Raw genomic sequence first — 72089 nt, forward strand, 5'->3', positions numbered from 1 at the left:
TGGCCAAAGACAAGTGGGATAAAATTCACTCAGAGGAGAATTAAGAAGTGCATCAAGTAGGGAAAGTCAAGGGCCTGAGACCATTTATGACAGGGATAGAAGTGACATAAGTTCCTACTCTCTCTCCTGAAGCAAACTTGTAAACTATCCCCCAAAATGTGAGATGCACGGAAACAGGAAAGTTATGCACTGATGTTGACCTGTATTACTTCTGGCTCTTCTGTGCTGTTCTTATGGATTTTGTACCCTTGACATTACAGCCCTCAGAATAATGGGAGACTTTGGGAAAGTGTATCCCTTAGCTTTGTGTCAGTGATCTTTGTAGTCTGTAGCTAAGAGAGATTGCCCAAGATCACCCATCTATCTCATTGTTAGAACAACGGAGGCATGGAGAGATGAGTCCCCAGTGCTTTGTCACACAGAGCTATGTGCTGCAAGCAGTGCATTCTTGTAACAATTAATTCTATGATTTGTTTGGCATGTTAATATTTATGTTATATATCCCTATATACATCCTATTACCCAAATTTACTTTGTATTTACTGAATGGAAAAATCACTTCTCTTTATATCATATGAATGGCTGCAGCTTTTAAGAGTTGGGCCTAAATGAGGCCTGAACCATTCCTAATGCTTTCATAATGTTCATGAAGAATAGATGTTTGGCTGAATTGAATAAAAAATGACAATAGCAAAATAATAATAACAACAACAACAACAATAATAAAATGGGTTATTAGTGTAGTCTATCCAAGTTATGCTTTTCGCTGACTCTTTGACCTTGAATAAATCCCTTAACCTGCCAGAATTCCCATTACGTTAAATTGAGATCATTAGTCTACAAGTGAATCTGTTAAGCCTATAAGCTTTGTCCTTTGTGATAGAAAGTTGTCTATTTTAGTTGTACTGAAATTTAAATATAGTTAAAAAAAAATGTTATCCAAAATGTGTATTAGAGCTGTGTCTAAGAAAAACTAAAGAGAAACAAGAGACAGGTTCAACATGGGTGCCAGATTTCTGCCCACAGCCCCCAAGTCCCCAGAGGCCCAAGGGAAAAGATCAGTTTGAATATTTGGGAAGCCAAGCCAGCTGAGAGGCAATTAAAGATTTTTTATCTCAGATTTAGGTTCTGGCCACCAGCTCCCATTTGGTTGAATGGTATCAATTCCAGTACCAGATTATCCAGGCTGAACTGCCCCGTGACTTAGCAGCTTCTGGCAGTTTTAGTCTGATTAATTCAACAGCTAATTTTCAAGTCATTGGGGAAATTGGAAACTGAAGTGTATCAACATTTGTAGGGTTCGATTATCCATCCTATTCCAACTATAGGTGTTCTCAGCTATATTGATAAGTAGAACTGGTCGAGCTTTTTAGGCGAAGCATGAGTATACTCTGCTCTTAAGTCCATTTATTAAGTCTATAAAATGCAGCCCAAACGCAGTCCACATCTGTAGCAGTTTGCCATATATACAGCCCCATGTTCCACCCATTTAAATGTTTATGTTGCTGAGCTTTGACGATCAAGTGATCGATGCAAACTGTGCAGTAGGATTTGATTGGAATCTTCAGGAAAAATTGAAAAATAAACAGAAAAACAACAGATTAAAGCACACATTGGGTTGACAAGAGGGAAAGTGTCAGGAGATTTTAGTGTGGTCTTGAGTGTTAGAAGGACTTCATGCAATCTTCTGCGAGCTCCCTTCACTGTTGGCAGACTATCTAGTTACTGAGAGCAGGCATCCTCTTCCCCTTCAGAAATAACTCAGCACTGCTCTCTTGATGGACACTGTGGCAGACACAGCAGACTTATGATGGGGACTAAACTGCCCCTTGAGCTGTTCTTTCCCTGGATAGTTGTTGCTACACCTTGGAAAGAAATTCAACTTGGAATAATCTTAGTTTGTCTTTTCTGATCTCCCCCCTGTCCTTTGAGTCCATCCTTCCACCCCTGAGATACTTTGTCATTCTCTTCTCAGGGAGCTGCTAAATCAATGAGCATTTTAACAGAGTTCCCTGATGTGAGGATGCACCAGACGCAAGATATTTCTTGCTTAGAAACTTGCAAAACATTCTCAACTATAATATAACCAAAGAAAATGCTGTAGTTAGATTTTTATTGGAACTTCAACAGTACTGAAAAAGGACGCTATGGAAATATCACAGATGGATATCCAAGTTGATATTTCCACATGGCAGCTATGATAAAAGAAGAAGACTGCTGGATTTGGAGACACAGAACTTCATTTTACATCATAGCCATGCCACTTACTGTATAACCTTGCAGCACTGATTGGATTTTATGAACCTCAGCTTTTCTTCTAAAATCAAAGAGAATAAAAATGGCCTCTTCTGCCAAAATGTATTTAAAGACTAAAATACAGGCCATGGAGAAACTCCAACTGGCCCACGAAGGTCTTCGAGAAGCATTTATGAGAAGCTGCATCTGGATTTATCTTGTAATTCCAATCTGTTTTGCTATTTGGGGATTAAGTTCATTCTTAAATATCAAGCTTAGCCTTGAACATGTACATAAAGTTTAGTTTCAGATCAAATCATCTGTAGAATTTGAAATCAGATATCTGTTTCTAGTCATTACTCTAGCCTCTTCAAAATTCTATAGATAACAGAATATTCCAGGAACACACACACACTCCAAATTCATCACCCATATGTAGTCAGTGGACATTGCCTACTGCCCCAAAAAAGACTTCGTCTACAGAGAAGAGACCATTTGTTTTCACAGCACTGAATTCTAAGATCATTCTCTGAAGAGAATGAAGTTCACTACTCATTATATGAGATTAGCATACTTAATGGCTGGGTTGACAATTAGGCTTAGCATAATTGTTTTTCTTTTCTTTGTAAAATTGTGTTGTGCCATAAAACACATTGTTTGTAGTTTAACACATTTTTTTTTAAGACTGTCTTTATTTATTTATCAGAGAGAGAAACAGAGAGCACAACCAGGGGTAGTAGCAGGCAGAAGGAGAAGCAGGCTCCCCACTGAGAAGGCTCCCAATGCAGTACTCAATCCCAGAACCCTGAGATCATGAACAGAGCTGAAGGCTGACTCTTAACCAAATGAGCCACCCAGGCCTCCTTAGTTAACACCATTTTTATAACAAATACTTATATAAGAAAGTATAGGGTTGAGAAATTGAGATTTTCCTATAATTTATAATAGGTTACCTAGCTTTGAAAAATAATGTTCAATTTTAATTATTGTAATACATAAGTCAGAACACAAAACAGACATATATAAAGAAAAAAGAGGTAGGTAAAAAATGATGAATTAGATATCTGGAAGTGTGCTGCTTCAATTTAACATGGCAAATAACTGGGGTACATTCTAGACTGGCTATGGTAAAGCAAAACACAAATAATGGACTGGAAAATAGAAGTAAGGGATTTATATAAAAATCGGTACAGAGAGTCAAAAAGACAAAAATGTTAAGAAATACTATAAACATGTGGGATAAAAAATGAATCTCCATCATGTCTGCTGTGTATAATAGTGATTTCAGGAGAAACAGACAATTTTCTGGAATGTGAAAAATAATAGTTTACTATTGTAAGTGACTGTGATTGCCATGGAAGATAAAAGAAAGAAACTCCTATTTAGGTATATGGTAATAATACTAAAGAATACCTAGTATAAAGTGGTATTTTTAAAGTTACAAGATATAGATGATCTATAGCTGAAGAAAATTGGACTAATGGTAAAAACACGAAGCTAAAAGAAAATAGCATTATTCACAATAGGCAAAAAGGTGGAAGCAAGACAAACGTTCATCAAGAGATGAAGAGATGAAAAAACGTGGTATGTACTTACTGTGGAAAATTATTCATCCTTAAAAAGGAAGAGAATCTTGTCATATGCAACAATATGAATGAAGCTTGAATACATTCTGGCAAATGAGCTAAACCAGACATAAAAAGGCAAATACTTCAAATATATGAATACTCTAAATTAGTCTGATGAATAGAAACAGAAATTAGAGCAATGGTCATCAGGGGTGGGGTCTACGTATAGACATGAATTTTGAGATTGACAAAATGAAAAGGTTATGAGAGCTATTTAACTTCTGAACCTTACACTTAAAAATAGATAAGATGGTAAATTTTATGTTATGTGTTTTATACCACAAGAAAACAAAAACTTAAAGGCAATGACTAATAACTTCAAAGTAATCACAAAACGAAAACTGTTAACTGGTAATTTAAACTCTGCTAAAGGGACCAAGACTGATAATGGATTAAAAACTGTTTGAATGGCAGTGTGCTTTAATTTTTTTTTATTCAAATGATTGTTTTAAGATATTACCTACTTAGACAGAAGCGAGTAGCTCAGATGCAGAAAGTGGACTGAAATGATGACACCACCAAGCGAGAGTAAACTCAAGGAAAGTGAAACTTCTGGAGAATTGGGCAAACATTGATGTCACCAGAGATGAAGTGGCAATAAATCTGAAACCAAAGCTAGGTTCTTGTCTGTTTGTTTGTTTAGTGTCTAACGAGATATGTCAACCTTGGCCAGACAGGCAGCTGGGAGGCGGAATGAGCCCACAGACAAGTGCACCAAAGTGGATATGTATTCCAGAATGCCTAATGAAAGGAGCAAGAGGCGTAATGATGTGGAGTACGCGATAATTTGTTGTATGAAATGTGAGGACCTTCTGTTAGAGGATCCTCGTTAGCAATTGTGTTAAGGAAGGACGCCAAATTGAAAATAACAAACTTTTTGGGAAAGGATAGAATCAGAATAAACAAGAAAGAGGTAAAAATGGAAATTTAACTGTATCTACATTTTCTTTTCAATAAGAATATGCTCACACTAATATGACCAAATTAAAATATTCGATGAAAAGTGAGTATAAAGGTATTCATTTTTATCTTTCTTTGCTAGTTTTAAAAATACTTAAGCTCAACAACATGTTAATACAAAAAATAACTAGAAAAAAATACAGTATACCCCTGCAAAAACAAACTCAAATTCATTTTTAATTCCTCATCATTCCAAATCAGTGTAGCCCCTCATGAGGCGATCACAGTGGTATGACCTGTGCTTAGTGACAGATTTCACTGACTGTGGAAAAACTTCAAGGGTTAACATCTCACAAGTTTAAAACTGTTTCAGAACAGTTTTTTTATTGTTCATTTTTATAATAACACACATTTTTGAAGTAGAACTTCCTGCATTGACATTATTCAACATAGCACCAGACCCAAGTTCAGAGTCTTCATTATCAACATAATATGTAGCCTTCCAGAGTGCCTGTGAGCTCACCTGCACACCAGGCTCCCAGAGTTTCATATGTTTATTTCAGCACTGCACTTTCCCTGAAATTTCCCATAAATCTGAACAACACTGGGGCATTGCTTTATAACATCTGGTTCTTAGTGGAAGGTTATGGTGTGAAGTGATACCCAGAGATTTAGGGAGGAGACTCAGTATAAACGGACCCCTCATTTATGAATTTTCAATGCAAACAAAACAGAACCGAGACATAACCATCGTCTTTGTGCCCTCACTATGAAGAAAATACCTGCGATAAGAAAAGTTCAGCACAATATTTTTAATTAATTTCAATCAAAGGAATATTTTTAAGGCTGATACTTTCTTAGATTCTGTGGGAAACAGCAGATGTTCAGAGGTAAGTCATAGACCTCAAGAACTCGATGTTTTAAGAGGGACACAGGGCACATATAAATAAAATATGATAGACAATTCTTGGGGCATGAAGTTTCATACAAAGTTATACACACAGAAAAATTAGATAGGCCTGCTGGGAGTCATAGATGTCAATCTGGGCATTGATGGATGAATCAAAAATTCATTTAGACATGTTTAAAATGTTGTTTTCTAATGATAAATGTAATATGCATTCATTTGGGAGGAGGGTCCTTCAGAAGACCACAAAGGAGGGGATTTCTTATTGTATATGATACGCCTGTGGATTTCAAGAGCTAGGCCCTTTATCCCATGAGGGTTCCTGCTGGCATAAGTACAACTCCTTGCTCCCCACTGAGCAAGGAGTCCAGGTTCCCACAGAAATAATCCAGCTGACGGAAACTGGGAGTCTCTGTTTGTCCCCAGAGCAAGTGTATACAGGGAGATGTCACTTTTCCTCCAAAGTAGAAATAGGTTCCAGGCTTCCACTTTTATGGGTGAGAACATTTGGAATAGCAGTTAGAACGCAAACTGAAAAGTGTTGAAACAGGAACAAACACGGCGTGTGTGGATTAGGGTGGAAGACTAGAGTGGCTTGATGTTTCCAGACACCTGGTAGCTGAAGTGGTATGGGAGGTTTTATGGTTTATAGAAATTGTTTTGGAAGTGCTTGTAGGTTTAAAACTATAGCAACTTTAACATATTCTATTGCTCACTTAAATTAAACATACGTCGAACCCTTTAATAGTGAATAGTGGTCATTAAAAAAATAAAAAGGCAACCCAAATATTCTCTTTTTTGTTTGTCAGCCCTTTTCTAGGTATTGCTTGCATACTAGTCTCCTGGGTTTTTGCCTTTTTTCCACAGAAGCCATTGCTGTGGCCATCCTCCATGCCGGTTCTGGAGTTAGGAAAGATGACTGCACAAAGTCTTCTCCGGCAGAGAGCTTGACGTCTCCTGCCCAATCTCCCTGTCCTGTCCTGCTCTGGATTCACCGAATCTTCTGTTGGATGCTTCTCAATGCCTCCCAAGGGATACACCTTTGGGTCGTTTTTAATCCATCACAGTATTAGTTTAAAGTGGCTTCTGAGATCATGCAAGAAAGAAAGCATTCAGGCTTCTGAAGATTGGGGCTTGTCCAGCTCAGCCTTTTGTCTCCTGTGGTCTGATGCTCACAGTCAGAATTCCAGAAGCAAGTCTCCACTTACCTCCTACAGTCTGCATCAGAGCTTCAAATTCTGTGATTTGGGGTTTAACAATTTCTCTATCTGGTAATGCTTCATTTTGCCCATTCCCTCTGACCAGGATCATTATAATAGCTTTACTCTGCTGCAGTGAAAAGCAAATATTAAATGTTCTCAGACACTTTTCAAACATCATTAATTATTTGTTTGTTTATTTAAAAGACTTTATTTATTCATTTGACAGAGAGAGGACACGCAAACAGGGGGAGGGGCAGGCAGAAGGAGAGGGAGAAGCAGGTTCCTGGTAGAACGGGGAGCGGGACCTAGGGGTTGATCCCATGATCTGGGATCATGACCTGAGCCCAAGGCAGATGTTTAACCAACTAAGCCACACAGGTGCCCCTCAAACTATACGTAAATAAGGAAGTTTAGAAGTTCTGCTTGTATACTATGATAACTTTTCTGTAACCCACACATAAATACATAAATATATTCCTTAATATTATGTATAAATTTAATTCCCATGTAATGATTTATTGTTGAAAATAGAAACACACTGGATAGAAATTTCCCATGTTGCCAAGTTTAATTCATTATAAAAGAAATCCTGGTCTCCATGTTTATTATTGTTATTATTTAATTAAATCTGAATTTTTATAAAAGTTGATGGCTTTAAGTGAGCGATCCATATACATGTCAGTCATGTGTTTCTAATGTGTTTTAATCTTAAGGTTTCTCAGTAGACTTGAAACTGTTCCTACATCTGTTATGAACTAAGGATTAAGTTGATTATTTGAATATCTAGCTTGTGAAGAAAAAGAAGGGCTTTTCTCTTTATTATAGATAAGAGAATACAATTTATCACTTAGCTTTCATGATAGGATATTGGAAATAGTATCCCTAATGATTCCATTATCTATTGTCTCATGTGCAAAATAGGATAACACATGGAATTTCCTCTAAAAGTCATTATTAAGAAAATAGAAGAGTCACAAGGAACTTATTATTGTAGGTGACTTTGTCAATATTGATATCAATCATTCTAAACTTTGTACTTCCTTCTGTGTTGAAGCATTAAATTATATATCATGTGTTAAATTTATGAGTGGGATATCTATTCATGGGTCAACCAGACAGTGATTCAGTGTTTTCCATATGACACTCACATCTGATAGATCCTCAACAGTATAATCATTTAATAAGAATTGCCTGAGAAAGAGGAGTAAGGACAACAATGTATACACACACCTAAAAACATTGTTGCTCTATGTTTATGTATGTATATATATATATATAAAACTAGAAATATATGCAGGTAAAGTATTAAAGTATACTGTGCATTATCATATAAATATAAATATATATATATACATATTTCTTCACTCCTATTTTCTCATAGCATTTATCAGTTTGCAATTAGTACAGTAATTTGTGCAATTACTTGCATTTTGACTGCTTATGAAAGTGGTATTAACATAAAAAACAAACGAGATCAGCTTTGAAAATTGCCTGAGCAGACAAATCACTTTAGTTGTACAAGCAAAACTTAATTTAAGTAATTTTGCAAGGCTAAGTTGACCTGGGTCATTTCTTGTTTATGTTTTTGCAAGTCAGAAGCAAAACTTGAACTTGAACTTGAACTGTTTCCCAAGGTTGATATGACTGACTGGATTCTCTATCACTTCAGAAAATTCTAATTCTAGGGGCACCTGGGGTGGCTCAGTCGGTTAAGTATCTGACTGACTTAGGCTCTGGTCATGATCTCGGAGTCCTGGGATAGTCCCACATCGGGCTCCTGTTCAGTGGGGAGTCAGCTTCTCCCTCTGCTCCTCCTTTTGCTTGTGCTCTTTGTCTTTCTCTCAAATAAAAAATTAAAATCTTCCAAAAGATTCTAATTCTATAATCTTTTACTGTGAAGAACACACAGCACTGATTCTCACCCTAGAAGCTGCTTTATAACAATATACCCCTGAGCCTCATTCCGTGTTTCGGTATGAGTGCTCCCGGTTTGCAAAATGTCGTGTGTGTGTGTGTGTGTGTGTGTGTACAATAAACTTTTACTAATTATTGCTTTGGTGGTTCATTGATTTTAATTCTGTTACTTCTGAAATTTTGGCAATGTGCACTAAGTTAGCTGGCTTCAGGAGAACATCAAGATGCAGGGTCTGCTGAATGCAGAAAGCAAGTAAAACAGAGTAAATCCCAAAGATTCACCTTGTATGTCAATAGCCAGAGTGATGATCTGTGTCTGCAGGGAGTTCAGTGGTATCGATAAGATATTGGGAGGGAACTTTTAGGAAGGGAGAAGAGAGGGCACATCTAAGGATGTCCTCTACCCAGAGACCAAAGTGTCCTTTGAAAGTACACAGCAATTCTAAAAGCATTCTAATTTTACAGGAAATGTCAAAACAGGTTCAGTATATATTATGTAGTTGTTTAAGCACTAAGTAGGCACACGCAAAGCAAATTTCCCAAATGTTTTCTGTTACTATTGCATTAGAATAAGAATCTTTCTTGGACTTTACTCAGTGTCAAATAATCACTGTTACAGCTACAATGAAATTAATTTTCTCTCAGAAATTATTCTGCTTAATAAATACATTTGAAGGTATTATAGATTATTTTCGTTTTCATCTGCATGTAAATTTTGGGACATAGATGACAAATGTTTCCAGGAAACCTATTAAGTGGAAATTAAGTCAAAAGTCCTAGTGGAACTAATTTTTTTTTCTCATTTACCTTTGGATGAATTATTTCTTTAAAAACAAACAGACCAAAAAAACCCAGTAAAATCTCTAAGAAAAGGTATGTTTTATTTATTTCTCTTACTTAAGTCTCATTTCCTGGAGACTATAATCTAGGAAAGTTACTTTGAATCAATAACAATGTAGATAGCATTTCCCAACATTTTAAGGCTTTATAATCATCTCAAAGTGAAACCTATTTAAAAAAAAAGTGATTAGGGTTTTAATCAACTAGTGCAGATCTACATAGTGTCACAAATTATATGGTTCAGAAGTTGGATTTTAACTACTTCCTTCAACAGGAAATCATTGTTAGTTATTATTTAACAATTCTATTTGTCACTGGCCATGGAAGTCTTTATCAGTTAGCTAAAATAGCATTCATTTTATATGTAAAGTTATTTAAAAATACCCCAATACATACTTTTCTTTTTCTAAATTAGCTACTAGAAGGAAGAAAATAGCTCACTGTATACTACAGTATATCACACTTCCCTGATTATATATACATACCAGCACACAAAAGAACACACCCATATCATCCAAATGAGAGAGAGATAGAGACGGAGGGACAGAGAGAGAGAGAGAGAAAGAGAGGGAGGGATTTTCAGATTCCTTTGTAGCACTTTGGTACTAAATATTCAATCTATTTCATATACATATTATTTACTAAGTATGATTTTCTTCATACTTCTTCAGACGAGTAAATTAGAATTCTTTCTCATTTTTCCTTACTTCATAAACTCTAGCATTGTGTACATTTCTCTTTTTAGTCACTGGAATAAGGAATTTCAGTATCAGTCTTAATTTGGATAGGTTCAACTTAGTTCTTTTGGGAATTCTGACATTTTTGGTGATTAAAATACATTATTACAATTATCTAGGGACTTTCTCTTCAACAAGGTGGCAGAGAGGTTTGTCAGTGGCGGCTTTGAAGCAGACACAGGGACACAGATCTTTGTGAAGACCCGGAGCGCCAAGACCATCACCCTCGAGGTCGAGCTCAGTGACACCACAGAAAATGCCAAGGGCAAAACCCAAGACAAGGAGGGCATCCAGGCTGACCAGCAGCGTCGGATTTTTGTGGGCAAACAGCTGGAGGATGGTGGTGTTCTCTCCTACTAGAATATCCCAGAGAGGGTTCACCCTGCACAGGGTGCTTCTCCTGCAAGGTAAGATCATCACTGTGCCTTCCCTCCACCAGCTGGCCCTGAAATACAACTGTGGCCAGATGATCTGTCACAACTGTTATGCTCAACTGCTCCCCTGCTCTGTCAACTGTCACTGGAGTTTGGTCTCACTAGCAACCTGTGCCCCAAGACGGAGGTTAAATAAGTCTCTCTATCTGCTCTTTCCTTGCCTTCAGGACAGCCTCCTGCCAGAGCCCCAGGGCCTTGGAACCTCAATAAAGTTTCCCTTCCCTTGGCTGGAACAGTAAAAACAAACAAAAATTTATATATCTATAAATACAGGTATTAGATAGGTAGATAGTTACTGTTTTATCTCAATAGAATTGAAGAAGGTGCTGTGCTTAGATAATGGACATGCCATTTTCAGGAGAAGGCAGAAAGCTTAGTCAGTGTTTCACATATAGTAGATACCGATCTGTGGGTGAATGCGTGGTTATGCTTAGGTCCAGCATTTCACTAAGCAAACCACCTGTTTCATAGTCTCTGATCTGACTTTCCTCTAAAGTTGTCCAATGTCTCTGTGCATATTTGTCTTGTTCCCTTATCCTTATAGCTAATTTCTTATATTTTCAGGGTAAAATCAAATGCTGCTGTGCTGAGAAATCATCTGTTATCCACACCCAATACATGTTGGTATTGCAAGAAATCTTTACCCACATCTCTATGCACAGAACAAAAATGTCTCTGCTTACTGCCCCTACCTGCCCTTAGGCTGATGATCCCAGTCAATGCAATATGGAAAAGAATCAAAAGGCATAAATACTGAAAGAAAAGAAGAACAATCTTCATCTGTAGGTAATGTGATTATTTATGTAAAATCCTTTGGAATCCATAGAAATTCTAGAACTATAAGTGAATGTAACAAGATAACTGAAAGCGAGATTGATACATAATCAATTAAATTTTTATGGACAAGCAGCAAACAATTAGAAAATTAAACTTTAAAAATATTCTATTTAAAACATTAAAACCATGAAATTTATAGGTATACCTATATATAATAATAACAACAGATGTGCATTAAAATCTTTCTGAAAATAATCATAGAAGACTTAACTAATGGAGAAGCTCACTAAATCACTAAGTTCATGGATTAGAAAATTCAATATTATTTGAAATGTCAGTTCCATCCACATTTATCTAATTTACAAATTTAATTTTTCTCTCACCTAATTAGAGTTATAATAGCTTATGATTTTTTTTTTTGCTGATTTGGTGATTATAAATTTTATGTGAAAATGCAAAATAACTAGAATAGCCAACATAATCCTGGAAAAGAACAAAACTGGATAACTTGTACCTCCTCATTTCAAGTCTTAGTGTACATTCACAATAATCAACATAGTATCAATTTGACATATGAATAAACAAAGAGATTTGTGTAACAAAGTTACAGAATAGCAAACCTTGAAATAGAATAGCATGTATTTGTCAGTTCCTTTTTACAGAGACAATAAGGCAATTTGATGGAAAATGGAAGATATTTTCAATGAATCATGCTTGAATTGGACTAATTTATGGGAAAGACATTAACTGGGGTCCTGATTCATACCAGTAATTTATAAAGACTTCTACATAATGACTGAGAGGATCTAGAGCAGGAATGGAAGGTTGACTGAATGTTCAAAAATGAATTAATGCAAGGAGAAAATTCACACAACTATTTCTATAAATGCGGGAAAAGCATCTGAGAAAATTTGACACTCACATGTAATTAAAAACTCTAACAAACTGAGAATGTGAGAAGAATGCCTGAATATTATAAAATATATGTTATTTTAAATCAGTTGCAGACATAGAAAATAAAACTAGCCATCTTCTGTAAGAAAGCATTGCAGAATATTTTAGTGACCTTGCTAGATAAAACTCATATTGTGATCATATCTGAGAGATTTATACCTCAGGGCTTTTTGTTGTTGTTATTTCTATTGTCATCCTTATTTATTTTGAATCTAATCATTCACTGGTGATATATGAAAAAAAATGGATATTTTGTGTTAATCTTGTTTCCTGCAACCCTGGTATATTTGCTAACCAATTTCATCCGTCATTTAAAAAAAAAGTATTATTATTATTTCTTTTGGAGTTTTCTGCATAGATAATCATGACATCTGCTGATCTGTTTGGCTTTATTGCCTTGTATTGTTTCATTGAACAGCATGACTTCCAGTTGGATGTGAAAGCAAAGTGGTGAGGTTGTGTCCTTGCCTTGTTCCCCATCATAGGGAGAAAACATTTGTTTTTTTTGCCGCTTAGTAAGATGTTAGCTGTAACTTTGTGTACGTGTGTTTTATCAAGTTGAGGAAGTTCTGCTCTATTTCTAGTTTGCTAAGAGTATTTATCATGAATGAGTATTCAAATTTGTCAAATTTTTTCAACTTCTATGATATACTCATATGAGTTTTCTTTTTTATATTGTGGATGTAGTAAGTTAAACTGATTGATTCTCAAATAGTAAGCCAGCTTTATATATGTGTCATATGTCTTACTTGGAATTAATGTTTGATGTTTTTTATATATTGCTGAATTCAATTTTCTAATACTTTGTAGAGGATTTTTGCATCTGTGTTCATGAAAGCTGTAATGGAAAAAGCAAATGACATCTTAAAGTAGATGATTAATATAAGGAGAGATGGAAGTGCTAAGAAATAATCAAAAGAAAATGCATAAGTGAAAAAAATAAAGAATTTTGACATGAAGAATGCTTTTGTGGGCTCATCAGTAAACTGGACACAGCCAATGAAATCATCAGTGAGGGTGAAGGTATGTCGTTGGTTATTTTAAATTCATGGTCTGATAATATCAACATCTGTGTCATATTTGAGACTGGTTATGTTTTTTGCTCTGTCTCTTCATGCTGTTTTCCTTTGTCTTTGTAATTTTTGTTGAAAATGGCCATCCTCTGTCAGTGAATAGGTGCTGAGGTAGTTAAGACCCTTAGTATGAGGTTTTACATTAATTTGGCTAGGAGTCTGACTGTGTTTAATATTTGTTTTAGTTATTGGTTCTAGACTTTTCAAATTTCCCTATAACTCCTTTCCCTTTTCCTTTATTTTTCTGGACTTTCCTAAAAACCTTCTTTAGATAATGTCTCTGTATCCCAGCCCTTCAACTCTAATCTAATGTTTTACATGGGAGTCCTGGTGGTTAGGCAGTAAGGTTGGGAGAGAAATTTTTCTATAATCTTAGGATTAAATCCTAGTCTTTTAGTGGCACTAAGTCCCTGGGCTTGACCTCCCTAGGTATTTTTTAGCTCTTTGCTTTCCTTTACTTTCTTCTGCTTTGCTTTGCTTTGTTTTTCATCATGCAGATAGGCTAGAGGGTGCTGCCGTTGGGGTATTTCTTCCCCTGTTGGTATGAGATGCAGGTGAATTCCTTTCCCTTGCAGAGTCATCCTCCATTATAGAGGATGTGCCAAGATCAATTAAGGGCTACCAAAATCCAAATCAAGTACATCCTCAAAAGATTCTCTACTGTTTTCCCAGATTCTGATTCTAAGGAAGCAGAAGTCCTAAGTCCTTTTCCACAAGTTGCCTCCTAGTCTTTGCATTAACCTAAAGGTTGGATAATAGCCTCCTAATAGATGTTATAAATTTGAATTTTTAACTCATATTTAAATGCACTCAGGAATACACTATAGATTTTTTTTTTAGAGTAACCTCATATCATAAATTCTGAGTCAAGATATGATGATCATTTTGAAAGCAAACCCAATAGATTATACACTCTTGCCTCGATACACAGTTATCAACATCTCCAGTGAGGTATGGTAAAATGCCCTCACAGTCACTTATTTAAGTGTGAGACAATTTGTGCAGTAAAATAATTTCTATCTTTTCCAAAATAGATTTGGTTGATGCTCAAATTTATTTGTGGGTGACATTGTTATATAATGCAGAATGCTGCATTTTAAGTCACAAAGCTGTGAATATTGAAATACATGTAAATAATGCTGTATATAACATTCTTAACAAATGCATCAAAAGTACACTAATTATACTAAATAAATAGCACTGATGGCAACAATGTATAAATGCAGGGCTTGTTAGGGTAAGGAAATAAAAAAGCATCCAACCCTATAACTGAACCCTGCTGTTTCCTGGGATAGCACCCCATATGGTCCTCAGTCTAAAAGCACCACAACATAAGGCAGTATTATATGCCCTAGAGCATTCTTAGCAAATAGATTATAATAGTGTGGTACGGAAAATATGGAAATAATTCTTTCCTTTTATTTTTGAGCCAGGCAAACCTAGACAGATATGGCAAATAATTTTCTAGGAAGTTTTATAGAGAAGAGTTTTGTAGAACTCCCCTTTATGAAGTTTAGTTAAGACCTCCCCTTTTCGTTCTATAAATCAATGGCAAAATGCAAAATAAAGGACATCCTTCACCCTGAGACATTTATATCTTACTCTTTTGAGGACAGGCATATCTTGGTACAAAACTTTATTATAAAAAAACAAAAACAAAACAAAACTCTAGTACAATATGGAGAACAAAGACAAGGCTTTGGTTGATGTAACAATATGTAAACTCTCTAAACAAATTGATACATTAAATATTTCCTTGCCTAGTTGCCCAAAAGTGAAAATTAAGATGGATAGTATTGAAACCCTTTTAACAACAGATTTGTGCCAACATGTAATATAGTAGCAAAGTCAGATCTGTGAGATAGGAAGCCTTCATTTTTTTGTTTTTTATTTAACCAGTGATAGAACTGTTAATGCTTTAGTGTTATTTTGTGTTATGTATAATTTATAACTTTCATGGAAAAATGCATTAATCTGGACCTCTTAATTAGATCACTTCCAAACCAAAAAGCCTGAAAATATTGCATTTTATTTTTACTTTACTTACCAAATGAAATTATGTAATATGCAGTTACATACTGGATATCCTTTAGAACACCCATTGGAACACAAGGAGGGATTATCTTTAGAAAGGTACTTAGATTCACGGTAGCTCAATATTCTCATTATTCATGTTAACAGCAACAAAAATTCTGAATGCATTATCATAGTTTATTACACTTGATTAAAACATTTCCTCACACTTTTTGCTTCTTACACAAAATGTGTGTGTGCCCTCATGTATGTGTTTAAAGCAGAAATATAAGTTTTATAATGAGAGTTAACAGATTAAATCACAAATGCCTTTCAAATTTTCAAGTTACAACTTGGGAAGCATTAATTTTATGGGATTTTATATTTGATGAGAATCCCATTTTGTCACGAATTCTACATTAATCTTTTATGAGAAGTCAACAGTAGATAACATAGAGATAATTATTTATGGTAAGCTAAAATGACACCAAAACACTCCAACATTAATTCACTTCATTGTAAATTACAAACTCGGATTCTAATAGAATTAACTGAAGACCAAGTAAAATAAGATAATTTATTATATAATCCTATAAGTCTATACAGAGGATAATGAGGAGATATGTACTACATTACAATCAGGAATTTGATTGTTATTCATAATCACTAAATCTTTGATCTTGTTATATTCATGTGAAATAGATGGGGAAGTAGAAAATATGTTCTTTCAATAGGTGAAAAATGAAGGTAAGTCAAAAGAATAAGATAGTATTCAAAATTATTCAGTCAAGTAAAGGAATAGTAGTCAAAACATAGGCAGAAATTTGGATTCCAACATTAAGTTTTCAGAAAAATACTTATGTGCCATAAGCTAATGGCTAAATGTATGCCTTTAATTTATTAGAGGCCTTCCTTATGCCATGAGACAGAAATAAATTACCGGAAAGAGTGCCTGCGTTTTGTCTTCTCTGTTTCCCCATGCAGATGATAGTCATATAGAAATAACCTCAACAGGGGAAAAATGGTAAACTGAGATGCTTATTTGAAATTGATAATTTTCTATAAATAAGAATAATGCAAACTTCAGCTTTCTGAGTATTTTTAGATAATTACTCCAGTTTTATTAGCAGATCCACATCACGCCAACTATAACCTGTTCTCAGTACTTCATGTTCTCTGTGAATAATAATAATAAAATGTCACTCATTTCAATGGACCTTCTTCATCGTACTAGGAAGAAGACAGAGGTAGGATTAATCACATTAGTCCAGAGCAAAATAAGATTTAGAACGTTTAGGGAAATCGATCATTCACTGAATGACTATGTGTGCCAGCAGTTACGGTATATTACATACACCTGATCTCTGTTAAATCTTTCCCAAAGGCCTGTGAGGTCCTGTATGATTTCTATTTTGGAGATAGGGAAAATGAATCACAGCAATTTGGATTAAGTTCCTAAATTACAGAACTAGAGAGAGGATCTGTCCAGCGGCAAATGCAGTTCTCTTTCTCCTACAAGTGTCTTGAAACCTGGCCCCTGGATTGGAAAACTTCCCCAGGCTCTGGATGACCTAAGGCAGCCTGACTCTCGAGCTCTGGTCTCAGCAAGATGTACTTTTCTCTCACATGTTGTTACTTGCAGGCGTTCTATGTTTTACAAAGAGAACCAAATCCCATAGAACATCCAATAGCAAGAGTAAACTGTAATGGAAACTACAGATTTTGGTTGATGGTGGTGAGTGGGCAATGTAGGTTCATCCAGCAGAGGGAAGGTCCCATTCCAGTGCACGAGCTCTGTGGGAGGTGTTGTGCATATGTGAGGCGGGAGGTACGTGGGAAATCTCTGTACTTTCTACTCAAGTTTAACCATGAACTGAAAACTGTTCAAAAAATAGTCTGTATTTCAAAAGCTCTCAAGTGGTTTTAAAACACCCATCCTTAAAAATGCCTCCTCCTCAGGCCATCTGGATGGCTCAGTCAATTAAGCATCTGCCTGTGGTTCAGGTCATGATCCCAGGGTCTTGGGATCCAGCCCTGGCTCAGGCTCCCTGCCTAGCAGAGAGCCTTCTTCTCCCCCTGTTCCCCCTCTCCTTCTTCTCTCTCTCTCTTTTTCATCCTCGATCAAATAAATAAACAAACAAATAAAATCTTTTCAAAAAATGCACCCTCCTTGGACAATGACATGCAAGACCTCACCATATTCGAGAAAGTGAGAGCTGAAGCCCGTTCTGGACTTCTCCCCATCCTATCGGTGTCCAACTAAGAAATCACATCTTCAGAACACTGACTCTACCCCCCGTTTGGTTTCTTGTCTGTTGTCATTATTTACACCACAGAATGATAACACAAACAAATACATTTCATATTTTTCTCAGTATTTCAAACACTTTACCTACAGGAAGCATCTATTTTACAATTTTAAACCTCTTCCTCCAAGTTTAGTTGAAGATGAGGACCCCATTCTTTTTTTATACATGAGAGTCATTTTAAAATTTGCCATCCTGATCAGTGTCACTTTCCTTAACTTGACCTCATAGATTCTGTTTTTCTGTGTTTTAATGATTTTTGCTGCTGTGCTATGTGGCTTTACTGAAGTCTTCACAATCCTCTTAAATGTTGGAGCACAGGGTGGTACCAACACTCTAATAAGCAGCAGTGCATAAGAAGTGAGCAGATTGTTTCTTACCTTTTCAGACTTTCAATATTTCAACAGAAGCACTTAAGAGCAGAAATTCTCGGACTCTACATAGCAATCATAGATTTCCCCCAGACCCTCTGTTCTTCTCTATTCTATACCTAGGCAGAAGTTTGTATATATGTGTTTCATTTGGAACCTTTAAAAACTACTTCAATGTCATGTGTGCAGACTTAATTTAATTTTATTAGAAGAGAGCCTCATACAGTAGGAATGCTACAGACTTTGAAATCAGAGAAAGCAGGGATGGATCCTGTCCCCATCATTTAGTTCCAATTTATTGTAACTCCCCAGCTTCAGCTCCATCATTTCAAAAGTTGTTCATAGAGTCCAAGAATTTTTTTTTTCCTTGAGAAAGCTGTCATATATCTTGGTCACAATTAAACATACATTTACTCTCTAAAGTGCATCAGCCATGATATTTGCCTCTGTGAAACAGTTCTAATAAAGATGACTTGTCCCTCATCCCCTGGCCTCTCTCCACTCAAAAAGATCACAACACAGAATATTTTTAGAGAAACTGGAATCATAATATTGGGATTCACATCTTAGATAAAACTCATAGTAACTTAAATAACTGAGTCAATTAATCATTAGCGTTTCAATGTCCTCAATGTACCATAATTCTAATGATTTACATCTTTTAAAGTAGCTTTGATAATTAACTGAAATAAAATGTGAAAACTATTTATATAAGTTGTCAGAGAAGCAGAAGTTACAAAAATTGCATATTTGAAATTAGATAGATTGGGGTAAAAGATAAAGCTATACAAATGGTTTCTAAATTTTCATGCCAATCTGAATATATGAACATTTGCATAATTATGTGAAGGGCATATATATTTCATGTGGAACTTTAGTGTCTAAGAATATGCCCAGACCAACACACAAATATTTAATATAAATATTAAATCTCATTACGTGCAATTAGCATAGTCTTGAATATTGAAGATTCGATTAAAAAAAAGTGTTCTTTAGTAAATGATACTTTTTTTTTAATGCTGAGTGTGAAAATTTTAGTCTTAGCAGTTCAGAAGACAAAATCACTGTGAACATTTATATTGACAGGTGGTTGTAGCCTGTCATTAAGAATGATCTCTTTGAAATGAAAATGACTCCAAGGATCATGGCTGTTGTGTCAGAAGCAGATAAATAGAGGAGAACTGATGAAATTATTAGCACCTATTGTTACAAAGTCTTTTGCAAACACTAATCTTAATCCTTATTACATCTGCTAACACGATTTTGCTGAGACACTAATGCCTCTTTTGGTCATGGGTAAATCAATGGGTCTTTATGTATATGTTAATATTATATGGGTGATAAATATATTTTAGGAGCCCAAGGTCCATATCAAAACTATACTTGTTAAGAATCACCATCTGAAGAAATGTTATAACCACTGTCAACTATTTGTCAAAAGTTCTCTTACACACTATACCTAATCCAACAACAAATGCTCTTTGGTCCACTTTCAAAATATTGACAACATCTTGACTACCTCTGAAATCTTCCCAGCTACTATCTGGAAAACCACAATTATCTCTCCACTTGGTCATTTCTGTAACCGCTTACTGGTTCCGTGGAGCCAGACTTGTCCCTCCATTAAGCACCAATTCTCCACCAAGCTGACTGACCCTTTGAAAATGTAACTTGGATCATGCCACTCCCCTCTAATGGTTGGTTTGAAATCTCATTCCCACTCAACTGTGAAGTCTTTATGGACCTACAGAACTGAAAGATCTGATCCTGTTCCCCACCTCTGCATCCAACAACTCGTCTTCCTCCCTCCCTCCTTCCATCTATTTCTTTCTGTCTCTATGTCTCTCTGTCTCTGTCTCTCTGTCTCTCTGTCTCTCTGTCTCTGTCTCTCTCTCTCTCTCTCACACACACACACACACACACACACACACACACCATGCCCAGTCACTCAAGTCTCAGGGCTTTATGTGCAAATTACCCTCTGCTCAACTACTTTTCCTGGAAAAAGTACTCACTACCTTAGGTCACTATGGAAGCTTCACCTTATTAGAGAGAACTTTCCCATTTTGGCAATTCCCCCTTACCCCACACTTCAGAACTTTTTTTTTTTTTTAATCCTGCTTTATTTTTCGCTATTGCCCTCAAGTCTACCTGACGTTATACATAACTACACACACAAACACATGAAAATGAGTGTGTCTGTGTGTTTATGAGCATGTATATCCATAAATGCATATGTTAAATTAAATAGCTGTAATATTGGTGCATATTGTTGGTCTTCTCTTGGTTTAGTATTTATAGTATAGGAGATGGCTGATTAGCCTTTAAAAGCAAAGCATCAGATGCAAGACAGGGAACTTTGGAAGAACATGTGTTCAAACAGACACAATTTGTCTCACTGCAACTATTCCCATGTGTCTACGTAAAGATGCTCCAAACTGGAAGAAAATGAAAATGGAAAATTACAGGGGAAATAAAAGGAAGTAGGTAAGAAGGGAACTTGCCCCCACGTACCCTTCTTGGTCCAGTCTCAAATCTAAGGTGTGAGAAGTTATTTATTTGGAACAGCTGTGTATTGAAGGTATCCTACCTAAGCTGTCAGCATGGGGCTGGGGAGTTCTTCTCATTATCTTCACATGCAGGTAGACTTTACTTCTTAGTCTCCCAGAAAACATAAAATGCCAATCACAGGAGTTGGATTAAGCAGGGAAGGGTCCAAAATGGGCAGAGCTTACCTGGCAAAGGTTAAAAGACAATGACCTTAAAGAGTTTTTCTGAATTATTGGAAAAGTGTTCTGCTAGCACGTAAAGTGGGGTTCAAAATAAGAACCAAAGAGTGTCATGGTAAAGTGTCAGGTAAAGTGGGGTTCAAAATAAGAACCAAAGAGTGTCATGGAAAAACAAAAATAAAGAGATATAGTTCTCACACAACTGATGTTGGTGGTCTGGTCATAAGTTCCTAGACTCCTGCTTTAGTCAAGAACATATTTGTACATTCTGGAATTACACTTCAATTTTCTTTTATATGTATTAAAAATATGAAACAGGATACAAAATAAAGAAATGAAATATGTCATAATGAGAAGCACTGTAATAGATTCTTAACTTTTACAGGAGAAAATTCTTTAGTAAAACATATTGAATAATGTTGATTTTGGCCATCAATTTAGCAATGCCATTCTAAGTTCACAGAGAAATGCTGATATGTGTCTCTAAGAACATGTGCCTGTCAGGAAACTGCAAGAAAGAAACTTGTTCTCCTTAGTAGCATGACCCCTATCTCTCTTATCCCAAACTGGGAAAAAAAAAAAAAAAAAAGAGAGAGAGAGAGAGAGATAGAGCTAGTTCATGCAAAAGAAAAAAAGAAAGAAAAAGGTCATTCCTATAGATTTTCTGACATTCATCTACCTCCTGATAACTCAATTAGGTTTTACTCACTCAAGGCTGTAGTCTGTGTTCTTAAACTTCTCTTTATTCCCACTAACTTTGTACAATTTCCAACCACTTGTTCTTCTCATCTTTGTGATACCTCACATTTTTTTTTCTCCTTGCCCTCAGCTCCCCGTTCCCAAGATGACATCATGAACATTCTCATCACCAGAAATTGCGATATCCCTGAAATCACATCCATATCGAGCTTAATCACTATAACCACTCTTTTAAAAATACCTCCGATTCTGTTGTATTCCTCTCCTTCTGTTGTACTTGACCCACCCAGGCCACAATTCTAGAAACCTAGTCAGCTGCAAGTCTTGTCTGAATCTTCCTTATGCATGCCACGGAATATCCCTACAGAAAATCACAGAATTTAGCAACATCATACCGCTTACACATTCATTGCCACCTGCCTGATATGTCTCCAATAACACCTGTCACTTCTATCTTTTGAGGAACTTTGATCTCTGCTTCCTGTAATGTGTGCTATAGACATTTCCTTTATTCACTACAGTGACATATGTTCTTCAAAATATTGCATGGGGCATCATATATAAAACATTTCTCATCGCCTTCTGAATTTAAAATTTCACTAGGCATCCTCTAATTATAGCTGCTAAATCTGGCGACAGTCCCACTACACTCTTAAAAATCTGGCACCCTCTCTGTTTTATTGAACAAAAATAAATGTCCAATGGAAATGCTACTGTCTCCGGACTGCCACCTTTAGCAACCTTCTTCCTTCCCATTTCTAAAAACATTTTAAAAAAATGATTCTGTAATCAAACGGTGATTCCTAACCATGAACACAAGTTCCTGTATCCGTGTTTCTTTGGTGATCCATTCTACACATTAAAACATATTGTATAGGATCATTCCCTCAGTCCAGGCATGATTTATATCTTCTATGATAAAACCATGTCTGATAAAATAGAGACTGCGGAAGATCACACTTCCTCAGTCCTCAGTCTCCTTTAGTAGCAAGGTGCATGTGCCTAGCACTGGCACAGCCCTCCCGGGCCCCGGCTACCCTGCCCTGGGTGTAATTTCTGAGCTCTTCCAGTGTGGACATCAGAATCCTCCTCTGTCTCCAGGATCTCAAGTCTCCCTGTGATTATTCACGCATCAATATGCTGATGATGCCAAGCTTCGGGTCTCCTGAGTTCCGATTTGCTTCCTCAACAAAAATCTACATGTAAATGCTTCATAAATATGAAATGAACAGAAAATGTCAAAATCCAATTCTTTCGCTTTCCCCCAAAGGTGTCTTTCAAAGAACGCTCTCCACTGGAACATAATTGTTATTGATTTCCCCATTAGGTAGCCAATGGCTCCTTACACCCTGTGCTCCCATGTTGGGCTAGGAGGTTTGAGTGGTAGGAGGTTTTGTATAGCCTTTTCCCTCTTCCTTTCCCTGTCTCTTCTTGGCCAGCCTTTTCTTAGGGTCAAGCATTCAGTTCAAGCATTAAGTCCTTAGACCATCCCAGACAACTTCATCTAAAAATCCCTTCTCCTATTTTTTCTCACTACTTCCAATACATATTCCTATAGGTTACCTCTCAGTTTTTTTTTTTTTTTAAAGATTTTATTTATTTATTTGACAGACAGAGATCTACAAGTAGGCAGAGAGGCAGGGAGAGAGAGAGGAGGAAGCAGGCTCCCCGCTGAGCAGAGAGCCCGATGCGGGGCTCGATCCCAGCACCCTGGGATCATGACCCAAGCCGAAGGCAGAGGCTTTAACCCACTGAGCAACCCAGGCGCCCCTACCTCTCAGTTTTTAACTATCTGTCGCCTTCCCTGGGCTACTCTTTCTTTCACTATGGAATTCTTTTTAATGTTTCACACAAGTGGCACCTAACAAGCATGAAATAAATATTTGTTGAATAGTGGAGAAATGCATCAATGAATTATTTGTGAGATTGAGATTTTAAATGTTTTAAGGTATTCTCAAATGTACAGAATTTATGATAGATTATAAAAATATAAAAATACTTAAGACACTAAGTATATATCTTCATGATATATAATACCTTTTACCATTAGGCTAATATATGGCACAAATGTTACCAAATGTTACGTACAGTATTCATTTAGATCCTAAATAATGTAAGTCAATAAACTAAGACAAATAGTTAAAGGGATCTAATGCGGAAAAAAATGAATCTATTAAAGCTATAATTCTGATTTTTTTAATTAAGTTTGGGGTATATTTTATTTTATGTGAAAGTAGATAGTCTAGAAGCCAGTGTTTTACTTCTGAGGCACATTTAGAGCTGGTTTTGCAAAGTTCTCGATAAATTTATCCTGTGATGGCATCAGTTAATATCACCACCATAATTATTTATAGCTTATTAATCATTACTGAACAATTAAAAAGATTTAATAGCTCATTTCTCACTAACTTATCTTTTGCACAAGAACAAGGAAGAGTGTTTTCCCTTATGTAATAACACATTCTAAAACAGCTTCATCAAATTCTAGAATAATAAAAGTAGAAATAGTACATAAATTTTATTTTACTTCCATGAATAAAAAAATAATTACCCTAAGATAGATTTTTTTTTAATTTGTTAGAATGCATCCTCTCCTATTCTTTGATTGTCTTTTTCTCTCTCTCTTCTTTGGCTCTCACTCTTTGGATCCATCAACACTACACACACACGCTGAGACACCTAGCTACTGTCTTCAGAGGGAGAAGTGGCAACCATCTGGTAAAAAAAAAAAAAAAAAATCAGTACTGACAATGGCAAGATGTAATTTACATTGTGTAAGGCCATGTGAATTGTAAAGGATTATGGTAGGCAGTGGCTAATATTTTACATGGAAGGAAACAATACCACTAGTGTGATTTCTAGCCTCAGTGAAGACAGGAGTTGGATTTTCCTGCTACTTTGAAATCTGCCGGAGGTGCTTGCCAGCACTGTCAATGCAGAAAGAGCTCTCTGATCTCGAGCAATGGGACCATTTGATTAAGCTGGGTATAAAGGATATTATATTACTTCCTCATACTTTATGCAAATCATCAGCTTGTTTGCTCTGCTTTCCAGAACAAAGTGAACAGCTCTTCATACTTCAACTGCATCAAGTACCAGTGGACTGTCCCTGAAAGTGCCTTTCTTTTTGATACTTTCAGCTGAATATTGTCTTAAAATTACTCTGTGGCTCTTACCTGAAACTTTGCAATTGTCCAGACCCTTCTTTAGGCTAGAGCTGAGGTCAATCCTCTGTTAGTAGAACCTGATTTCAAACAAGAAAGATAAAGGAAATCATTCAGTTTATGTTACATATATTCATTCATATTTCTTTATTAAATAAACTGTGCTAATTTTACAATTATGTATCATTCTTCCAATATGTATGAACCAAGCAATGTGTAATGTGCAAAAGCTTTAAAGACACAACAAACCCCTTGACCTGGGGAGCCTATAGTCTTACGGCAAAGGTAAGTCCTCAATCCAAAATAAAGTCATATGTAAAAGGAGCCAGATGCTAATGACACTGTGGAGTACAAAATGTCAACCAGTCATAAATCCACTAAATATTCCACCAATATGTACTATTAAGCAGTGGAATTTATGAAAATGGCTGCCCTGCTACAGGAATCTTAGGCTTGATTCAATGTTTTTGATTAACAACCCTGCTGTCATGTAACCCATACTTTGTGTTGTATTTAATATCTTTATGTCAGTGAATATATCACCACTACATATTTAATTTGTGAAGTCTTCATAATCTATGGTGCTTGTTGTATAGCTAGTCTTACATGGAAGTAGGAGTATCACTGTTTTGACAGTATGCTCCAATTCTTTAGGCAAAAAAATAAAATAGAAATTGAGTTGTTTCACCATTGTTTTTTTGTTTGTTTGTTTGTTTGTTTTACCAGAGACAATGTCTCCATTATAATTGCTTCAACTCTGTAGGCAATTGATTCTGCTTTAATAAAAACAAAAAAACAAACAAACAAAAAAACCTCTTTTTTTTGTTGTTGTTTGTTGTTTGTTTTTTCCCCAAAAATCTTCTACAGGGAAATTTTTATGTGTAAAGTGAGAAAATGTCTCTCCTTAAAAAAAAAAAAAAAGGCGGGGGAGGGGACCTGAGTGGCTCAGTGGGTTAAGGCCTCTGCCTTCGGCTCAGGTCTTGATCCCAGGGTCCTGGGATGAAGCCCCAAATCGGGCTCTCTGCTCAGCAGGGAGTCTGCTTCCCTGCCCCCCCACCCCTGCCTGCCTCTCTGCCTAGTTGTGATCTCTATCAACTAAATAAATAAAATCTTAAAAAAAAAAAAATCAAATCAATAGCTTTAAAGCAGCAAAAATTTAAAAAGAAATAAAGAAATTGGATTAACAAAATGTCTCCTAACTCTGTAAATAAAACATTTAAATCTTGGAGAAAAAATTTCTAAACCTGCCCGGAAGGCAGCTCCCTTCACAGAAGATGGAATGAGTTAGGATCTAACGAGGAAATGTTCCCAGGACTGAGGCGAAAGGAGTCTGCAGTCACAGTACAAAAGGTTGCTGGAGTGTACACAGTGATGGGATGATTTTTAAATGACACAGTTTTCTGCACTATCATTTCAGAGATGAATGAAGAAGGAAGCCCAATTTTTAATAAAACTGGAGAAACATTTTGTAAATAAACAAAAATCCTTCCAAAGAACAGAATGCATTAAATGAAAAATACATGCAGAATTATAATTTATCTGAAGTCCTTCCAGTCTAGAAAATCAACTTCCCATTGGGTTATACTGGCTAGGATTGATCAATGACAGGGAAGAGAACTTGAAAGCATGTATTTGCCAGAGTTCCACATCTGAATGATCGGAAGGCAGATAATTTTATCTCTGCGGGTGTTGAACCCTGCCAAACGCAGTAACACAGGCATGGGTTTTCATAAATTCTCCTCTACTCCCGCTTCTCCTCCGTCCTGTGCTTTTGCATCAGTTTCCATAAACATTACTGGATCTCCTGAACTTTAAACATCCTGTTCTTTTTTCCCTAAGTATGTATCCACAGTGTTGAGGGGTATGCTGATTAAAAAGCCATATTATTACGAGCATCAAGGTTGTTGAAGAATTTTTTGCAAGATACGATCCCAGTGCTTTTCATCAGGGGTGATCAGCTTCTGTTTTGTCTATTATGTTCCATTTCTGACGCCATCACTTTGATCCCCTTGACTTTGTGGTTTAACAACTGTACCTCCAGAAAAAATAAAATGCATGTGTGTATATATATATGTGTATAAGTTTGGATTATATGTTATTGAAGTAAAAATGTATGGGAAGCAATTGGCAATTAATAACAAAATATCTAATAACTTTATGATAAATTCCATCTAGCCATCTGATTTTCACAGAATGCTTTTATGCAGTTTGCCAAACGCTTGTATCTTATGTCCACAACCAACCTATGGCTTCACTTCAACCATGGTTTGACAACCTTTTGTGTGACTACACTTTTGAGTCTACTCCACCTTATTTAATTTTTCCTTCATCAATTTCTTGAGCTTGTGTAGTCCAAAAATCCAAAGATGAAGGCTCAAGTTGCCACATTTGCCAATTTCTGTTGAACAACTTCTCCCATCATGGCCAGTTTCATGCTCCCAATGTGATAGCATTGAACACAAAACTGGGCAGTGATATTCAGTAAGTAGTATATCATTTCTTTCTTTTTTTTTTTTTAAAGATTTTATTTATTTATTTATTTGACAGAGAGAGATCATAAGTAAGCAGAGAGGCAGGCAGAAAGAGAGAGGAGGAAGCAGGCTCCCCACTGAGCAGAGAACCTGATGTGGGGCTCGATCCCAGGACCCCGAGATCATGACCCGAGCCGAAGGCAGAGGCTTTAACCCACTGAGCTACCCAGGCGCCCCAGTAGTATATCATTTCTACTACAGAAATAATATACATAGATAACTCCAATAACAAAAATAATATAAGTGGTATAATAATTAGGAAATAATGAGTCTTGGATATTTATCTTTGCTTTTGGTATAATTAATTTGTGTGCTTATTTACAATAACTTATTTCCATTTTTTTCCTCATAAGTGTACTCCTTAACCCCCATCCCCTAACTCCCTCATCTCTCCACCCCCCTCCCCTCTGTTAACCATCAGTTTGTTCTCTATAATAAAGAGTCTGTTTCATGGTTTGTCTCTCTCTTTCTTTTTTCTTTTTTTTCTTTGTTCGTTTTTTTTTTGTTTCATAAGTTCCACATATGAGTGAAATCATATGGTATTTGACTTTCTCTGTCTGACTTATTCCACTTAGCATTATACTCTCTAATTCTATCCATGTTGCTGCAAATGGTAAGATTTCATGATTTTTTATGGTTAAGTAAATATGGTTAAGTAAATACACTGCTTCTTCTTTATCCATTCATCTACTGATGGACACTTGGTGGATACTGATGCATCCGATTGAATTAGGGTTCTTGTGGTTTTGGGTAAATACCCAGTAGTGCGATTCCTGGATTATAGGGTAGTTCTATTTTAATTTTTTTAGGAACCTCCATACTGTTTTCCACAGTAGCTGCACCAGTTTGCATTCCCGCTGTCACTGCAAGACTGTTCTTTTTTCTCCACATCCTAAGCAACACTTGTTGTTTCTTATGTTTTTAATTTTAAGCATTCTGACAGGTGTGAAATGATATCTCATTGCAGTTTTGATTTATGGCTCCCCAATGATGAGTGATGTTGAGCATCTTTTCATGTGTCTGTTGGCCATCTGTATGCCTTCTTTGGAGAAATGTCTGTTCGTGTCTTCTGCCATTTTTTAATAGAGTTATTTGTTTTCTGGGTATTAAGTTGTATCTGTTCTTTACATATTTTGGATACTAACCATTTATCAGATACATCATTTGCAAATATCTTCTAGGTGTGGCCTTTTAGTTTTGCTAATTATCTCTTTTGTTGTACAGAAACTTTTTATTTTGATGTAGTCCTAATTGTTTATTTTTGCTTTTATTTCCCCTTGCCTCATGAGATACATTTAGAAAAATGTAATCCTAAAATTTGTACAGAGCCATAAAAGACCTTAAAGAGCCAAAGCACTCTTGAAAGAGAAAAACTAAATTGGAGGTATCACTATTCCTTGTTTCAAGTTATATTACAAAGACATAGTAATTAAAACCCCGAGTATGGTACTGGGGGTGCCTGGGTGGCTAAGTCATTTGAGCAACGGACTCTTGGTTTCAGCTCACTACCTGGGGTTGTGAGTTTGACCCAGTGTTGGGGTCCTCGCTCTACAGGGAGTTTGTTGGAAATTCTCTCTCTCTCCCTCTGCTCTGTGCCCCACGCTCCCCTCGTATTCTTGCTCTCTTTCTCTCTAAAATAAATAAATTTTTTTTTCAAAAACCAGTATGGTACTGTCATAAAAATGGACATAGATCAATAGGATAGAACAGAAAACCCATAAATAAACCTACAATTATATGGTCAGTTTATGTCTGTCAAAGGAGGAATGAATATCAAATGGGAAAAAAACAGTCTCTTCCAACAAATGGTGTTGAGAAAACTGAACAGCTAAATGTGAAAGAATAAAACTGAACCACTTTCTTTCACCACACACAAAAATAAATTCAAAATGGATTAAAGACCTCAAGATGAGACCTGAAACCAGAAGAATCTTTAAGAGAGCATAGGTCATAATCTCTCTGACGACAGCCATAACATTTTCCTAGATATAATATGATTTTAATATGGTTGTATTAACTGAATGGACAGATTCTCATCAACGTAACTGTTGTCTCTCACAAGCATATACGAGCTGGTTATAGCACACCATTGCACCCCTATTCCCTCCGCTGCACACTCTAGTGCTGAGCCCTGAAATATGGCCCGGCTTCATTCAAAGATCCAGCTCCATCCTCATCCCTAATTTCTCAAAATTTAGATCCAACTCCAGCTCTAAATCTCCTAAAATCCAACTGGGCTGCCCCTCGCAGTTTCACTGCCATCTCCTACTCCGTATTTAACCAACCATGCAATCAGGAAGACATCTGAAGTTGGGCTTTAAGTCGACTTGAATTTTGAGACACCTCTCTTTCTTTCTTTCTTTATTTTTTTAAGATTTTATTTATTTATTTATTATTTTTTTGCGAGAGAGAGAGAGAGAGAGAGAGAGAGAAAGAAAGAACAAGCAGGGAGAGCAGCAGGGGGAGAGGGAGTCAACAGAGAGCCTGACTTGGGACTCAATCCCAGGACCCTTAATCAACCAAGCTACCCAGGTGCCCAAGACCTTTTTCTTTCATTTACAGCTGCATGACCTTAGGTAAGAAATGGTTATTTTTCAGGTTCAATTTCTTTATCTGTAAAATGGAGAAAATGACAGCAAGCTGATAGAATTTTAGTTAGAATTAACACAGTTCTGAAATATGCCCATAAAAGATACTTCATAAAATAAGATGCACCTGCTTCTTTCTCTCCTCGTTCACATGAAACGGCATTCTCTTCAGACAAGAAGGACAGGGCCAAGAGGCTTAAGCGGAGCCTTTGCAGCCAGCTAAAGCCTTATGCTTTCAGCCACTGACTGAAATAATGAGGATATTTACTCAATATGCTCCTAGTTTATTGGTGTCTGTGTCCCCTGTTGACTACACATTTCAAGTCTCAGAATTTCTTCCCCATGTCTCTGGACTATGGCTTCCATACACAGCTGTCTTTCCTGGTACTGTGCCCAGTTAGCATGTGGCTTTGAGCCTTCGTGAAGCTGGTTTTGCGCTGGGTCTTGATGCGGCATATTTCCTAACCACTGTTCTTGTCTTTCTGGTGTGCAGTACCAATGCTCCCTTCTCCATTCACTCTTGCCTGATCTGATCTTTCTTCCACTGGTTTTGTGACTAGGCAAACTTTCAAATTTGCCATTCCAGCCCTGGTAATACTGAGATTGGGGCATCAGTGGACACGGAATGAGATTCAGCAAAGCACTGGAGCAGAGGTCAGAAGAATGAGGGTCTGGCTCTGATTTGCCAGTACTAACTGTGTTACTTTAGAGAAATCAATAAACTGCTCAAAGCCAGAGTTTCTTCAATTGAAAATGAGGCATAAGATTTCTCTAGGGTCCCACCAGATCTAATGCTTCATGATTCCGTGGTTCTCGTTTCACTGTTGATCTCAGCAACTGCAGTAAACTGGAAATATTGCCTCTCCCAGCCTGTTGCTTAAGCAACCCTTAATTGGTAGGAGCAACCTCAGCTGTTCTGCGCGGTGTTGCCTGTGAGCTCATCAGCGGCAGAATCCGGCTGGGAGAAACAACACCTTAGGCAGTATTTTTTTCTAAGCTTAAATATGAATGTATGCTTTATCTGTAAGATAAATTTTTGTTTTTCTAAAGCCGTAGAAAGCAATTCCCTGGATAACAAAAACAAATCTATAAACATATGAATATTTGCCAGATAAAGTCTCAACCAGGAAGTTGTGACCATGAGTGGAAGTCGAGCTGTTTTTTGTTGAAAACGTTGACCTACTGAGGAGGAATAAGGCAAAATACTGATAATTATAATAATGATAAATTAACAATAATATAAAATTAAATATGAGTAAACTGGTTTTAAAAAAAGGTTTACATTCTCCCAAAATCTAAAAAAAAAAAAAAAGGTGAAATAAGTTAGTGAACAAAGGACTTTGATCACCCATATCTTTAATATGTATTTCAGTGGTTCTTATGCTTATCTATGGCTTCCTTCCTTTACATGCATGTTTATGTTGACACTATTGATCAACTCTCCTTAAATCTGTTTTGGGGGGGATTTTTCATCAGCACATAATCCTCTAATTTTTGATGGTATCTCAGATGCCCCCTTTGCCAGCTGCTTGAATGCCATGGGTTGATTCCTTGGGTTCTCTTTCTTTCTCTCCATTCTTTATCCCTGGGTGAGCGGGTCCATTCCAAAATCTCAGGTATCATCAGCAGGCTGATGATTCAGTCATATATCCTTTGGCTCCAATGCATACACATAATACAGATTTTATACACATATATAGAGTATGATTGCACGTGTGTACATATATGTATATGTATATGTGTATAAACGTGTATATGTGTATAAATATATATAATTTACACCAATATTCAAGACGTGAATCTTTGGATGTCCTTATACATTGCCTAAATTTAACTCTCCTCAGTCTTCATTTCTTGTGACACCCCATGTCCTGAAGGTGACTCTGTACATCTAGTCACCAAAGGTGGAAATTTAAACATCATTCTTGACCCCTTTCTTGCATTCACCCCTCATATTTTACCAGTCAGTAACTTGCATTGATCTTTCAAAAATACATCTGTTTTTCTCCATCTCCATTCTCATTCTGCTGTTCTTTACACTACAGTCAGCCATGGCAACAGACTGAATGGGACCCCCTGGTTTAGGCCTGTTTCCCCAGACCCGCCTGCTGACTGCAGCCAGGGTGACTGTTCTCCATACATGGTCCCATCAAACCCTCTTAAAATTTCCCTTTAACTTTGGATGATATGGACTTACTTATCTGGTCTAGAAGGGAGCTTAGGATTCATATATCAAATTTCTACTTGCTGGAAATACTCTGGGAATATGAATCATTTACACTTCCTTGATGAAGGTCCTTTATGGTTTTTAAGGATTTTGTACCAGCTCTTCCTTCTAATTGAATACTTCTTCAGACTTTTGTCCAGTGATTCATCACTTAATTTTTGGCTCAGACACCTGTTGATATTTCCACAAAACTTCTTTGACCACCTTAAGGAGGGGTTCTACATTCTTCTTAGCACCCTGATTGCACTAATTTCTCTGGGTTGCACCTGCTCATTTATACCTCTCAACCAGATAAAATCCATAAGAGCAGCCAGACTCATCTTGTCCACAGTTGTATCTCCTATAAATTCAGCACATTTAGCAAATAAATATACAAGATGTCCATTTAAAGTTGAAATTTCAGATAAATGACAGTTTTTGTCATGTCCCAATATTGGGAACATATATTAGAAATGTGTTTGTTATCTGTAATTCAAATTTAATGGGATATCCTGTATTTTATTTGGCAACCTGAATCTCCACATCTTGAAAAATATCTACCGCATACTAGTTGTTCAATAAATATTCAGTGATGGGGCACCTGGGTGGCTCAGTTTTTAAGCATCTGCTTTCAGTTTGAGTTGTGATCCTGGGGTCCTTGGGTGGAGCCCCGCATCAGGCTCCCTGCTCAGCAGGAAGCCTGCTTCTCCCTCTCCCACTCCTCCTGCTTGTGTTTCCTGTCTCATTGTATCTCTCTCTCTCTCTCTCTCTATATATATATGTGTGTGTGTGTGTGTGTGTGTGTGTGTAAATAAATATTCTGTGATATGAAATGGCAGCAGAATTATTGTAAAATTTCATCCTATTTCTTCAAAAATATCATCATACAATTTAATATATTTGTTCTAGGAGAGTTAGCAGTGAGTGCTCTTGCTTTATCTGACAGTAAATCATTTTAAACTGAGGTTGCTGGAGGGGAGGGAAGTGAGGGGCGTAGGGTGGCTGGGTGATGGGCATTGGGGAGGATATGTGCAATGGGGGAGTGTTGCAAATCGTGTAAGACTAATGAATCACAGACCTGTACTCCTGAAACAAATAATACATTATATGTTAATAAAAATAATAATAAAAATCATTTAAAAAGAGTTCATATTATCAGTTTGATTGTGTATAGGTCACTTAGCTGTGATCTTAGCAAAGGAAAATATGCGTGCATATAAGCCATTATTAGAGAATTCAGAAAACATAGCTTGCGTGTTTTGTTTTGTTTGTTTTGTTTTTGCTCATAGGGCAGAGACAGAGCCTGTCTAAACTTGCTGAGGGAAGCTTTCTTTAGGTTTTCATTTCACACATCCACTCCCTGAGCATTTCCCTCCATAGCACAACATCGGTCAGAAGTGCTCTGACTGCTTACAAGGGAGAGACCAAGAGCCATCTGGCCTGACCTAGAGGCAGCCTCTAGGGACTACAGCATCATTTCCTAACTTTCCAGTCTGTCACTTTGATGCATGAATCCTAAAATCCCATAAAGACATGCTTTGATTTTCCCTGAATTATTACAAAAGGAAAATAAAAAGGGAGTTTCTTTCAATGATCTTGCCCCAATATTTCCTTAATTTTTTGGTGTTACAATTTTAAGACCACGCCACCAAGTCTAATTTAAGAAAAAAAAAAATAATATGGCAGGGAGCTTCCATCTATAATATGAGTAAATTTACAGTTACTAAAAGAAATGGGTGAGAGGAGTGTTTGTGTATGTGTACATATGGATTGCATCTTTCTAAGTTTGCACAGCTTATGTTGGTTGGTTTTATTTGTTTCCGTCTGAGATGAGCACTAATGTTAATACAAAAGTGGACGGTTAAATCCCTATGAGGGGCAAAGGGAATGGATTAAGGAATTCCAAATTTCTGCCTCTCCATAAAAGCAATGGAATAACTGGGAAAAAATGTGAGAATAAACTTTTTCAGAATTCTGGAAATTTTCCAAAAGCTTGCAGCAACCAGGGAGAATTCATTCAAGAAAAGTGTCTGTGTCTTGGCAAGAACAGAGAGTTATGTGTCATTTTAACCTACCCTGGTCCCAAGTCCCATCTTCCAGCTTAGCGGTAGCCTTGAAAATGACAGTCCAGATTCCATTACAGATACAGGAGAAAGCAGGACTGACCTCAGTTGCAAAGAATTATCTATATTTACAGCCATTTGTTTTATTCACACTTAGTCTCTGTTTATTGCTTGCTGATGGCTGGGCCTAGACGATTGGCTCAAAAGTGTTGTCTTTCCTTCACCTAACTTGGAACTTACTGAATGCTGAGCATCTGTCCAAAGCATATACAGAAACATGTTTTAACCACTGCTGCCCAAAGCAATGGATAAAAGTTGGAACAAACAATAGACTAAACAAAGACCTTGTGGAGAAAAGCTGGGGAATGAGAGCTTAAGAGAACAGGGCTTTGAAAAACTCTAACATGTTCCTTGAATCAAGAAGGTCACACACATGCCCATGCTGTACATATGCTCAGCAAAGACTTCAGAAGACCCTGAACTCTAACCCTTGAATGATATTGAAGCTCTCTCCAAGGAGGTAGGGAAGGCTAAGACAGAGTTGTCAGCTGCCAGGCTGAGTGTCAAAGGTGTCCCCTAACCCCCACACACAGTATCTATGCAAAGACTGGGAGGGTTTTTTAGTACTTTCCAAATCATTCCGTGAATCCGGTATTACCAAGATATCAAAGCCAAACAAAGATGTCACAAGAAAAGGAAACTACAGACCAACACCTATTATTAATATACATGCAAAAATCCTCAACAAAATACTGGCAAACCAAATCCAGGAGGAAAGGATATTTTTAAAGGATTACATATATTAAAAGGATTACACACCATGACCAAGTGAAATTTATCCCAAGAATGAAGAGAGGCTTGACATACAAATACCAATTAATACAATGCCCCGTATGACAGGATGGAGAAAACTGAACACCTGGTCATCTCAACCGATGCAGAAAAATCATTTAACAAAATTCAACAAACTTTCCAGAGAAAAGAACTTTAGAAACAAAAACTAAGGCTAGGACGAGGAATAGTATGGAACTTCCTCAGCTTAATCAAGGGTATGTATGAAAGACTCACAGTTAACATAATGCTTAATATCATAAAAAACAAATTTTCCTGCTAAGAATAGGAATATTCTTATATTCTGCTACGTAATACTGTACTAAAAATCTTAGCCAGGAAATCAGGCAAGAGAAAGAAATAAGCAATCAGATCAGAAAGAATTAAAGTATCTCTATTTGCATATGATGTGATCTTAAATATAGAAAACTCTGAAGATTCTAACATTAACATCCAAACAATAAAATAATTAAGAATAAATTCAAGATGTACATTGAAAATCATAAGACTTTGTTGAAAGAGAAGTAGAAAGCCATTCTGTACTAATAGATTGGAAGACTTAATAGTGTAATGATGACACAAATCCTCAAATTGTTCTACAAATTCACGGTAACCCCTATCAAAGTTCCAACTACCTTTTCTGCAGCAATTGACAAACTAATCTAAAACCCATGTGAAGCTGCAAAGGACAAAGAGTCATCAAAAGAAACATTGAAAAAAAATAAAGAATAAAGTTGTAGGGCACACACTTCTGCATTTTCAAACGAACTGGAAAGCTATGGTAGTCAACTGATATGGTACTGGCATAGGAATAGATAGGCAGATCAATGGACTCAAATTAAGATCACACAGATTAACTCACAGAAATTGATTTCAACATCAATTCCAAGACTATTCAATGGGGTAAGATTTTTTTTTTTATTAAGTTGTGCTATTTCAAACAAGACACAAAGATTAACTCAAAATGGATCGATGATGTAAATGTAAGAGCTAAGACAATGAACTTTAAAAAGTAAACATAGGTGTACATCTTTGTGACTTTGGATTATGCAACAATTTATTTACTAGAACACCCTAAATCACAAACAACAAAAGAAAAAAATAGATAAATTGGAATTCATCAAGATTAAAAACTTTTGTGCCTCAAGGGATACTATCAAGTAAGTGAATAATAGACAAGCAACATGATGGGAGAAAATATCTGCAAATATCTGGTCCAGCATCAGAATACATACAGAACTCCTACAACTCAGCAATAAAATCTAAGATAAATCAATTTTAAAATAGGCAAAAGACTAGAATAGGTATTTTTCCAAAAAGATGTACAAATGGTCAACAAGTGAATAAAAAGAGACTCAGCATCTTTAGTCATCAGAGAATGTAAACTGAAACCACAATGAGATACCCATTAAGATATCTGTAATAAACAAAACGCAAAGCAACACGTGTTGCTTTTTTGATTTACCTGCAGAGCAGTTATGGCTGCATGAGCATTTTTGTTTTGGTTTGGCTTGGTTTGGGGGTTTTTTGGTACAATCTTGTCTACCATGGGTCTTAACATGGTACAAACATGTACAAACATGTACAAACATGTCTACCATGTTTGTCTTAAAATCCCTCAATGCCACCAGGAATAGTGGGGTTGCAAAAGTGTGGTTGGCCAGGTGCTGTATGACATGAAAGCTTAAGCAGAACTAGGAACTCCAAGATGGGGAAAGAAACTCCCACATAAGGAGATAAGCCCAGCACCAGCTGTGAGTGCTCTTTGTCTCCCGTTAAGGAAATTGTCTGGAGACCACTTTCTGAAGCCATGCAAGGGGTCAGAAGCTACACATGACTACATCTCCCAACAGTGTGGCTGTACCACATTTTGTGTATTCATTCGTTAGTTGATGGACATTTAGGTTGTCTATGCTTTTTAGCTGTTATAAATAGCATTGCTATGAACATTAATGTACATGTTTTTGTGTGAAAATATATTTTCAAAGCTCTTAGTGTAAAACTAGAAGTGGAATTGCTGGGTCATGTACCAGCTCTATGTTTGAACTTCTGAGAAACTACTAAACTATTTCCCACATTGACTGAACCGTTTTCATTCCCACCACCAATGGATAAATGTTTCCATTTCTCTCAAATGGGGATTCAGACTTTGATGAAGCTGTTGTACCCAGATGCCAAGTGGCAATAATTCCAGGTCCCCACAAGGTTAGGGAGACCTGGTGGCACTGAAGGATTTTAGGACAAGTGTGGGGACCCATGGCAAACAAGTTTGTATATAATTGTGTGTGGGGCTCTTTGGGTCATTGCTGGCATTAGTGATCCTGATTTCTACAGGTAAGTGTGTAACAGGTATTGACATTTCAACTGTTTACAGCACAGACTTTGCCAGAGCTGCTAGGGCATGCCCCATCACAACAGAGGATTAGAGCTGTAACTCGAGGTGCATCACTCTCACTCACCACCCAAATCACCCAAAGCCTGACCAATTACTCAACAAAAGCAGCATTTCCTACCAGCCAGAGGAAAACAAACTACTTTGTTAATTCAGGCCTTGCAGCAGTCAGGAGGGTTCCATGCCCTGTCATCATAGCAAACACCCTAGAATCTGGCTGGCTGACCATACCCTACCATTGATTAAATGATGGGATGCCACCCTTGGCCACTAGGGTACCTAGCGCCATTGCCATCACCAAAGCAGCAGTGGCCTACGTGGGAGACCAGCACACCATTATTTATTTAGGTAATGCTTTTTATCAGTCACTGTGGGACAAAGATGAGGACCAATTGCATTCTCATGGAATGGCCTACAGGATCCTTTCGCTGAACTTCTGAAGACATAACTTAACTCCCTGCAATATGCCAGCATCTACAACAGGTCCATTTATCTCCAGAAGTATTCATCATCCACTATATTGATGACGTTCCCATCGCTAGCCTGACCAAGAAACAAATTGACCAGGCCCTATATGAGGTCATTGAACTATGACAGGCAAGGCTGTCAACCCTGGAAAGATCCTAGGACCTCCTTGACAAGTCCAGATGCTGGGAATCACCCGGGCTGGTAGTCAGAGGTGTATTCTTGATAAAGTTAAACAGAGGTTTAACAGTCCATAGCAGCCTTCACCACCAAGATAGAGGCTCAGCAGCCAGGAAAACTGCTTGACTAACTGCAGACAATATATACCACATATGGGTATTATTTGAGCCTTTTAATCAAGTGTGCCTACAAGGCCAATCACCTTTGAGTGGGACCTCAGCAGAAGCAGGTATTAGAGGACCTGCAGCACACAACCTTCCCATTGGGATGAGTGGAGCCTGCAAACATTGTGGAACTACAGGTCTCAGCGACTCCTATGCATGTGGATTGGAGCCTGTGACAAATGACTGTCACCACGGTGAGCGGGCTTTCAATTGTCGACATGTAAATTACCTGAGGTAGCCGCCAGATACACCTCCTTCCAGGAGCAGCTCCTAGGCTGCTATTGGGCCCTACTGGAAGCAGAACATATGACCCCTGATGCACCATATGTATATGTGACCCATATGTGACCCATATGTGACCCTGAGCTGCCTGTCTTCACATGAGTACTCACTAATCCCACTGATGAAGGAGAGCAGGCTCTGCAAATCTCCATCATGAGAAGAAAATGGTACATTCCTGATGGAGCCTGACCAGGGCCTTGGGGAATCAGCTGATTGAACGAACAAGTGGCTGCTTTACTGAAGGGACTGAAAGCCCTGGAACGTGTGCTCTCACCCCTCCCTTTTGTAAGTGGGTCCAGGGCTCGAAGATATTCTAGCTGATCTTATGGCTTGGTTCCTTGGATGGACCCATGAATCTCAAAGATGATGGAGCCCACTGGGCTGCTACAGCCATCGACCCAGGGGTGACCACATTTTGAATGAGAACAGACTAGGACACTCTGCCCAATGGACCTAACTCCATGTGGTAGTGACAGCTGTGAAAACTACTCATCAGCATCTCCCTGTTACCTGTTTACAGAGTCATGGCTATTGAAAACAGACTAGCCATATGGTCCAGTGACTCGAAGATTGATGATTGGACCATTAAGGCTCCCCTCTGTTGGGATAGAGGTTCGGCAGCAGCTTGCAAACTGGAAAAGAAGTCATTCAAAAGGGAATATGAATGGAACTCACGATCTGATCAAACATGTGCTCAACAAATCTCCATGCTTGCCCACTGGGTCTATACAGATGGGACGTGGATGGCCACCTCAGATGCAAGAATGGGATGAATCATGAAGACTTACCTTAGAAGAGATGGAAGCCAGTGATGCCAGCAGCGCAGCTGTGGAACTCCCACACCATGCAACATGGGGGACTGGGCCACATATCCTGGAGCAGAGGTCTATTGTGAGTGTATCAAATGGACTCAACTGGACAGCTAGCCTCTAGTCATGGATTGCAGTAGTGCCTCACCCCTGCGGACACATATGTCAGACATGGAACTACCAGCCATTGTCCATGTATTGTGGCTTTAGGAAAACACCTTTGCCATGTGTTTGACATTTAGCACAATTCCAGTCAATCAAGGCACTACACTCACTGAACAAGCTACAGACCCCTGGACATACTCTCATGGCATAGTTTGAATGATTCATGCTCCCTAGACCCTGCCCCCAAGCAAAAGTGGTGGTGGAACAATGAGCACTTCAGACGTATCCAGTGGTTCTGCAGAAGAGAACCCGGCTAAAAAAGTTCATGTAAGAGGTCAACATCATTCCCTTCAATTCTGGGAACACATGTGGACACCAAGATTGATGGCACTATCTTTTTTTTTTTTTTTTTAAGATTTTATTTATTTGACAGACAGAGATCACAGGTACACAGGCAGGCAGAGAGGGAGAGAGAGAGGAGGAAGCAGGCTCCCCGTTGAGCAGAGAACTCAATGCAGAGCTCAATCCCAGGACCCCAAGATCATGATCCGAGCCGAAGGCAGAGGCCTCAACCCACTGAGCCACCTAGGTGTCCTGGTAACACTATCTTTAATAGAAGTGTCTGAGTCTAGACATTCGCTTCAGAAAGCTATCAGAGAGTGAGAAAGGATAATAGTATAACGTATTTGAGAAGCAGGTGACCTTGTCCCCTCTGGATTTCAGAGCCCCTGGAGGAAAATGTCAATTGTGCTCCTAGATCCAGATAAAGAAATATGGAGTTCAGATGGGGGTGTGTCTAGATGAAGCAAGAGAACATCTGAGCAAGATCAACCTTGGGAATAAGGAAGCATATGAAAGGAAGTAAGAGTTTTCTTGCTCTGGGACATCCTAATATTGAAGGAATCTGAACAGGACAGCTGAGCTCTGTTGCAATGAAGCTAACTGCAGAAATGTCCTCAAGGAATTGGAGATGGACTAGGTACTGTAAGGGCCTATTTACCCAGAGCGATTCCATCCCGTTAAACAATGACTTTGTTGTTTATACAGTAAAACTTAAACTGCCCCTCCTCCCCTTCCCCCTAGGGGACTTACTTAAAAACAAGTCCCAGAAACCAGCTCCAGATAACAAAGCCCAAATACAAGGGTGGATCAGGCCAGGTGGAGGTATCCAATCAGTGGGGGCGCATACTGTCTCCCTAGCTACCAAGGAGTATGGGCCCCACCCTTTGGGGACCTTTTGGGTGCCAGTTCTGACCAAGGTGATAGGCTAGTTCAAATATCTACTAGGGTATTCAATTGGCCATCCTGTGTAACCTAGCATGACTGTGCAGCTTTCTCTCTGTGTTACAATCTCATTGGTCATGTGTGTGGCCAAGGCCAACCACATGGCCCTTGTCCTTTAAAAGTTAGTCGGTAAGGCAGGGAGGGGTCACCTCTTTGCAAGAGATGGCACCGAATGGTTGGTTTGATTCTCGATGCTTGGCACAAAATAAAGCTTTGCTTGACCTTCGCTTTGTATCAGTCTCGCTCCTTTGATCACAGACCCATTATTGGGGGACCTAACAGTACTAGAGAGCCTTCTCTTTTGTGAAGACAGTGCTGCTTGTGGACCTTTCCCACTGCTGTAGGAGTAGCTTTTCCTTTTCTGATCTGATCCATCCTATAAGAGAGAGTAGGTAAAAGTGCCTAAGTAGCAGTGTGCTAATCCAGAGCCCAAACTTGACATGGACCCTGGAGATGAAGTCTTTATATTTCAAATCTTCATGACTTTGTTGCTTTTCTTTTCTTTCCTTTCTTTCTTTTTTTTCTTTTTTTTTTTTTAAGATTCATTTATTCATTTGAGAGAGACAGAAGGAGCAGAGAGAGAGGAAGAGAGAGAAAATCCTCAAGCAGACTCCATCCTGAGCACTACACCCCAGGCTCCCTTTCAGTACCCTGAGATCATGACCTGAGCCAAAATCAAGAGTTGGCCACTTAACTGATTGAGCCACCCAGGCGCCCAGGACTTTGTTGCTTTTATGAGTCTTATTTCAAGAAGGGTTCTTTTTTAAAATTTCTATTAGGATATCACTGAACAATAATTCCAATCATGTGTAAGAAAACTGCATGAACTCAGACAGCAGTGCCATACAATAACATTTCCCAAGTACAGACACATTGATTTAAAGCCTCCTTTACAATTTCTATGTATGAAAAGAAAAAGGAAAAAATGGAAAAAATCACTTCATAACATCATTTTCTATTATATTTCAATTGATATTTATGTGAGACAAAAAGATAAATTTAATAGTTGGCTTCTGTGGTCATGTTAATTTCCCCATGAGAAAAAATAATTTCCTATGTGTTGTGGTTGATATTAACATGCTGAATCTTATCTGTGAAAATGTGCTTTTGTCACAAGAACTGTCACAGAAAAAAAACAGTCGCTGTGTATTACACTCAACAGTCAGACATTGAACGCCAAAATCCCTGAAATAAATTATTATAAAAGAGGATGAAAACCTCTTACAGGAGTACAAATAAAAATGAGAAGAGTGAAAATTAAAGTAGAAATGTATTCCTCCGTGTCTTTCCCAAATGACTTCATTTTTATGTAAATATCCGTATCCCTCTTATTCTTGAGTACTTAAATTGTGTAGGTCTTGAAAGATAGTAGAGGAAGGACAGCCTTTGAATAAAGATATGATAACCGTTTTTTCCACGAGGCCTGTTATCAAGGCAAAATTACATTTATCTTTTGGTTCAGGAAGCCAGGAATAAAATTCAATGAACTCTTAATGTGTTTATATTTCAGGAATGCATTTCACCTTACGGTGTGCACATACATTCTAAAGTAAGACAAGTTAATTAAACAGACGAACTCCCGGATCTTCCTGCTCTGCTGTCATCATCACTAATTTGCTTTGACGAGTTTTGCAAAATGGGCTTTAGTGTGTAGCTCCAAGGTTAACTCTGCCCCATTCTGAAACTTCCTAATTTGAGACACCAACCATTCTTTGTAGTTGTCTTTTTCTTGTGCACATATACTCATGATGACTATATCTTAAGGGGGGGAAATGATCAATTTTGTGATATCTGACACGTCTACACAGTGAAGGTGGTGATCTACTGTACTGTACATTTTATACATTATCATTACCTCAGTGTATAGGTGGATGCTACAGAATAATTCTTAATAATAACTAAATAGTTGTTGACATTAATGTTACATGATCAGTGTGGAGTGGTTGGCTATTTTATGTGATTCCACAATTTCATTATTAGAGACCCATTCAGTCATCTGTCTGTTATGTCATGGTTTAGGACCAGATTCTGTGGCGAAGTCAGCTCTAGGGTAGAGTATCCAGGAGTGTTGTGGCTAGTTTTCTCTGCTCCTCTGCCTATGGCATACAATCTCCCTTGTACACAGTGCAAATGGATTCAATTTTGATCTCTTATTACCCTCAGCCATCACACAGTATCATTAATAGGCATCGGAAGCACTATTGCTTCATTCTAAGGAAATTCATCTTGTTTAATGTGAAATTTCAATAAATAAATTTTAACACTTTATTGTGAAAATATTATACTAATAAAAATTGTGTTTTATTCTTCCTTGTGGTGGCAGATTTTGTGTGTGTGTGTGTGTGTGCGTGCACATGCACTGTTTTCCAAAGCCTTATCTTACTTAGAATAATAACTGTTCATATTTCTTGTCCTTACCCTTGGCAAAGGGACCCCCAGAGCCAATTAAGAGGGGTTTGGGAGCTTGATATTTGAGTCTTTAGTACTAATGCAAGAGTTCTTGGGTGTGTAAAGAGCTGATTGCTTCACCCCTATGGTTGAGACTGATTGCATTTTCAAATATCCCACCATCTGAGCCAGATCCGCCAAAGGAGCCTTTTTCTCTTCTGCAGCTAAGCATCGAGCGGAGTGTTCCTTTTTGGGGTGTGGGGCACTGCCTGTTGGGAATGAATTTGTTCATCCAATATCTGTGTCCCCAGGGCAATTCAGAGGCTGCTGGACTTTCCCCACTTGTCTAGAACACACTGTATTCAGACTGGGCTTTTCTAAAGCATGGGTCTTAAGTCAAGGGATGAGCATTTTTTCCAGGATTTGGCTCCTCACTGATTAAGCATTCTTCCCTGGTTCCATTAAAGGCTGCCTCCCTGAAAGGGTCTGGTGAGGGTGCAGGGTCGGGGAGGGTGGTTTGGAAGCTTTGGGTGATAGTGACTCCAGAATTTGCTCCTCAGCATGGCCTCTATGAGCAGTTCCATTTTTAAGCCTAAGTAATATAGGATATTTAATAACAAATCTTAAGCAGGTTAAGTAAGTTTATGGTCTGAATTTTAAAGTTAGAAAAGCTCAAGAGAAACTGACATTTTGCATTAGGAGGAAGAAGTTATTCGACTGGTCTTGTTGATATCGTACTATATTATATAAAGTTACTTCAAAGGATGCATCTTACCCCAATTGTCCTTCAAAATATGGGCAAAGAGAGTGAAGATCTCAATTTCACACTTGTAAAAAAAAAAAAAAAAAAAAAGGAGGGGGACTTTAGTAAAAAGGAATATTATTTTTATCGATTTTAGTAGATGTTTCATTATACTCTGAAAATAAACTTGACAAAAACTGATCTTATTAAATTTACCCTACGATAATCCTTAATGAAAAGAAGAGTAAATTCCTCAAAGTGTCTAATTTATCTCCAGATTATCTGATGGAAGTCAGGCTGAAGAAGGAAAAGGGGAAAAGAAAGAAAAACACTCCTAATTATTTTGCAATTTGCTTTAATTTAAATCGGAGCCTAATTTGTTGTCACAACAGATTAAGAGAGGCTGCACAAACAAATGTAATGAATTCAGTGTGTTTCAAAGCCAAGGGCTAAACCTGGATTTACTGCGGGCGTGCACTATATCCAGCTTCATACTTGTAGAAAAAGAATTGTTTTTTAAGGTAATAAATGCATCGGGAATTTAAAAATATAACGAATCTCAACTTAAACCAGTTACGCAGGTATTCAATGCAATGTCATAAACAGCAATATCCCTATATCATTTTTTAAGCAAAAATTAAAACTATTTTATAGTACAGCCTTGATTTGTGCCTAATCTGGAATAGCCCCTTTTATTAATATTGTGCTAAACCCCAGGAAATGATGCCATAGGCCACAGATTAGTGCCAAAATACATATGAAGCCAGTTGATTCTATTTATTAAGACCATATAAGGTCCCTGACCCCGTTGTGTGGAACAAACACAAGGCCAGCTGGCTCACAGGCATTATTTTATACAAACCTGTTTGCTCATATCTGTTCGCAACTTTTCCTTTCATCGGGGTCAGAGCCATTCCAGGCGGTGCAGGGACCCAGCAGTGGGAGGCAGGATTGTGTTAGTGAAGGGGTGTGCAGAGCAAGTGTGCCAATTATCCTCCATGACAATCGGCTGCTAACCAAAACCGGCTTTTTGCAAGTGTGTGTAAAACAGCGCCTGGGGGCCGTCACACGAGCTGAGGTGCCCTCAAATGATTCCATTTTCCCTAGAAAAAAATTCCTCCGACTATGTGAATGGAAAAGACATCAAGGGCAAAAAAGAAAAAAAAAAAAAAGGCACTTGCAATTCAGAATGTCTATCATTTTCCACCCCAGTGACATAATAGCAAGACTAAAACAGTGTGCAAATACACACAGACACTCCTGTCAGCAGCAGCCCCTTCACATGTGTTTCTAAAACAATAGAGCTCAGCATCTACTTCCATTTCAGTTTTTGTTTTGTTTCCTTTGTTCACCTCCAAAGAAACCTGCAACCTGACTCTAAATATCTTTGAAGTGGGTGCCTGGGTGGCTCAGTGGGTTAAGTCTCTGCTTTCGGCTCAGGTCATGATCTCAGGGTCCTGGGATCGAGTCCCGCATCGGGCTCTCTGCTCAGCAGAGAGCCTGCTTCCTCCTCTCTCTCTCCTTCTCTCTCTCTCTGCCTGCCTCTTTGCCTACTTGTGATCTCTCTGTCAAATAAATAAATAAAATATTAAATAAATAAATAAATATCTTTGAAGTTTCCCCACTGTAGTCCTTACTTCTCTTTTCCAAAATGAAATGGTTATATCACTTGGGACCAGGGCGCGCATGGGGTTTCAAACCAGGTCAGTGGAGCAATTGCTAAAAATGTCGCAGAAACTATAATTTAAAAAATAAGCTCTTAAGATAAATTTCAGGGGGGGGGGTGGCGGGCGTACTCAGATGGAGGACACCCAGTTGTGTCCCCGCTGGCCTGTGGAATTCATTTTAACTTAGTAGAAGAATATTTTCATTTTAGTAGAGGGTATTTTCATTTTAGAGATGAGAGCAGATGCCTTGTCCTTACCCACAGTATTGGGAGGGGGAGCGCTGGATGGGTCTGTTTGCTTGGCATTGCCCAGCTTGGTTTTGTGCAAAGGGTTCTAAAGTATCCTGGTCCCATGATGAAGGTAAATAGTAAAGAAGCTCTTAAGCTAGCTTGGTGCAGTCATAGGGTAATCAGATCCTCACAGGAGGAAAATATTTTCCTGAAGGACTACAGATGCTGCGCACTCGGGACCCACTGTGGTTTTCATGCTGAAGCCAGCTTTGGTCCAGGCATCTCCTAGCCAATGATGAGCACAGAGGTGCCTACAGTCAGACCCTTTCGTTTTTCTATCTCAGGGGCCAAGACTCCCTCAGAACTGCACTGTAGGTGGAGGTTCTTCCCACCCAACCTACCCCCTTCTCCTCCTCCCTTTGCAGGTGTCAGGACCTCTGAGCCTTCTGCTGGCTCTCCACGCCTCTGCCCTCAAGCCCCACCCAGCGGTGGGAGGTAGCACTGTGTGATCAGAAGGTTGAGCACGTATCTTCACTGATATCCCCTCATTTCAAAATGAATATTTAATTACTTCATGCCATCTGCTTTTTTTTTTTTTTTTTTTTTTTTGGAGGACTCTAACACCCAGTCAGGTCTGCCCTCTGCTTGTGTTTATTTTCAGAGCTTCTAAAAAGGTGCATTTTTTCAACTATAAACTATCTAGTATGAGAGAAGCCAAACTTAAAACATCATTAAAATAAAATCCAGATATGTCTAGAGAAACAAGTATTTCACAGTTTTCCAAGAGACTTTGATGTTACGAATCCCAGTCCCAGTGTGGTCGTCCTCTTCAAACAGGTGAAACAGGCCCTCCCCCCCCCCCCCCCCCCCCCCCCCCCCCCCCCAAGGCAGAGCGATTGGCGCCGCTCCCATCTTCCCTGAGCCAATGGAATTTGTTCTATTGGGCTTTCATGCAAATTTAATTCAGGTACGTACTTAGGAAATATCTCCAACGACCCCGCTTAAACTGACAATGCAACTCCAGTCTAATCACAGCCAAAAAGAAATCTTTTTTAATTGTCTCAATTTATTTGCCACCTGTCTCCTATAATAATCCGACATAATGTGACTTTTAATTCTGGATTACTAAAAATCCTCTCTCAGAGGGGCCTTAAGACCTTTTAATTTTTTGATCCCTTGACTGTTTTCATATATATATATATATATATATATATATATATATATATATATTTAACCCTATATCCAGTATTTCATATTGCTAACTGTTGCTTTCTAAAAACAAACTAAAAAATACCAACACACACATGTGCCCAACACCAGGGGCCCATGTAATGCACCTGCAATATTGATCCATTGACCTCCTGCCCAGGACAGTGAGACCAGCTGCCATAAGTCCAATTCAAAGCTTCTAAAAAACAAATGTTCACATTAATGTCGTCAGAGCCTCTGTTTCACCATCTCTGGCTCTCTCTCTAGTATTGAACAATAGCAAACAGATTTTTGAAATTTGTAATATTCAAATGAACACAAATTTGATTTTTTCTTCTTTTTTTTTTTTTTTTTTTTGTCCTAACCCCTTAGCTCTAATTAACTACATACAAGAATTCAGGCTAGATTTCCCCTTCATATATAGCCTCTTCTCTGTCTCATTGTTATAACCCATATTTCAACTTTTATGAGAACTCTATTTCTTCCAACACTCCATGAAGGTCACACTAGATATCCATTTGTTTAACTAATACTTGATCTTACTCATTTACTCAGCCAGTGTCAACTGAGTCTCCACTATATGCTTTGTGCAGGTAGCAGATACATTCTCTGACTTCATGGAGCTTATAGTCCAGTGGAGACAGAACAAGACTAAATGAACATGTAATATCGATTTTGGTAAGTTTTTGAAGAACAAGAACAGAAATCAAAAGTGAGGAGCCACGATTAGAATAAATATCTACAAAATTGCTCTCGGAGAAAAACATTAAGTTGAGACTTGAAGAATTAGATTTTATAAAGCATATACAGCACCCAGATGCATCTATAAGTATACATACATTTATATTTATATGTAACTTCTTTTGCTTCAGAAACTGGGCTCCCATTGGTCATTATCAATTAGCAAATATAAAACATTATTGTAGATTAGAATATAGATACAAACAACCCACCAGTCTCTCCATCTGCTCACACATGCCTCCCTCCAATGTGACAGAAGGAGGGTTTTTGGTAATTAATTGGAAAGCAAGAGATAGAAAGGCAGGAGGGTATTGTTTGGCACCTTTTCCCTCTGAAGTCCTGTCACCTAACTCCTGAGACCGCCACCACTCAACAGCAGGACCGGGAATCCTTCCAACAGCCCGCAAGAGTTTCCTTTCTACCCACTGCTCATCCAAGAGGCCTCTCACTCATTCTCAAACTCTTTATTCCAACATCTCCCTTGCTTGTTAATTTTGTTTTTCGAATTGGGGTGGATGTGCCTTTTATGTGGTTCTATTATGAGGATTTCAGCCTGGAAGTCGTCTCTAGGCAGTAAGCACGCACACCTCTCTCTCACGGAAGGATGGCCAAGGATTGTTCTGATGCATTTCTGGGTCATTCTTCCCTCCTTTCATTGATAAAGCAGGAGGCCTAGACATTTGCCATGCCTTAAAATGAAGTTCTACATCTAGGCCACGCAAACCTGCTAAAACCCACGTCTCCTTACTTTGTACATAGGGTGACTCTGTACTCCGGTTCTCTGGGACAGTCCTGGCCTATGAACAATCCTAATAAAAATACGTTTATGCCTATTGTCCCCAAGAAGTCATTACTAAAAACACTTTGGCCTCCATGAATCCCGGTTTGGAGTGTATGTGATTTACTCCCTCTACACAGAATCCATTTATCTTCCCATCATACCACACATATTTTTTGATTCTCAGTGAAGTTTGTGTTTTCTATATATGTTGTGTTTTCAAATGTAGTGTATTGGTACATAAAAAAAAAATGGTGTGACTTTTCTTATGTGGAGAAGAAACTCTCAGAACACTACTTAGAGTCTCTAATGGTGAATATGTTACTTACTCTGTGGTGGCCACTGTGCTACCTTTTACTGATGTTACCATGAATGTCACAATATCCTGACAAAGCATATACTTTCATTTTCCCCAGTTGACGGATAGGGAAAGAAAGGTATGGCCAAAATACTTGGAGCTGTCATTCAGACCAAATATGCATGACTTTTTTGGCTGGTATTCCTGTTATCAAGCATGCCAACTCCATTTTTAGTGAGGGAGTTTATGATATTCTCTGATCTTTATTCTGTGTCTTGCATTTATTATTTCCATTCTTACCTCTATCTAAGTCCCAAAGACTATGTTAGTGAAATTAAAATCCATCTTAGGGAGCAGAGAGTGAGAAATGAATATGGGTAATTTATGTTTCACTTCCCAGCTACTTTGGGATGAACCTGTCTCAGTGGAGAAGAGTGATTAATATATATATATATATATATTTCAGAAAGAGAGAGAGCAGGAGTGGGAGGGGTAGAGGGACAGAATCTCAAGCAGGCTCCCCACTGAGCTCAGAGCCCAACGTGAGGCTCCATCTCAGGACCCTGAGATCATGTTCTCAGCCAAAATCAAGAGCTACCCAGGTGCCCCGAGCATGATTTTTACTATCTCCTTATGTGATGGGTGAGCAGACTAAGCAAATCACGCAATTTAAAGGAATAAATTAAGTTGCTGAATGTCCATGGGAGCTTCAGTAGCGGCTGACTTGCAGATGAGAACAGACTGGCCCAGATTCTCCTTATGGTACTGACATTATTATTTATTATTTCAACAACAACAAAATAGGAATTTAAGGACATTTACTGAGCTTTGAGGTGCATAACTGTTCAGTCTTCTCACATGGCTCAGGAATGGAATCTTTTCTTTATTTAAAAACCTAGGATTTACCACATGTGTCCCTAGGGTTTGTAACCCCATAAAGACAATGTCTCTACAAAGGTACACTCTAAAAATTAATCATTCTCTGATTATTTGAAGGGAGAGTATTTTTATTGGGTAAGAGTAATTACGGGCATGACTGACTTACTGATAAACAGAAGAAAAAAGGTTCCAGGTGATCAAATACTAAGTCTGCTTATTTTAGTATGACCTTTTAAAAAATCGATTAGAAATAATAATTTTTAGATTAGAGAGTTTTGGTTATTTATTTATTTGTCTGTTGCTCTGTTCAGATTTTGTTAACCACAGAGTACGCCGTGAAAGGAAGTGGAAATGTCAAGGTTCGAGTCCCTGTCTCTGACCTACAGGCTTACAATACTGAGGGAATAAGAAACGAAGTATTGATTAAGTTTCATTCTTTACCCCTTCCTTTCTTTCACCCAGGCATGTATTTTTCTGTGAGTGAAGAATGGATTCAGGGATTAGAAAGACAGCCAAGTCTTTGGGTCATCAAACAACTTGATTTGAGGAGTCTCCAAATTAAGGAAACTGTACATAGCAACGTTCCTGTCATGCTTTACTATGACAATGTTGGACTTCTATATAGAGACGGGCAAAAGAGGAAAGGATATTAACTGAATGCCTACTGTGTACCAGGCACTGTGAATGACATTCCACAGACATCTTCTCGTGCTCCCCTCACAACAACTGAAATTTTGTTTTTCAAAGTCTAAAATTGAAGCTCAGGGAATTTAAGTAACTGTTCTAAGATCGTGAAGTTAGTAATTGTCAGATAAACCACAATCACATTTGCATTCTCCAGGATGTATTTTAAAAACACATACACACAAAAGGAAATGAGAATAAAATAAAAGAAACACTATAAAAATCGATTACACACAATTGGAGGCATTAATGGAGGAAATGAAAAACAAAAAAAAAAAAAACCTTTAAAGCTGTTACATGAGACAAAGAAAAAGCCATTCCATATCGATCAAAGGGTCGATTTCTTTATCCAATAACCTCAGATCTCCATGTGTCTGGGTTCAGTCACCAGTGGGTCATTACATCCTTTGGTGATACAATGTGTCCTTGATTTTTCAGGTTTTTTGAAGCCTCACATTTGTAATTAACAAGCACCTCTCCAGTCTTTGTTAGCTGACTTTGGGAAAATGTACCTTCCATCAGCCCAGCTAGGGATTCTGAGGCTTTCTAGGGCCTTCTGTCAGTATGTCAGCTCCACGTTTCTCGCCCTGTCTGTGACACAGTTCCTAAGCTTGTCTGCCTTCTCTCCATCCTGCAATGACCTCCTCTTGTGTTCTCGTGCAGGACTAAGCTTGTGGTCTCTCTCTGGCCCCTGACTGAGCTGCTTTCTGGGTGTGCTTACAAGCCACCTGTGAAAGCTTGCTGACCCCACTATCAGAAGCTGGAATGGACAGCAGCTGGGTATTTACTGGGTATAGTGCATGGGTCAAGTGCTCAGTGCTGGGGTGCAGGGGGCGAGGTGCATCCCCAGAGGACCGGCAAGGTGTCCCCAGAGGATCGGGGACAGGATGCTTCTTGGAACGTTGAGCAGGACCCGTGTCAATTTAGTGCCCTCTAGAGCCTGAGTGCATTTCTCCTAACCTCTTCCTGCCCCTGCATGATACCCCTCACATCTCAGGACTGAGGATAAGGTAGGGAGAGATGGCCTTCTTTGGCAGTGTCCCTACAGCTGGGGAAGCATGGTGCTCACCCATATGTTCCAGACCCACCACCCAAGAGAAGTTCCCAGGCACTGAGCTGCTCTAGTGCTTGGTGACGTCATGGGTAAAGTCAGACTGGCCATCTTACGCAGAGCGATGCACCCAAACTCCTGTTTGTTTTGCTCCAGTGGTGCATTGGGACTTTTCTGTTGGAAACCTGGACTTCCACAAAGGCTGATCTGTGGCTGCCGGTCTGAGACAGTGCCCTCCAAGCTCCCAGACCATAGCCAAGAGGAGCAGGAGCTGGTGCTTGGGCCACTGCAGGAACCACACAGCAGGGACTTGGGTCCAATGCTTATCATCCACACGCAGAGGACAGACTCCTCCCAGGTCCCTTGACGTTTGGTGTTCCATCCTAAAGGACCCAGAGAGTAGTTTTTGTCCATAGATGGATGCCAAATCATTGTTATTGGAGGTGTGTATTAGGAGGAATGTCTGATCCAGCCATATTTGTGGGGTCACTCTGCCCAAGATAATGATCTTGACAGACCAAATTCATCATCAACAAACCCTCAGTCTGAGTATCCTGGGGTTATGACTGTGTCCTCCTTAAGGCCCATAAGCATCATTTTCAGGTCAAAAGAGCTAATAAACTATAAGTTTAATGTCCTAAGGTTAAGCAAAACTATACAAACCTTGGAAATAAGACAAAAAGGACAAGCTGTCATGTCAGTGTGGCATGAGAGCATTACCTAATGGACACACCCTGGGTTTATTTAGTTCCCCAAGGGGACAAACTTCTGTTTGCTTTAGTATGTGCTGTGGATTAGGGCCAAGACTGTGCAATACTAAATATTAAACTTGTAGGTATTTTCCCCGTATTGCTGTCTGGGAAAATGGATAATAACAAAGGGGATGGGTTAATAGTGGTGTATTTGCTAGTTTTTATATCTAACCTGGTAATCTTATTCCCACACTCTTTCTTTCAATGACAATACTAGTTCAATCCCTCCAATGTCTTTTCAACCTGATTTGTCATCTGCAGATGTCTTCATCAAGAAGAAAAATACATCTTTAACAAAGGCTCCCTAAATGTTTGTAAGAGTCATCATCTTAACCTTTGTAAGTTACACTTGGAAATTCCATGGATTCTTCTGGTCTGTCCCCACAGACAACTCCCTTGGGTTAAAGAAAAAATTCACTGGTTAAGAAGGTAAGCATCAAAAAGCATCTCTGTAATATATCATATAAAAGGCATCTAAATATGTTTTATCCTTACATTGTTTATTTTATTATTCATCTTTTTATAGGCTCTGTGTTTTGTTGGGCGTTTTCGTTGGCCCTTCATTCAATATTGGTTGCACTACAAAGAATCCATTTGTTAAACCCGTTAGTGCTAGAGAAACCCATTTATACTTATTCCATCATTTTTTGCTACTTTTGTCTAATTCAGAACAGAAATGTGAATATAAAGGAAATATTGCCTTTATAATTAATTTCTTCATACTGTGTTGCTAACTTCTGATCTACATGACATAGGCAGCACATTGGAAGTAACAATCACTTTCAATTTTTCAATTAGGTTCTAAGCTCCAAAATAGTAATTTAGTTTTCCTCCCACAGTTACAAAAGTACATGGTAAAACTGAAAAGAGTAAATACTGTAAAGGAAATAGAAACCAGCCACCATACTACTTTACACCTTGGTTGTGTAACAAAATGATGCTGAAATGGTATTTGATTTGAAAGCAAGATGTTTATTAGTAACAAGCAGACAAGCAAAACAAAGTTTACAAGGTGTTCATGCTGAAACTGCATTTACAAAGTGATAGCTATGTAAAAATAAGATTCAACAATCATAAATGTTTTGTGAAAAGGTTTACTCTGTGTTTTCTGATCCATAAGACAGATACAAATTAGTTTTTTAAGGTCTTCAGAAACAGTATAGAACCAAAATGCATTTAAGTTGAAGAACCATAAAGAATGATCTAGAGGACAGTGAAGTTTTGTCTTAAAGTGCTCGCTGTCCTGTAGTAATTCATGACTAAGGTATTGAAATTGAAATATTTTGTTCAAGGTAATGATTTAGGGGGGTGATGAATCAAACGCTTAGTGAATCGGAGGGAAAGGATTTGAAACAAATTCTAATGAGCACTGGTTGCTTTTCTCCTGACCTGGGTCACTACTGGGAAAGACTATGAGAGAATTATTAAACAAAGAACAGGGCAGGTCTACCGTGCCCCCCCCTCACATCCATCATTGCTGTGTGGATGGTTTAGTCTGGTCCGATGACGGAGCCCATGGACTGTGGCTGTCAACCCTGCACACCAACATTTCCCATCCTGTCTAAGCCTGTTGGCGATAAATAAACAACACCCACAGATCTGTGGGATGGAAGTCTAAGCACACTGGCTGGGGTTTCGCAAGGTCAAACCAAGGTGTCTATAGGGCTGCGTTCCTTTCTGGAACATTCACAGGAGAAGGCACTTCCAAGCTCACTCAGGTTGTCTGCAGGATTAGTTCCATGTGGTGGTACAGCTGAGGCAGCCGGTGATTGGAAGGGAGTGGTTCTCCGCAAGCCAGCAAGCAGAGGTTGTGTTCCTCTCGCACTTCAGATCTCTCTGAGCTCCCTCCCTCTGATCTGCCATACATCTCTGACTCCAGCCAGGAAATGCTTTTGCTTTTTAAGGGCTCATGTGATTAGATCAGGACGTTATGGATAATCTAGGATAGTCATCTTATTTTTAAACATCATTTTATAGTAACTTTAATTACAGCTGAAAAGCCCCTTCAGAGTAGTAGCTAGATTAGTGTTTGATCAAATAACCAGGTGTTAGGATTGCAGAACACATCTTTAGAATTCTCCCTACTGCAAGCTTTAAGCAATATGTTCCACAAAATGTCAGCTGATTAGTAAGCCAGCATTTCTCGTTGGTTGATACAAATGTTGGAACAATTAGCTATAATCGTTACTCTCAGTCATTTTGCCCTTTGACTGAATTAGATACTGGATTCCAAAAGCTTCCTTTGGTATTTTTCTCTGAGCCTCTGCTCCTCTGTCTCATACATCAAATGCTTACATGCCAAATAGAATGCTATTTATTGTCTTCTTTCTTGTATCACCTTACTGTCGGCATTATTCAAAGGGACCATTTCTCTTCTATTCTCTCAAAATCCCTCTTTCTTTAGGAGTACCATTAACTCCAAGTTTACTATCTTCCCTTACACTGAAAATCTCTAAATCTGTTTTGTATCTTACCCTTTTATTAAACTTCAGTTAAACCTTGGTACTAAATATTTTTTTTTCTGGTGAGGGAGGACTCCTTAACATGAGATCCACAAGGGGTCCCTATATGGAAATCTGATAAGATGGGGAAAATTGGCAACTTTTTTTACATTAGTCTCTAAGTGAAGTTTAGTGTTTTTTTTTTTTTAAGTTATAAATGTGTTTCACATGTCATTGTAGTATTAGCAATACCCATAAGTCTGACACCTTAAAACACAGATATTTCCATAGAAATGATTGCAGCAAATTGATAAAACTAACCTTGACCATAGTTACCATTTTGTGATTACTTTAGTAATTAAGCCATCACTTTAGTACTACAGTGTAGAGTGCGTACTATACCCCTGTGTTGACCACAGCCATCACGGCTCCAGACCCTCACAGGCCCCAGCTGGGCCACCATGACAGTGTTTTGCATCCAGCAGCTGATCCATGAAATGGTGTAGAAGCCAATCCTCATACAGGGACCCAGGCATCTATGCTGCTTTGTGTTATTCCCTCTCCACAATTCTCTCCGGCACAATGTATGGAAGGAGGTGGGTCAAAGCACCCGACAGGTTAATACTCATATTCAGGCTGATGACTAACGGCATTCACACAGGGCTCTCATTTAAAAATAAAATATAACTTTATCCGGCCTGTACTTTAAATGTCAAATCAGTTAATGTGTTATAAAAGTGTACATATTACTGTATTTATATTTAAGATTTTGACAACTGCGTTTCAAGACAATTGGCTTTCTTCATAATCCTTGATATTTTTATGCTTTAAACCAATTAGAGGCGTGCGTAAGTTTTGCCAGACCGCCAAACGGTTCCAAACGGAGTAGCAATCACCCCTCAATAAAACTGGTAAAGAATCCTTGCAACGCTGAAGTGTGGCATACGTCTATAAGCCAATGCAACACATTTCTACCGAATTCCATCTTTCCAGTTGATTCCTCAATCATATTGAGTGTATCATCACACTTTTGCCTGCTAATCTATAGCTCCCACTTAATCCCATCATGGCCCCCTGCCGCACACCCCAGCTAATTTTGAAGCATATATTAGATATCATTTACCAGTTAATTCTTTTAGAATGTATCTCCCAATGAAAATCTCACAGAAACAGAAACACATGAGGATTACCTCACCGACAAACCTGACAAGCTATATTTTACAACATCAGATAATAAGTGAATGTTTACATTTTTCTCGCTTTTTTTAATTAAATGTTTACTTTTGAGATAATTGTAGATTCACATGCAGTTTTAAGAATTAATACAGACATCCAGTTTACCCTTCACCTGGCTATCACCAATGGTCACATCTTACAGAGCTACGTATCACGTCAGGACGTTGACCTCCACTCAGTCAACAGACCAAGTATCCACATCCCCATTAGAGTCCCTCACACTGTCTCCTCTGCAGCCATAACTTCCTGCCCCCATCCCTGTCTTAATGTTAAAAAAAATCACTCATCTGTTCACCTCTTCTATAATATGGTCATTTCAAGACAGTTATGTAAATGTATATACTGTCATAACCTCTCAGGATTGCTGTTTTGTTTTGATTTTTTTTTTTTTTAACTCAGCATGATTTTCTGTTACTTCATCCAGGTTTTTACATTCATCAGTAGCCTGTTTCTTTTTATGCTCAATACTATTCCACCTTATGGCTGTACCAGGTTTTTCTTTCTTTCTTTCTGTCTTTTTTTTTTTTTTCTTTCTTTCTTTTTTTCTTTTTAACTTTCATCCACTAAAGGATATTTGAGTTGTTTCTAGTTTCAGGCTATAATGAATCAAGCTGCTGTACACATGTCTACAGGTATGGGGGTGAACAAAAGTCTGTGTTTCTCTAGGGAAAATGACCAGAAGTATGATTTCTGGATTGCATGATATTTTCAATTTTTTTTTTTTTTAACAACAGAGCTATTTTCCAGAGTCCCTGCACACTTTACACACCCATAAGCCAAGGGACATCGGATTATAAGGTTTCTTACCTCCCTCGCCAACATCTGGTGCTGTCATTAATTTTTAATTTAGCCATTTTGATGGCTATTAATGGTATTTCATTGTGCTTTTAATCTTCACTTATCAAATGGCTAATCATGACGATGATCATTTCATGTGCTTATTTGCCATCTCTGTAGCTTCTTTAGCAAAATGTGAGTTCACATCTTTTCTTCATGCGGCTTAACTTTTTCTTCTCTTAATAAAGTCTCAGAGCAAAATTTTTTTTAATCAAATTCAATTTAATAATTGTTGCTTTCAGGGATTGTGCCTTTGGTGTTACTTCTATGCTTTTTGCCTAGCCCTAAATCTCAAAGAATTTCTCCTGTATTTTTTTGTTAAAAGTTTTCTATTTTTACCTTCTACTTTTAAATCCGTGATTCATTTTGAGTTACTCTTTTTTTTTTTTTTTTTTTTTAAAGATGGGACAGTTTGGTTGAAGTGTGTGTGTGTGTGTGTCTGTGTGTTTTGCCTACGGATGTCCTGTTGTTCCAGCACCATTTGTTAAAAAGACTATCTTTTCTCCATTGATTTGCTTTTGTACCTTTGTCAAAAATTGGTTGGCAAATTTCCGTGGGTCTATGTCTGGGCTTTCTATTCTATTCTATTGATCTATATGTCTAGTATTCTTTCAATACCACAGTGTTGATTACTGTATCTCTACAATAAGTCTTGAAATGGAGTCTCTCTCCACTCACTTTCTCCTTCCTTTTCAAAGTAGTATCACTCTAGTTCATAAGAATGATTTCCAGATAAGTTTTAGAATAAACATAAGTATTTCTATAAAAACATTACTAGGATTTTGACAGAAATTACATATAAATATAAATACATATAAATTACATATAAATTGTGGGAGAATTGACATCAATATGTTGAATCTTCTGATCCACAAGCATGGTGTCATTCTCCACTTATTTAGGTCTCCTAAATCTCTTTCATCTGCATAGTGTGGTTTTCAGCATGCCGGTTCGATGCATGTGTTAGACTTACACTTAAGTATGCATTGTTTAGAGTCATTGTAAAGGGTACTATATTTTAATTTTCATATAATGATGGCCATTGCCAGTATATGAACATTCAATAGATCATTTTATTTTTACTTTTTTTTTAAATTGAAGAATAGTTGACACAACGTTACCTTAGCTTCAGGTGTACAACATAGTGATTCAACAAGTCTCTATGTCATGCTGTGCTCACCAGCAGTGTAGTAAACATCCATCACCACACAGTGCTACTATGATGCCATTGACTGTAGAACCTATGCTGAGCCTTTCATTCCTGTAACCTGTTCATTCCGTCGCTGGAAGCCTGTACCTTCTACTCCCCTCCATCTAGTTTGTCTAACACCACACCGCCTTCCCATCTAGCAACCACCAGTTTGTTCTATGTATTATAGGTCTGATTTCATTTCTTGGTTTCAAAAGTTTATTTGTAGATTCCTTAGCATTTGCTACCAAGGCAAGTGTATCATTTGCAAATAGGGACAATTTTATTTTATCCTTTCTAATCCCAATGTATTTTATTTCCTTTTCTTGCCTTACTGCATGGACTGTTTAGAACTTCCAGCACTATACTGAGTAAGTATGGTAAGAGTGGAATCCTTGACTTTTTCTTGAAATTTCTGGGAGGGGAGGCAAATATTTCTTTAATGTAGTGGTAAGTGTAATGTTTGCTCTAAGTTTTTTGTAGAGTTTCTTTATCAAGTTAAAGAAGTTGCCTTCTATTTGTTATTTTTCTGACAGTTTCATCATGAATAGGATTGAACTTCTCAGCTGCTTCTTCTGTACCAACTGATATGATCAAATTATTTTTCTCCCAACATTATATTAATTCTCAAATGTTGAATCAACCTTGCTGGTCTACAATATACATTTATTTGTGACAGTGGTGATAATGGGGGGGGGGGCATTTCCCCTTTCATAAAGAGCAGCGACATTTTAAAAGCTTAGAATCACAAGACTCCAGAAAATACAGGATTCTACCAATCCTATCTCATGATATTTTGGATACTTTTTCTTAATAAATTAGTAAGACATTTCAAACCTCAGAATGAAGTTTAAGATACAATAAGCATACTGCTCCTTGGCTGAGTTAGTTAAGACAACCATGAATCCAAATACTAATTTAACTCTTATACACCCAAAGTGAGTATACAATGCATTAGTTCTTCACTATTGTAAGAACTGGAAAAGAGAGGGAAGACATTTTTATGCATACTCTGCTTATAAGTACCTTATAGTTTTTTTTTTTTTATAAGTACCTTGTAAGTACCTTATAAGGTTTTATTTACTTATATTTATTTATTTACTTATTTGAGAGAGAGAGAGTGAGAGGGGGGGTGGGGAGATCCGAGGGAGAGGTACAAGCAGACTCTGCATTGTGTACAGAGCCTGGTGTGGGACTCAAGGACCCCAAGATCATAACCTGAACTGAAACCAAGAATCAGATGCTCAACCGCTTGAGTCACCCAGGCATCCCATAAACATCTTAAAGTCTTGTTGCAATGTATTTCTTCCTGGCTGGTGAATGGTAAGCAAAATAAAAGGACAGGGAATGAAGTAGGAATGGTGCATGTGACACTATAATAAAGAACCACAAATAGGTAAGAAATACAGCTTAACTGATGATGTAAAAATGTTGCTAAGTTGAAGGATTTTGAGCAGGGGCAATGTGATCAAACTGTAATTCTGGTGGATAATCTATGGAAACGTTTCATAAAGGATAAGATAAAAAGAATGATCAAAGGGAAAGCCACAGTTACATGTACAGCACAATGATTGAGAGGATGTAGGAGTACAAGAGTGTTAACTTCAAGACTTCCAAGAAAAGGGATCAATAATTAATACTTCCAGGATCTCTGCTTCTTAAGTGGGTGGTCAACATCAGCCAGATCCTTGGGCTGACTATAAACCATGAAAGACATTTTTCAGGTGGAAAATTCTGCTCATAACACCAGAGTACATCAATTATAACAAAAACTTTTCCAGAAGCATTTCCTTGGAGGAATCTGGTTTAGAAGTTATATTGCTAATATTGATTCTGCTACACAGCATTTTCCCTTGACAAACATAATACTTTTTGAAATACACATCCTTATTATAATGACATTCAGAGTTTCAGAAAAACTCCCATGTTCTTATATAAATCAAAGAAAATTTAAAAGTAGAAAATATCAACACATCAACTACAGTGTTCAGTATGATATCACATTGACAATTACAATTTCGTGGCAAATTATTTTTGTTGTTGTTATAGAAGAACCTCTCTTACAGGTTCAGTACATTTTGCAGTCAATAAAACATTTATTTTTTGAAATAGTGTATTTCACATTCCACTGGATATTTTATGGTACATGTTTTCATCTTTTATCAATTGTATTTTGTGTGTTTAAGATTTGCTGAGATATAGTTGTTTTGCTTTTAATAATGTCAATTTCATCCTGCCAAATTGTTTGAAATTTGTAAAATGGCCTTACTTATAAGTACTTATTATGCCTGCATAATATTAAGTAGCTGATTATATAAATGCCTTTATTAAATTGACTATTGTCAGGATTCCTGGGTGGCTCAGTCAGTTAAGCATCTGCCTTAGGCTTAGGTCATGATCTCAGGTTCCTGGGGTCAAGTCCCAAATCGTTCTCCCTCTGCTCCTCTTCCTGTTTGTGTGCTCTCTGTGTGTGTGTGTCAAATAAATAAATAAGATCTTAAAAAAAAATAAAAAAGACAAATTGATAATTTGTCAAATTGACAAATTGACAATTTGACCTGGAGGCCAGAATGACATTTGATCTTACATTTGAATAAATCCCATTTTTCATTCATGCATCATTATATATTAAGGCAAATCAATAGCTGAACCATTTGTATGAAATAAAAAGAAACTGAGGGGTTATTAATCGTCAAGAGATCAAATTTGGAAGTGTTGCCTAGAGCAATGTCATTATCTCTAGGGGATTCTGTACCCAAAGAAAAGAATAATGTCATGAGGACGCATTATGGTTAAAGTGATATTTGCATAGATGTTGGATACAAAATTTGAGGATTAATTTTGTGTTTAGCTTTTTTTGTGTTAATTTGCATGTCAAATTCCTTTTGGAAAAATGGCCACCAAGGCTTGTGTTATTGAGTATTGTAACTGCTACTTGCATTCAGGCAGCTAAATACACTTGAATTATCCTGATGTTGTCATATAAGATCTCCAATTTAAATATAATTATCTTGGGAATGCATAAAGGTTTTTTTAATATTTCCTAAATTCACTTTGTAAAAACTTATTCCTATTAAGCACTTAAAAAATTAAATAAGTTCATAGATAACGTAAGATGGATTCTCTAGAATTTGGAGAAGGGCACTGAAATTAAAATAGAGAAGTAATAAATTATCTCAGAGTCAGTGAAATAACCACATAAATCACATAAGATTTTTTTTTTTTTTTTCAAATAGGTCTACTCCAAATGTTCTTTTCTGGTCATAAAATAATTATATGAGCATCAAGCCATACTTACAAAAACATCCTAAAATGATTTTCATTATGGGAAATTTATCCTCATTGTTAAATTAAGTTACTGCATACATACTGAATTCTTTGTATTTCCAACATATAATTTTTCACCTCTTTTGAATGATCTAAGAGACCTATTTAAAATTTCTAAATCTGTAGTGCGTTTTAAAAGGACTAATATTTCGGCCCAAGACCTTTGGTGATTACAGTGCAATACATCTGCAAACAGAGTGGATTCTGTTCTCCTCTGAACTCCAAAAATGTGAACTTCAAAAGTTTCCTAGAAGATGTATTGCATTCTAGCATACAAATCTGTCATGCATAAGAACTAGTTAACTAATTTGCTTGCTTTGGGGTCATTTTTTTCTTAGAAACTATATATAATTCTTTGAATTCAAACTCATAAAATCTGTTGATGAGATTCAGCTTCAGAAGAATATTTCCTGACTCATAATATTTCAAAAAACACATTTCTGGAAATGTTACTATATTAAATCTGATTAATATAGAGGTCTGGAGCAATCATTACCGAGTTGTCATCAGAGTCTACAGAATATAAATCCAAACAAATGTGTCCAGTATAAAAAGAATTCTTTATTAAAACCACCTTTCTCGAAGGTTCTATTACCTCAATATGTGACTTTGGTGTGTTTAAACAGGGCTTTCCCACATGTCACTGTAACCAGCCACTGTGTGCTTGCATTCCATCAAAACTGACGCCATCAGGAATTGCGAGGGACTGCTTGGAAAACTTCCTGTTCTCTTAGAAAGTGCGCTTGGTCAAACTGATCAGCCCGGGTCCGGTTTTATTATAAAGGATGGAGCCCGAATAGTCCTATGGTTCAGGCAATTAAAGTTCTGTGATTTTTCATTCATATGGCTCTACCGTTATCTTTTTTTTTCTTTTAATCCTTCTCTTTTCTCCATTATCACATTCCAAAAGATGAAATCAATTGTTAACTTCATGTCCATTCTCTAAGCAAAGTCGTCTATTTAATGAAATGAACCTCCAGTTCATCCATATTAGTGGTTAACTCTCTTTGGCTACTTAAAATGCTGACATTTGATCCCCATCTTGCAAAATGCACCCGTTTTTAAAGTGTGTTTCCAAGGGAATGAAAAGGCTGAGCCTTAGAGACCACAGATTGCTACATGTGCTTTGCTACAGCTCACATTACTGCAAGGTGGGAACAATATCAGCAGGAGCAAAATCGACATTTTATACAACTCATTGTACATAGCAATGCATGAGCTAATAAAGTCAGTATTAATATGTTGCCACCATGCATAATAATTCTTAAATATAAGTTTCACGTTTTAAATAGAGCAGTTATAACATACCCAGTTATAATAAACTCTGATTTCATCACGGCTTGTGAAATTCTTAAACTAAGCCAGAATTATATATGTATTTCCAAGACTCTAATGGGCAGGAAAGGAATGCCCAGTGCTATTTTATTTCAAAACAAGGAAGGCACCATATGCTTTAACCAAATGAGGGGAAGAATAAGTTTACCTACCCCCAGTAGCTGAGGTGCACTTTGTAGTTGGTTGAGTAAGCAGTTCTAAATCAGGACTCTAGCATTAGCTGTCTTTAAAGGAGGGCAATACTTGAATTAAATTGAGCTAATTGTAAGGAAAGATCACACGTCAGTATTTATGTTTTATCATGCTTCCTCTAGTTTAAAGTATATCAGTTATTTTATTGTGAGGTAAGACTATAAAACTAGACAAAGCCATCTTCACAGCTGACATTCTTCCAAATACATGCAATAAAAATCTGAATGTGCTGATGCTTCAACTCGACCTCCCTAAGACAAAAAACAAACAAACAAACAAAACCAAAAACAAAACAAACAAAAAACTGTTCTTATGGTTGAAAAATCAAGATTAATAGATATCCCCTAGCATCTCTTTACTTCACTGCTTGTAATAAAATTAGAACCCTTCTTAATTACTTGTGGATGTGTTCTTAAAATAGCCAGGTCCTAATCTCAGGACAGTCTTGTCAGCTAATTGCAAGGAAAGTTTGCTAGTAAAGCATGCAAAACATCTGTGAACCACAGCCAGAATGAATTTACCTTTTTATCCTCTATCAGGCAATCAGGGGTTTCAGGTGTCAGCTCAAAATTTAAAAAGAAAAAGCAATTGTCTTCTGACTTGCCTCTAGCTTTCAGTGTGCGTTCCCATGCATTTTCAGCTCAATTTTAGAGGTGGGGATTAAGAATGAATGACGGTGGCTTAACTCAAGTTTTCATTTTTCGTTTTTCTCTTCCCTCCACAAGTGTGGTTTCCCTGTACCTGATTATTGTGGAGGGTTTCCACAGAAGTGAAGTGGTTGGAATTCAATCATGAAGCAGAGGGCCAGTGAGGGCTGGGAAAGTGGCTGAGACTGCCCGGAAAGCCCTCTCTCTCCATCCAGAAGGAGTCCTGCACTCCTACAGCTGGGTTCCTCTTGTTTTCCCCAAATGCGCTATTGATCATGTCAAACTAGAATACTTCCTCGCGATGTGCACTCACCCAGAAACGCTCCACCTTCCAAACACAGTGCTGCACTTGGAAATTATGTGACTTCTTAAGGTCAATGACTCTGTGACTTTTTACACTTAGGAGTTAGCTTTGGAATATGACAATTAATATATATGTTAAACCACCAAAGTGTTTCACTAAATTACTTCAAGGACAATGTCACCTCTTGGAATTCCTGAAAAGAAAATCTTCAATTCTACTTGAGCCCCATTTCCTCCTAAATTCAGTTTTACTGTTTTTCTTGTGTCTAACATCGATTTGCCCAACCAAATTAAAGTCATACTAATCCTGACACAAAACAAAATCTGGATGTATTATATTCCCACTGTCCTTTCAAACAATTTGCAGTTAAGTGTATGGCCCTGTATCACATAGAATTTCTTTCATATTTTCATTTGTTAAGCCATATTCTTTTTTTGATGGGTTATTAGGGCATAGTTTTTTCCTTTCTTTTCCCTATGACAACTTCTGAAATTATTTATTGTTGAATTTTTTTAAATTCTGAGGGAAAAGTATCACAGAAACCTGTTTCTTAGGAAAAAATGTATTATTTCATCTGTATTATTTATATTCATGTGTTATATGTGCTGGGAACCATAAACAAAAGTGAAATTTTCAAAGAATAATAAAAATGTTAATTTAAAAAAAATTGACATAGACTTATTTTCAGATTAACTGGGATAGCATTATGCATCACTTTGTTATTGATTTATAAAAGCAATTCCGTGCTTTTTTTCTTGTTTTGCTATAACTCTTTAAGAAAAAAATCCTAACACACTAAAGAGTTTTATTTACTACCAAATCCAACAATCATTAATACTTTTATCTTTTCCTTTTTGCATTCTCTATTTGTGCATGTGTGTATAAACTCAACCATAGGAAAATAAATGAAAATTGGGGCATCTGGGTGGCTCACTCAGTTAAGTGTCTGTTTTGGCTCAGGTAATGATCTCAGGGTCCTGGAATCAAGCCCTGCATTAGGCTCTCCGCTCAGTAGAGAGTGTGCTTGTATCCTCTCCCTCTGTGTTCTGTCTCTCTCTCTCTTTCTCCCAAGTAAATAAAAATCTAAAAAAAAGAAAAAAGAAAGAAAGAAACTAAAATTACCAGACACCTCATCTTTAAGCAACTCAGCTTGTCTATCCTATAAGTAAGGACATTTTCTTTTATAGTCAAAATGCCACTGGCACAGCTAATGAAATTAGCAGTAGTTTCCCAACTATATATAATTTTCAATTCACATTTAAACTTTCTTAACCATTGTCCAAATATATTTTATAACTGTTTTTGAAAGTACGGATTGATTTAGCAATAAGATGTTTAATACATATCTCTGAGCCATGGTCTGCCTGAGAAGCTGCTGAAGTACATAGAGATACCTCCTGATGGAGAGAAAATTAAGTAATCTGTAATACTAGTTTATCTAACTGCCTTGGGGCTCTACTAGACCCTGCTGTTGCTGCCTGAGCGGCCAGAAAGTGTCCCATGTAGTTCTACCTGGAGCTTCCAGATTGAGAAAGGGATTCTCTGGCCCAGGAAGACAGTCTTCCTGGTCCCAGCTACTCCTCATGCAAATTCCATTTGCTGGTTCTGCCTCTAAGTTTGTGCCTCTCTATGAAAGAAGAATGTTCCAGACATACGGGGCATAGTGGCTTCCAGAACTCTTATTTTCGGATACCCTTGCCTTTGGGAGATGGGATTTTCTAAAAACAAAGTCTTGTGGTTTATCAGATCATGGAGAATCTTCATGAAGCATAAACACTCAATACAAATTTATTAAAAGAATCAATGCTGCTTAAGATTATGCGGTTGCTAGCAAAATATTAGCATGGACAGTGTAGTACCCACAGAGTCTTAGAGAGGCCTCCCACAGCATTGTTTCCATGGTTCCAAGGGGCAACATGGAAAATTTGAGCACTCTTTCTATCTCCGCTCTCTTTCAAGCTTTTAGAAAGGGTGTCCCAGAGTATAATTCAGTTGCCTCAAAGACATTCAATCATCTGATTTTGATGAGTCAAGTGTTTGAACCAGTCTCCATCCTGCTCCCTCACCACAAAAAGCAACATGGAAATCATACTGTGGCCTTGTTTTTGCCATCAATACCCTTTGGCAATTCTTTGAAGAAAGAGTGTTATGTATGTGTGTGTGTGTGTGTGTGTGTGTGTGTGTGTGTATATATATATATATATCTCCATTTAGGTCTCTTTCATTAACATATGTATCAAATATTTGTTGGATGGATTAATTTGTGAATCGAAATGTAATTCACAGTTTAGCATCAATTATGGCATTACCTGTCTTGATCTCAGAATTTCTGAAGCAGCTTCTATCACAGCCAGTATCTTATTCTTTTATCACAGCTTCTAATTTCAGTGAATCAGAGGCCAATAACTATTTCCCTTTTGGAATTTGAGATACTATGGATATTTCAAGTTTGAGAGTTAAGTACACATCTCATCTTTTTCATAGCTGCCAAAATGTTGGCTGTATTGTTTTAAAGGTATTTTAAGTATATTTACTGTTTTGCTCTTATTTAGACATGTAAACACAAGCGCTATTAATCACAAAAGTAAGTCGACATGTAAACTCTTCAAAAACGGTATCACAGTAGAAAGATAAATGTAATATTGGCCACAAACATAAACTTCAAAAACTACTTAGGTAAATACTGACAAGTCATATGCATATATGTGCTTGTAATTGCAATATTGCATATTTCTAAATATATTTTAAACATAAAATTTATATATGTTTTTGAGGGACATTAATTAACTTTCTGGTAGAAGAGTGTTTTGGTAACAGGATTAGATTAAAATTTCAGGTTGACCACAGAATGGTAACCTGTCAGCCACAATTGACTTATAGTCTGCCCCAAAGCAAGATTCTTAATGGAGAAAAATTACATATGAGACTCCACTATACCAGAAGCAGCCAAGATTGCATAATTTTTAACATTCACCCAAACAGAGTTTTAGTTACCCCAGATATTTGGTGAATATCTTCTCTGCTTAAACCATTATGACTGATGCAAAGAAGACCTCGCTGTGTTCAAACTGATTTTTTAAAGAAGGGGAGGTAGAAGTTGTCAGAGTGTTTGCAATCCTGTGCTAATCCTGTAGGTTACGTCTATCACATTCTGCCTAGAAAAATTAGAATTATTTTTGTTATCTAAAAACCTCCTCCACATCTGCCACTGCTCCCCACTAGGGTTATTTTCATCTCAAGGATCTCTGTAACTAAGTAAGGGGTTTAGAAGCTTAAGCAACAACGGGAACACACAAACACACACACACACACATTTGTATGTGCAAGTTTCCAAGGCTTTCTATTCACAGCTAGTAATTGAATATTTTTTTAAAATATTAATGATTTTAAAAGAATTGTGTTGCTTACTTCAAGAACAGAGGAATGGATTTTTAAAAATGGGGTTGGGCACTTGGGTGATTCAGGTGATTAAGCCTCCTACTCTTGATTTTGGCTCAGGTCATGATCTCAGAGTTGTGAGACTGACCGGTGTTGGGCTCTGCACTCAGTAGAGAGTTGGCCTGAGAGTCTCTCTCTCCCTCTCCCTCTGCCCTTCCACCCTGGGCATGGGCTTTCAACTCTTTGTCTCCAAAATATATAAACACACACACACACACATATATATACATATATACATCATCTGTTTGTACACCTGCTGAAGCAGCTGAACCTCTGTGTGCAAAATGGCCTCTAACAACAGGAACGGGACTTGGGATCTAAATGATAAATTTACAGATCAATTTTCAAAAACCAATATATATATATCAGATGAGGATTGTCATTATTCTTTATAAACTTCTTTTCTCAAAATTTTCTTTTGTAATTGTAAGTGCAATACTTTGAATGTCCGAGAACACTTTATTTTGGCCTGTGGACACATATACATACTGAACATGCACACGCCTCCATATATATGAAACGTGGAACATATGTCCATATATGTATAGTCCTAAGATATAGTAACTGTTTTGGAAATGATATTTCATTGTTTTAAAAATTATCCACGATTTGTTTTGTAAACTCATCTGTCAATTTTCTTTCTTTCTTTCTTTCTTTCTTTCTTTCTTTCTTTCTTTCCTTTCTTTCTTTTTAAGACTTTATTTATTTATTTGACAGAGAGAGAGAGAAAGAGAGCACAAGCAGGGAAAGTGGCAGGTAGGGGGAGAAGCAGGCTTTCCACTGAGCAGGAAGCCTGATACAGGGCGCTATCCTAGGACCCTGGGATCATGGCCTGAGCCAAAGGCAGACGCTTAACCAACTGAGCTACCCAAATGTCCCTCACTTGTAAACTTTCTAATTGTTAACAATACACATACAATGGAATTACTTTCCTGGCCAACATTTTGTAGATGAAATTAAGTGTAAACATGAATACCCAACATTTATCACATCTACTACTTTGTTCCTTATTATCTACTTTGTTCCTTATTATTGAGTCTGTAGAACACATTATTTTTACTTTGATGTTTTGTGTCCCACTTTGCCTTTCTTGAGGCCAAATCCTAAGTCATGTTTAAAAGACTTCTGAGGGGGCATCTGGGTGGCTCACTCTGTTAAGCGTTTGCCTTTGACTCAGGGTCCTGGGACTGAGTCCCACACTGAGCTCCCTGTTTAGTGGGGAGTCTGCCTCTCCCTCCCCTTTGCTCATACTCTGTCTCTCTCTCAAATAAATAAATAAATAAAATCTTAAAAAAAAAAAAACCACTTCTATAAAAGATAAAAATAAAAATAAGTGACTCCCGAGGTTTTCCTTTTTCTAGAAAAGAACTTGGTGTATCTATTGCCATAAGGGTACATACTTTCAAAGGTAGCAGCAGAGGTTAAGACACACAAAAGTATGCAGGTAGCTCAGTTGGTTAAGTGGCCGACTCTTGGTTTCAGCCCAGGTCACGAGCTCAGGGTCTTGTGTCTGAAATCAGACTCTGTGCTCAATGGAGAGTCTGTTTCAGGATTTTCTCTCTTCCTCTGCCACTGCCCCCTTCTCATTCATACTCTTTCTCTCAAATAAATAAATAAATATTTTTTAAAAAGACACGAAGAAAACAATGCATATTTTCTTTTTTTTTTTTTTTAAGATTTTATTTGTTTATTTGACAGACAGAGATCACAAGTAGGCAGAGAGGCAGGCAGAGAGAGAGGAAGGGAAGCAGGCTCCCTGCTAAGCAAGAGAGCCTGATGCGGGACTCGATCCCAGGACCCTGAGATCATGACCTGAGCCGAAGGCAGCGGCTTAACCCACTGAGCCACCCAGGCGCCCACAATGCATATTTTCTAAGCCAAGGCAGCTTGGCATGTAAAGTAAGGATTACAGTAATTGTCTAAATATACCTATTCAGACATGATATTACTAATCATGAAGCATTATGAGATTGAGTGACAGCTAATGTGATGTAATATGAAGGATAAAAAAAGCTAACATATTAAGGATCCTTTCTAAAAATCTAAATTAAACTCCTAATTTATAGAATATACAGAAGCTAGAGGGATAAATTTAATGATTCCATGGTTTCAGAAAAATTCACAATGCCATTTTTTTCTATAAAACAACTTGTCTGATGTTTTTAAGTAATAAGATGGGAAAATAAGTAGGGGTGGGCACACATCCAGATTGAAAGAGGAGACAGGAGAACCAACTGCTGTCAGTGACGTTTGATCAAATATTGGTTTTAAAAATGCTACGAAGCAAACTCTGGCCTTAAAATATGCAATAAAAGAAAAAAATAATTGATGGAATTGGGATCAAAATGTGTATTAAACAGTATAAGATTAATTGTTTTTAATATTAGATAATAGCATTGTAGTTTTTTGGAGGATATTCTTTGAAGGTTCATGCTGAGACATTTAGTAGGGAATTGTGGTCGTGTTCAAAACTCACTTTCAAAAACCACACTGCAGTGAGCCACAAGGACAAAAGAGGAAAACAAGTTAACCAGTAAGGCACAACAGAAGAGCAGGAGTAGAGTCTCTTAACCTGTAGAAGAACTTTTGATTTTGCTCTGAGCGAGATGGGGAGTTGGTCAGAGGGTTCTGGGGTGGGTGGTGGAAAGATCCAAATTCTAAAACACACACTGGTGATGGGTAGAGAGGGCTAGGGAGTCAGCGCACGAGCAGGAACTCAGCTAGGGGATGCTCTCCAGCATAAGAGCCATCACTGCCAAAATTTTCAAGAGCTGGTCAGATTCTAGATGTGTTCTGAAGATAGAATGATGAGGATGTGTCTGAGGATTGCGTGTCAGTTTGTCAGGAAAGAGAAGTCAGAGCTGACGTCAAATGTTCACAAGGGGAACTAGGAGAACTAAGGTGCCATTTACTGAGATGGGAAAACTATTTAGGGAGTGGAATTATGAGAGATGATCAGGAACCATTTTCTTAAGCATGCTAAATCTTAACGTCATGATCAAGTCTTTTTAGTGGCACCACTTCTGTCTCCTGCTGATGCTATGCCCGGACCTCTGTTGCTCAAATTAAATCATGGTCATGTCACACTAGGGACATGGCTGTAAGTACATTTAGAAAAGTTACTCTGGGTCAGAGGACCAGCTTCTACACAGTAAAGAAGGAATAGGAATAGCCTGTCACGTGTAGAGAAATGCAGTTAGTTCTGAATGAATGGAGTGACTGCCCAGGGAGAAAAGAGTCGGATGGAAAAGCACGCAGTGTCATCTCGAAGTGACCCCTTTCATGGTACCTGTTAATCCATGATCTCAAACCAAAATGACACCCCTTCCAATCCTTGTATAAGTCATTCACCAAGTTTCTTACCTTTTCCTCAATCCTGGGAGGAGGAGGGCATTATTTACCTTCAACTGTGGACACATTGAAAAGCAGATGGCCTCTCCCCCAAAGGTGCACAGAAGGGCTATGCCTACCTATCCTGAGCTCACTACTTTGGCAACTAGGCCCTTTGCTTGCTCTAATCATCTACCCAATTTCAGCACTTCTGTTCTCATCAGAAAACATGGAGGAGAAAAGAAGTACGTAAGAAAGGAACTCCAAGTGTTTTTCTGTCTCCTCAAGAGAAAAGAGAAATTGGGTGCATTTGAATGCATTGATCATGCCAAAAAATAGGCACTTGTTCTGTTATAGATTCACTATTGCATGTAATTGAATGCTGGTAATCATAGTGGAGATTTTGACAACTACTTTCACCAAAAAATCTTTGACATCATTGGTCAAGATAGGATTTGGAACCTAATACCTCAATAGGCTCACCCCTAAATTCAAGGATATTAGCACTGCCTCTTTGGCCAACACTCCACATACGTTTCAAAAACACTGCCGATTTACTCCCGCTCACAGCAGAAGTACAGAAACAAGATACCTGCTGGGAGGAATGCAGCCCAGAGGATGCTCTTTCTCATTTTTCATTCATGCTTTTCTCATCTATGGCTGATTCCATTCTTAATTTTTGCATCAGACAATAAACCTTGAAGAAAATCTGAATTCAGTGGCAATATTTGTGCCCATTATGATGTATATTTATTTTTCTGCCTGTTTCAAGAAGTCCTTTCTTTTAATTGGCTTAAAGCACAATTCATTATCTCTACATCCTAAAACACCACATTCTTAGAGTTTTGGAATACAGATCTATGTCCCTTTAGGTATATATTATTTCCAACACAGGGGCAAACGTAGCTGGGTTTTATCGGTCGATCTGAGATTAAGAAATAGCCCCATTTGTAGTGTGGCATATAGATGAGATGAAGGACAAGAACCCCTTAGAAACTTTTAACTGAACTGATCAATATCTATGTCTACACATATCTTCAGGCGTATATATGAAATTCCATATTAATAAACTGTTATGCAGGGGAAAGGAAAAGCCAAAGCTAACTTGTGGTTGGACAAGATAGCTGATCCCCAGAAGAAGACTCTGTGTCTTATGCCATCTCACATCACTGGACCCAGAATGTGTCTTTAGAAGGGCTAAAGGACACCATATTTCTTAAGTTGCAAAACCTAACCTGAGTTTGGCAAGCATCTTTTGTAAAGGGCCAGATAGTAAATATTTATGACTTTGAGGGCCATGTGGGTTCTGTCAAAGCTACTCAACTCTGCTTTGTAACAAGTAACCAGCCATAGACAATATGCAAACAAATTAGCTTGGCTGTATTCCACTAAAACTTCATATACAGAAATAGGTAAGTTCTGGATTTGGTTCCAGGGTCACAGTTTGTTGATCCCTGACCTAAAACAGACATGTACCAACTCTCTTCTTTGTCCCACTAAACATGCAGGGGACACTGAGCCAGGAACATCGAAGAAGAGAAAACACAGAAAATAACTTCAGGCTAATCCAGTGACAGTTTCAATTAAGAAGATATCAACCCTATTAACATA

The 72089-nt window shown here is 37.7% G+C and overlaps 1 pseudogene; it reads left to right on the forward strand.

The window, feature by feature from the left end:
- Positions 1–4519: 4519 nt before the first annotated feature.
- On the forward strand, positions 4520–10933 carry LOC116881271 (annotated as a pseudogene).
- Positions 10934–72089: the final 61156 nt, after the last annotated feature.

Source organism: Lontra canadensis, unplaced genomic scaffold (assembly GCF_010015895.1).
Source record: "Lontra canadensis isolate GAN:19392208 unplaced genomic scaffold, GSC_riverotter_1.0 scaffold73, whole genome shotgun sequence".
In the NCBI taxonomy this organism is placed as follows: Eukaryota; Metazoa; Chordata; class Mammalia; order Carnivora; family Mustelidae; genus Lontra; species Lontra canadensis.